Source organism: Pinus tabuliformis, chromosome 6 (genome assembly GCF_031772625.1).
Source record: "Pinus tabuliformis cultivar Carrire ecotype Pingquan chromosome 6, CPIR1, whole genome shotgun sequence".
In the NCBI taxonomy this organism is placed as follows: Eukaryota; Viridiplantae; Streptophyta; class Pinopsida; order Pinales; family Pinaceae; genus Pinus; species Pinus tabuliformis.
This window is the reverse complement of record NC_142292.1, coordinates 2,097,452,844-2,097,524,932: the sequence shown is the minus strand read 5'-3', so window position 1 is coordinate 2,097,524,932 and position 72,089 is coordinate 2,097,452,844. Positions and strand designations below refer to the sequence as shown.

The following is a 72,089-nucleotide window of genomic DNA, read 5'->3' as shown; positions in this document are numbered from 1 at the left end:
CACGGATCAAGTGTCAGTAATACCGAGGAGAGAATGGATCGTTGGATCACTTCATGTCTAGAACATATTGTCACCGTCAGATTGTAAGTTACAAAATTACATAGTAAAGAAACACACTTTACCTAACTCTACACTAGACCAAGTTATACTTAACTATTTCCTATGTGTCAGAATATCCTAACATCCCCCCTTAAGAACAACTTGGGATAGAATGGAAAGATGTACAAATATGACACAATAGGAGAAGGAAGGAGGCACTAGAGCCTATCCCCCCTTAGTGATAACTTCCTGAACTCCAACCATAAATCGAAGTTTAGTAAACTTTGCCTCTATGAGAGCCCTTGTAAAGATGTTTGCAACTTGATCATCTGTTGAACAATATTGCACTTCAAGAACATGGTCATGAATGAGCTTTCTAATGAAGTGCATGTGTAGTTCAATGTGTTTGCTACGCTGATGTTGGACTAGATCTTTGCATAGTTGAATGGCACTTTGATTATCACACCAAAGTGTAGTCGGATGTTGTTGCTAAAAGCCAAACTTTGATAGGATCTGACGAAGCCACATGGCCTCCTTACTAGCTTCTACGGCACCACGATACTCTACTTTGCTAAAGAAAGAGAAATGGCACTTTGTTTCTTGCAAGCCCATGTAATAGGTCATGAAACAAGAGTGAACACATAACTTGTAGTAGACCTCCGATCATCAGGGTCACCAGCCTAATTGAAATCAGTGAAACCAACCACCAGAAGAGATGCTTCTGCATTGTAATGAATCCCAAACTGAATTGTACCTCGAATATAATGAAGTATTCTTTTAGCTGCTTTCCAATGACTTTCATGTGGTTTTTTCATAAACCGAGCAATAAGGCCAACAACAAAGGAAAGGTCAGGATGAGTATGGGTTAGATACAAAAGTTTTCCTACAAGTTGACGGTATAAGGTAGCATCAACTTCAAGGAAAGTACAAGTGACTGAAAGTTTGGCTCCAGATTGGAAGGGAGAAGGGGTTGGCTTACAGTCTCCATGTGAAAATGGCGTAGAAGATCACAGGCATACTTGGACTGGGAAAGGGAAATACCTTCCTTGGATTGCAAGACTTGAAGACCAAGAAAATAATGTAAGTGTCCTAAGTATGTCATTTCAAACTTCTTTTTAAGGCTGGACTTCACATGGTTTATAAGGTTGGGATCACTACCAGTAAGGATAAGATCATCAACATAAAGAACAAGAATGATAAGAGACTTGCCTACTTTCTTGGTGTAGATAGTATTATCGGAATGACACCAAGAAAAGCCAGTTTCTAAAAGAGAGCTATCCATTTTGGCATACCAAGCTCGAGGGGCTTGCTTGAGACCATAAAGGGATTTCTTAAGCCAACATATAAGGTTGGATTCTATTTGTATAAAGCTAGTAGGTTGTTCCATATAGATTTCTTCATGCAAGTCTCCATGCAAGAAGGCATATTTAACATCCATCTGATGGACTTCCCATTTGAAAGAGTCAGCAAGGGAAAGAACAAGGCAGATAGAGTTCATTTTGGCAACAGGAGAGAAGGTTTCAGTATAGCCAATGCCTTTAACTTGTGAAAAACCCTTAGCAACAAGATGAGCTTTATGTTTATCAACTTTTCCATCTAGGCCATACTTGGTTCTGTAAACGCATTTGCATCTAACAAGTTTTTGTCCCTTTAAAAGAGGAACAAGATCGCATGTATCATTTGCCAATAATGAACGATATTCTTCATTCATAGCTGTGTCCCAATCTGGATGGCATGAAGCTTCTGCAAAGGTGTCAGGATCATAATTCGTTGAAGCTTGAGCTAGTAAAGAAGAGGCTCTATCGAATTGAGAACGTGTATGACATTAATTTGTAGGATCACCGGAAAGAGCACCTGTTGCATCCTGAGTAGCATGGACCCATTTTGGAAGTTGAGGAGCTGAAGGAGGATCCTTAGAAGGTGGGGGAGGATTTTCATCCTCGCTATCATCATCTGAAGAAGAAATATTTTCAGAATTAGAAGGGATAGAGAGAGGTGGCACATCCGCCGCACTAGGCTCGTAGGCCGATATATTTTCAGCAAAATTTACATCTCTTCTAATGATAAAATTTTTGGACTTAAGTGGAATAAGTCTATATCCTTTGACATCTTCAGAATTGATCTGAAAATGGGGCCTAAAGGTTTCTTGTCAAGCTTACAAGAACCTCTCCCACTTCCAAAGCTTAAATATTCCCAAGATGTTATGATTAACCAATTGCGGAATTAATAATTCTTGAAATAGGTGTATGCTTGTGTTTATTTTTAAAACTGTTTATGTGTTGTAAGATGATTTGCTTAAACTGATATAAAACATATAACAGTTGAACAAAGCAACAAATAACAAACACATAAGACAACAATATAATATGGAGTTCACCCAAAACTCTTGGGCTACGCCTCCTTGAGCTCTAGTCAACTCGACTAGGCTCTCTGGGATTATGGAAAAGTCCTTTTACAAGCTCCACGCTCAACTCCACTGGCTTACACAGAACCCAATGGGCTTAGAACACCATCTTATCCCTAGCTCTGAAGCTCTCCAGCTTTCTGGCTCTGGCTCGTCTCTCGGCTCTAGCCTCTCTCAACTCTCTCTCTCTCGGCCTCTGCGTGCCTCTGTAATTTGCTTGACCTCCAAGCGACTGTCTCAACAACTTTCAGCTCTCTGGTTTTTTGCTCGACCTCCAAGCGACTACAAAAACTCCCTCAGCTACCTACTTTGCCCCTCAATCGTGCTATCTGGCTTCTTTGAGGAATTCTTCCAGCTCTACGGCTTCCTGTCCGTTTCTCTGCGTATAATCATTCCTCTGTCTCTTCATCTGGCCCTCTAGCTTTTGGCTCTGTGGCTCAATGATCAGGGGCTGTTACAAAGGAATTAGGCCCTTTCTTCAGGCGAAAACCCGAAAATGGAACAAAATTCCAATACACAAAGTTTCACTGAAAATACACTATCAGGCGCACAATCCCAGACCTCAAATAATATAGGATCGCGCTTAAAATCCCTATTGGGTCTGCTTCACCTCTGCATGGAAGAGTGTGCGGAGTCTTCCCTGGTCTTGGTGTTCACTTGATAGTTCATGCACACACATGTGCCTCCTTCACTTGCTACTTGGTATGTTTCGTGTGTTTGTCCAATCATGAGAAAGTATTCTAGCATGCACTCCTTGTTCATCTCGTTCAGCATCACACCATGTCTCATCCATGTACTTGTTTCTGCAATAACTCATGATGAGACGACATCAAATCTAGAAATCCCCTAGTCTACCATGATGCATTGTCTTTTTTTTTTGGGTGTAGGTGAATGGCAGAGAGGACCAAGCTCTGAAACAGCACAAAGCACATGTCAGGTCGGGATGCGAGGCTCTGGGCACTGTCAAGAAAAATTTCACAGAGGTCACTGGGAGGCTAGAATGAGCAGTCCAGAACAGCAGTGAAATTTTGCAAGATCTGGCTCAACTGAGAGGCAGAACTGCACATTTTTTCTTGGGAAAGTAGTGTGGGTAAAAAAGGACAATCACAATGAAAATTGTGCATATTTTCGGGGCAGGATGGGAGTGGGCTGCGAAAGCTTGCTCGCCAAAACTGCGCAAAAATGGGTGGAAGTCATGTTGAACATGTCTACGCAATTTCTAGGTTGAGAAGGGTGTCAAAGATGTTGACACCTAATCCGAAACGGATGAGGTGAAGCTGGACAGTCATCTAGAAGATGAACTGATCCGTTTTGTATATGTATAAATAATAATTGTCTAATGAATAAAATCACCAGTTCTGTCTTGCGCTCATTAATTGCTGGAGTTACCCTGACCTGACATGGTATCAGAGCTCAGATCCCAGTCCCTAAAATTAGTTGTAACTCCTGCCTCTGCGCTCTCTGGCCTGAATACGCTGCCTCTGTCATGCGTTTCATTCAGGTAACTCCTGCATCTGCTCTCTGGCGCACCAGCGCTGCCTCTGATCTGTCATGGTTCTGACTTGACCTGACATGGTTCTGTCCATATTCCAACGCATCAACCCATTTGCATTTGAAAATGCCACAGCGCACACAACGCCTCTGCTCTTGTTCCACTTCTGGTTCTTCTTGCGAGGCTGAGACAGTGACCGATACTGTGACTGCCATTGCCTCGGCCTTGAGCAGCATCTATTGCTATTGTGAGAGCATGTGAAGAAGGAGCATTGAGCTCACATTCTGAAAGCTCGAATATTTTGTCCTTGTATTGAAAACCAGGGTTTTTCGTTTGCCCCATCGTAATATCATTTCTTATTTCTAAATACAGCTGATTTCCAATAACGCTATGCCGAATTGCCTCTATAGCATTTTTTTGATGACTGCATTTTTTGGTAAAAAAAAAAAAAAAATGTGTGACTACGTTTTTTTGGAGCACGGTCTTTAGAGGCATTCGCCGCAGGTGAAAACCCTCTGTAATAGTGCCCAAGTCGGTCGCATGCAGATGATCTGTTTTTCTAATGAGATTGATATCCTCCGGGGCAGTGAAGTTTCTGACGCAAGAATGGGTGACGCAAGTGGGCTTCTGAGTCAAACCCACACAATTCCACGAGTCTAACTGCAACATTGACAACGCTTCCACTCTGAATACCTGTCTATTGAATGAGTCGGCATATTGTACGCACTCCCTCGTGCTCGATCCTTCACTACTTTGTCTTCTATCGTCTGTGCATTATAAATGGTTGAATTTTGCTTTTTAATGTAGAACGGTGGTATTGAAGCGCATGCTTGTGTATCTATTGCATCCATAAAGCTATATTGGTATCGTAATACTCAAAGCTGTGGTATAGCTACGTTTTGCATGGAATTGCTGTAACATGGTTGGTATATGAGCAGAGTATTGTCATCCGTATAAGTAAGCGTTGTGTTTTTTATGAGTTGTTGATTTGGCAGCACCAGCCTTTAAATATTCCACAACCTTTTTTGATTGAGCAGGTTTATGTGATGATAGCAGTTTGTGGTTGAGCAGTTTTGGGTCTAAAGCATCTGTAGTATTACATGATATGCATTGATATATATTGAAGTGATATATGTTGAAGAGATCCCTTAGCGCCTTTTTTTTCTCTCAAAACACAGTAGTGTGGCAGTGATATAAGAAATGGTGATGCTGATGCAAATGTTAGAAGAAGAATAAAATGCATAAGGCTATCATATAAGGATTTATTTTTTACAGAAGTTTTTGGCAGAGATATTTTTTTTACAGAATGCATTCAATCATTTCTATGGTAGGAATAGTTCTCACTGGCAAGGAGAACTATTCAGAATGGTCTCGAATGGTAAAACACACCCTTATCTACAATGAGCTGTGGAAAGGAGTGTGTGTCGGAGAAGAAGACAAAGACCCTGTGCAGCCCACATTAGACAAAGAACTCGCCATTTGGGAAAACAAGAACAGCAAAGCCTTTGCATTGATCGCAGCATCTGTAAATGAGGAAGTAAGTCGTCATATTTCATCCTATTCCACTGCCTTTGAAGCTTTACAAAAGCTGAAAGAACTCTATGATACACATTCTGCACTTGAAGTTGTTCAGCTCATGATTAAACTCTTCACTCTTGAACTGAAAAATAATGATCCTCTTACTCTTGCATCTGAAATAAAGTCTATAGTGCATGATATTAAATCCACTAAGGTTGAGCTGGATATCTCTCTTATTGCCTTTCTCAAAGCACTCTATCCTACCTACTCTAACTATCTTGAGTCTTTACAAGCAAATGGAAATCTTAAAGATATAACCTTTGACACTCTTGTGAAAAAGTTTGCTGAAAGAGAGAAAGCCTTTGGAAAGAAAACAGTCCCTGAATCTTCTGAAGAGACTGTTTGCCTTGCTCATAAAGAAAAGCATCATGCTTAAGATTCTACAAGAGGAAGAGGTGGACGAAGAGGAAGAGGAAGATACTTCAGAGGCAGGGGGGGCAGACATCCTCAAGCAGAAAAGGCAGATCTGCATTGCATTCGCTGCAAACGAAATGGATCACATGATGCTTCTACATGCAAGCTACCATGGGACAAAGTTGAGCAGAGAAGAAATCAGCAGAAAGGTAAAACTAATGACACAGACAAAGGTAAAGCACCTGAATCCGCTCACTATATTGAGGCACAATGTAACATTGGAGTAAATGAAGATTTGTTTAATACTTCACTTGCTTCTTCGAAAAATGACTGGTTGCTTGATTCAGGAGCAACCTGTCATATGACTCATAGGAAAGATTTCTTTGAAGATTTCACTGACAATGTTGATGGAGCAGTATACTTTGCAGATCAGTCAAAAATCAAGCCATCAGGGCTTGGCACAATCAGGCTTAAACTGCCTGGTCTTCCAGACTTTCTTCTGGATCATGTTCTATATCTCCCACAGCTGAAGAGAAACTTGTTGTCCCTGGTCCACATCCGCCAGCAAGGTCACTCCATTCACATGTTTGATGGCAAGCTTGAGGTAAGAAAGGCATCTGACCACTCACTTGTCATGAGGGGTATAGAAGAAGAAAGACTTCTTAAACTGCAAGGAACCTCTGCTCATGCACAACATTTCTCATATATTTCTCATCATGAAGAAGGTGCACTTCCATCAAGTTTATTATGGCATGCTAGATTTGGACATTTAAACTATGATAGTCTCCGCTTGTTGAAGAAAAATGGTGTTGCTGGTTTGCCTACAATTCCTAGAAAACATAAACAATGTGATGTTTGCATTCTAGGAAAGCATAGCAAACAGTCTTTTCATGATTCACATTCAAGAGCACATAGGAAGCTTGAACTTATTCATTCAGATTTATGTGGTCCAATGCCTGTTCCTTCTGCAAATGGAAATAAATATATCATGACATTTATTGATGATTACACCAGAATGTGTTGGGTTTATTTTTTGAAGAACAAATCTAATGCTTTTCAAACATTCAAGAATTTTCATAAATGGATTGAAAATGATGCACAATCTCATATTGGGTCTATTCGCACTAATAATGGAAAAGAATATACATCAAATGAATTTGAACACTATCTTCGCCAACATGGGATTAAACATCAAACAACTGTGCCTTATAATCCTCAACAGAATGGTGTAGCTGAAAGAATGAACAGAACAATTTTGAATATGGTACGATCCATGCTTTTCTTCAAAAATGCAAAGACAATGTTTTGGGCTGATGCTGTTCTATGTGCTGCATATATAAAGAATAGATGTCCATCTAGTGCTATAAGAAACAAGACTCCTTATGAATTGTGGTATGGACATGTTCCTTCGGTAAAACATCTCAGGATATTTGGTTCCACCTGTTATGCTTTAATACCAAAGGTACATAGAAACAAACTTGGTGCTAGAAGTCGTAAGTGTATCTTCCTGGGGTATTCAAACACATCTAAAGCATACCGCCTTTATGATGAAGTAAATAAAAAGTTTGTTTTATCTAGAGATGTCATTTTTCTTGAATCATCCAAATCTGACAGTGTTGTTGAGCGGCAACTTGATCGCTTGGATAGATTCACAAAACCGAAATCATTCCAAGAGTTTGATAATCAGATTCCACATCTTGAAGGGGGGATTCCTATACTAGATCAACATGTGGAATCTCCTTCTGAAGAACAATCTCCCCTGCATGACACTCCAACAACGGATGATGCTTTAAGTGATGTAATTGATAGAATTGGGAGACTTAATCTTGATTCAGTCCCAACTCAATCAACAGAACAGCCCGGACCATCTCAGAAAGGTCCCCCAAAGTGGCTCACAAAGACACTTGAAAGTGTTCATCCTGATGAAATTGGAAAAACAGGAACCAGAAATACAAACCGACAAGATGGAGGTGATGTAGATAACTCTAATTCACCTGTTGATATGGATATTACTTATGATTGTGAATTGAACTTGTCTACAGATTTTGAACCAACTTCCTTCAAAGAAGCTGCTTCTCATGATGAATGGAAAGAAGCGATGCAGAAGGAGTATGATGCCCTCATAAAGAATGGCACTTGGAAGCTGGTTGATCCTCCATTTGGAACCAAACCAATTGGCTGCAAGTGGGTCTACAAGAACAAGTACAAAGCTGATGGCTCACTTGACAAGCACAAAGCTAGGCTTGTGGCAAAAGGTTTTGCACAGAAGGAAGGGGTCGATTATGAGGAAACTTTTGCTCCCACAGCAAAATGGGCCACCATCTGGACACTCTTTGCACTAGCTGCTCAGAACGGTTGGAAAGTCCATCAAATGGATGTAAAAACTGCATTCTTGAATGGAGATCTAAAAGAGAATGTTTTTATGTCCCAGCCTGAAGGATTTGCTGTGAAAGGACATGAAAATAAAGTATGCAAACTTGTGAAGTCCTTGTATGGCCTCAAACAAGCACCACGAGCCTGGTATGAAAAACTAACTGAGCATCTTCTGAAACTCAACTTCAAACATTTTGATCTTGATGATGCAACTTTATTTGTCAAGAAAGTTGGCAAAACAGTTGTATATCTTGTGGTATATGTAGATGATATTTTAATGACAGGGAACAATGAAAGCTATATTGCATCCATAAAGAAATAATTAGGAAAAATTTTTGAAATCACTGATTTGGGCTATGTTCATTACTATCTTGGCATTGAAGTAACCCAACATCCAAAGTCCATATTTCTTTCTCAAAAGAAATACATTGGAGATTTGTTGAACAGATTTGGCATGACAGAATGCAATCCCCTTTCTACTCCAATGGAACAAAACTTGAAGCTCACATCTATTGAAGGAAAGGAATTTGAGGATGCAACAAAGTATAGACAGCTTGTAGGAAGTCTCATCTACCTCACTACTACCAGACCAAACATTTCATTTGCTGTTGGAATCCTCTCCAGGTTTATGCAAAAGCCTTTTGAGGGACATTGGTCTGCTGCAAAAAGAGTTCTAAGATACTTGAAGGGAACTCAAGACCTTGGAATCAAGTATAGACAGGTGGACGACTTCAACTTGATTGGATACTCTGATTCAGACTTCGATGGAGACAAAGAAACTGGGGTATCTACTTCAGGGTATGCTATGAGTCTTGGATCAGGAGCTGTCTCCTGGAGATCACGCAAACAATCAGTACCAGCAGATTCCACAACAGAAGCAGAATACGTGGCAGCAGCTGAAGCAACAAAAGAAATTGTGTGGCTCAGGAAAATTCTTGAAGATTTGCACGTAAAACAAATACAATCTACTCCACTCATGATTGATAACACATCTGCAATAAAGTTGGCCAAGAATCCAAAGTTCCATGATCGTACTAAGCACATCAATACTAAATATCATCTGATCCGACATCATGTTGAGGCCAAAACAATCCATCTCCGTCATTGTTCCACAAATGAGCAAATTGCAGACATCTTCACCAAAGCGCTTGGAAGAGAAAAGCTTGAAAGATTCAGAAGATGCTTGGACTCACCAACATCCCTTCAGATTAAGGGGGGGAATGTTGACACCTAATCCGAAACGGATGAGGTGAAGCTGGACAGTCATCTAGAAGATGAACTGATCCGTTTTGTATATGTATAAATAATAATTGTCTAATGAATAAAATCACCAATTCTGTCTTGCGCTCATTAATTGATGGAGTTACCCTGGCCTGACAGAAGAGCTAGTGGATAGTCCAATAAAACTACACAATTTTCAGGAGGAGCAGTAGGCCATTGGCAGGGGGACTAATTCACTGAACTACGCAATTTTCAGAGACAGAGCAGTGACAGGCAGCGGGTGCCTGTACCTCTTGTCTTCCCAATTTATTCAGTCAACGGAGGCAGGCATGCTGACATCTTCTGTGTAATTTTTGGGAGTAGAGCTCAAGGTAACTTCCCTGTCAAACTCTCTGGTTGAACAGCGAGAGGCTTGATGGATTGGCTTGCGGGCAATGAAAATTGAGATGGCTTCTTGGGCAACCTTTGCCCTGTTCTGGGTGACAGGCAGCCAGTTCAATTACAGGATTTTGCAGTGCAGACTACCTGGGAGGCATCCTCAAGCTCTGTGCAATTTTAGACAACAGCACTTTGTCATTGAGGGCTAAGACTGTGCAGTACATCTCAACAGAAGTCTGGCTGATGGAGGGTGGTCCAGTCGACAGAGATGTGGAAAAATGGTTAAGTGTGTGAGCAAGTGAACTTGTGTATACATGACCTTGCGAACACACACTCAAAATGACTTGACAACAAGACATCTCGAACCAACAAGACAACATATTCTCAGTGTGACTGTCCAATGGTGAAAGAAACAAATACGACACTTTGGATAGACCTTCGGAAAACTGTGACAACACTTGCACGATAGTGCTTACAACATCGTGTGTGTGTGCGATAGATGTTTACATAGTGAACACAACTCATACACAAACCTTCAACATCACCAGAACAAGGTCGCAAGCATGACATATCAATCAACATGTCGAAGACGACAGTTGGTCATACATCGGAAAGGAGGCAAGAGATGTAGAGGAAACACTTGAAATGACCTTTTGTGTTTGCACACATGCATGTTACTGAGGACAAGATGATATGACAATGACAAGCAATACTGAAAACTCAACTAAGAGGTATACTTTGAAAGGTGTTATTTGCTTACCATACTTACCCTCGAGATGATCATACATCCAACAGAGTTTGCATGCAGTCCTGATCTTTTTCCATTACTTGGTCTCTTGGTCCTTCTCCTCAACTCCTTGGTAGTGATATCAGCATGTCACTTTTTTCTTGTAGTCATTGAGTGATGGATCAACGCAGTTTCAACGGGAAGTGACTACTCCCGGAATGAAGCCCAGGGAGGCCCATCTATGCAATATCTGCATGCAAGACTGACAGGACATCTTGGACAACACTGTGCACTTTTGAGGCATGTGACACTGTTGTGGGGTGGGGGTCCTACGTGGACTATTTTGCGCATTTCTGGAGAGCAGTGTTGGCTGGGGTCTCTGTGCACTGCGAGGTTTCAGCAGGAAAGGGATGAAGCTTGATGGTTGCAGAAGAAAAGAGCACAGTTCTGGGAGGCTGGATGAGGCTAAGTTGCTTAGGAAATTGGCTAAGTGTGAGATCAATGAAACATATGTAAATATTGATAAGACTTGATTGTGATCGCACACCAACATTTAGTGATACAACGCAGACCATCTAAATGTATAAACATACTCTTCTTGATGCAACAACCTTCGTGACAAGAGTGCATGTAGTGAGTGTGAAACATGTCTATGTGATTATAACAACTCATGAGCACATGCTTTCCCTTGAAGAAAAACAACATCCCCTTTGCATGACAAACAACAATCCCTATGCCCAAGATGATACATGCTGCATAGAGATGAGAACATGAACAATTCTTAAGATTAAGGAGGATAAGCTTGAGATCATCATCTTACCAACAAGTGACCAAGGAATGAATGATCGCAGGATCCAAGGTAGGCTCTGAAATTTCCATGCGAGCCAAAATTTTGGAGGGTTGTTGTAGCTGCTACAACATTGGAAACACATCGGTAGAACTCCAGCTCTATGTATGGACCTTGTTTCGTGAAAAGTGAATCTAACCCTTCCATAAGTATTGTTCGATTCTTTGATCGTGATGGCTTCTGCACTAACTTGTGTGAAAGGTGTAGTTCCTACCATTCTCTTGATCAGTCAGAACACATTCCAATACAAGTCAACTTAGCTATTTCAATTGAGGATGAGGGGTATATTGATGCACAAGTAATATAATTATTAGAATTTAAGTTTCATCTCTAGTGTTGCTTTGCTGCCAGCAGGCCTAGACAATACCTGGCGAAGTCACGCAGGAACACAAGCATCGCTCTGCTGCCAGCAAGCCTGGTCAGTACCTCGGCGGAGTTACTTATATCACCTCTCTACGCAGGAAGCCTTTCCCTTCTTTCGCCTTATTCATTTTTTTTCACATTTTCAAAGAATTGTGCATATGCACTTATTTATTTCAGAGGCGGAAGAGGGATCCTAACTTATTGAGAGAAGTAGAGGTTGTTACTTCAAATAATTATGTTATATATACCTCTGACATACTTGTTAAGGTTTTCCCCCTCACCTTACTCTACTTGACTAAGCTAACAAGGGTTAACCCAAAAGAACTGATTAGAGTAGGTAGTACTAGTTAACAGTGCAATCATTGTGTTTTCATCAAGACTCACTCTGAACAGAACGTATTTTCCATCAAGGCATCATCGATTGAAGGCAACAAGCTCTTCATTAAGAGATGGGACAATAGATAACCATATGTTGATAGATGTACAATTCCTCTTAGATTTGTCCAGCTTGTCTCCAGAGCCAAACACAGTTTCATGTAAGGCTAACCTACAGACACAAGCAAGGAAAGAAAGAAAAAAGTGAAAGCAGAAGTAAAGCGAAAGAAAAACAAGTAAGCAAAGCAAGCAAGAAAGCAAACCAAACCAAGCTAGCAAACAAACAAACGTGCAAACCAGAAAGAAAAGCAAAGCAAGACAGCAAAGACTACTCCTAATCCTACGCTAAACAGTGCATGGGCCTACTCACATGAAGTGATATTTCCAATGCAGCCACCGACGCATTGGCTGGCCCATGTTGGCGAAGGCATGGTAAACAAGAAAGATATGCATGTAAACTAGTGAACAAGAAATATAGAACAATGAAGACCAACACACTCTGAGTTTAAACGCGTCCACAGAAAAGAAAAGAGTGAAAGCGCAAGACAAGCATTCTGTGAACTTAACATGGTGTTGTGACACACTGCGTGCAGATGATAAACATGCATACTCTTTTGACTGTGATAGACAAGAAAACATGAGAAAGAGAGACAACTTATGCTTTGCAAGTGTGCTTGTTGTGTATGATTCCTCCAGTGCATAAGTGATGGGATCATGTGATTCCGGTGGAGGAAGTGAAATATGTGTGTTGGATTGATCTTCAACGCATACATATGAGTGATGAGGAGCCTTGGGTGTTTCACAAATTTCGTAATCGGAAGTGGAACTAACCTCAGGACAAGAAGGTCCCGACATAAACATTAGCTTAGGCTGAAATGCCTCGACAACCTGCAGGGTTTCCACTTCATCAATAGATAGATCATCGGACATCAGTGGCCTAGGAAGATTAATAGTGAGTGAATCAATATCATGATCCAATGAAGAAGTACATAGATCACGACAACCACGATTAGAAAATTTAGGATGTTCACCAGCATCCTCATGATTTGATGAATCATGCAGAGGGGTAGATGAGAAACAAGGATGTTCACCCTCTGTGTTTTCGTAAATGACAGATGAAAAATAGGACTGATTTTCAGAGGAATAAATGTCCTCTTTGCAATGTAATGACAAGTCGGCATCTAGTGTTCCCTATGAATGATCAGAAGTAGAAACATCCGGAGATGTGTTTTCACAGGGAGAATCAAAAGTGGCAGAATCACAAGGGATGTTAGGATAGAGCAAATGAGGCGTGGATGGAAGGGAGTCATCCTTCACCGTGGGTTCTTCTTCAAATTCCTGCACACAATCATTATGAATGATAGCGCAGGTTGGTTTCACAACACCAACTCTGTCGACAACTTGATCCTTGTTCACAACAAGTGTGGATTCCAGAATGGAAGAACACAAGACAATTAATCCAGAGGATCAATGGAACACGAGGACGAAGGTTAAGGGAATGAATCCAAGTGACAACCAACATGGTTGTAAACCAAATCTGCACAGACATTGACAGCAAGTGGCATAGGAGGATGTGACCATTCAACAAATATGTGCGCACCTTCTCCCACCTCACACTACGGAGCTAGAGTTGTTTGATGAGAAGAGAACGGACAGTCACTTGTGACAGCAACCTTGTCCGTATTAGATTTAGCAGCTCTAACACCGAGGTCTGCTGGGATGTATTTGAATTATTCTAAGAATTGCATATTTTTGGATATGTAATGAAGATACTTAAATCTTCCATCGAGAAATTCCCAATCAATTTCATCTTTAGGAAATCGGTTTGCAAGATTACAAAAGCGTGTGTGAAATTGTTCAATGGATTCATCAGGTGGTTTCTGTAATTTCAAAATTTCTTTATTAAGTGCTTTACAATCAAAATGATCAAAAGCACAGTCTATCTTTGCAATCAGATGATGGAAAGAGTGAATAGATTTTTTGGGCAGCGTGGCACAACAATGCAATGGGTGCCCTCGAAGCGTGTATGTGAACAGGGCGCAGGTCATGTAATCTTCATATATTTCATGTCTTTCATAGGAGCCTACAACGCCAACTACGTGTCTAACCAAGGATACTTGGCCTCCACCATCGTATATATTGTGACAAGTCATTCCAGAGCTCTTCCGAGATTTCAAAGTCATTTCCATGAGACATACACTCTGGAAGAGAAATTTTGTGGTTAGTCATAATAAGTATGCGAAGATTCAAAACAGATTGTGAGGACTCAGCTTGTCATCTGGCCCTCCTAGCACTAGAAATGTTGACGGCGATGGACCCGCCAACATTCAGGGGATCTCCCCAGTATGAAGTCCCAACTAGACCTCACATTTTTTGGTGTAGGAGTCCCATCTGGTATGATGGCCCAGTTTCCATTATCTTAAATATTTTCCTTAGCTCTTGCTTGTCAGCACATGAGAATGGTTTACTTTGTCTTCAAACAGTGAGGTTCATTTACCTGGTGAGTGCTTAGTTTCACTTGTGTCAAGGTTCTTTCACTGCAGAGGGAGAGGGTGAGTGTGAGTGTCAAGTCGAAAAGGAATAGTCCCAACTCTGTTAGAGACACACAACACAGCAGGACATGCACAACTTCCAGTGGAGTAGTCCACATGGATGCGGCGATCACAAACACGAAGTGAATAGATAGTACGTACAACACCGAGCGGAATAGTCCACACGAGTGTGACGGTCATTATAACAAGTTTACGAGAATGAATCTATCGAGTGTCTGGCAAAATAGTCCACACGGGCGAGACATCATTAACAACTGATACAACATATGTACTAGAACAACTGAAATAATTCAACTGTCTTAATACAGGTTAAAGCAACATGCATTATGAGCATCCAAAGAATAGTCTTAAAAACAAATATAATACATGTGTGAAAACGTGTTGGCCTGTTAATAGGCTTCTAAATTAAGCGAAATTTCCAAGACACATTCGTACACCATTACATCATTAACCCCGATAGCGAGGGGTTGGAGCCATTGGTCACTCCTTAAAGAAAAGACTACAGACTCTCAAGGCTATGTAGGGGGATCCAAGGTGAAAATTCCTTTGCATGTACAAATGAGGGGTATATATAGCCAAGGGTGAAACTAACCCTTGTGATTGTTCGACTTCCCTCATGATTGTTCGACTTACATGACTCTTTGAAATCATCCATTGGTCTCTTAGACTTCCATGTTACATCACATTAATTACACAGTTATAACCCAAAGTAGTGATGTGGCCGAGGCGACTCATGACACAACTCAACATGACGATGTAGGTATGTACATGTTGGTTGTGTTGTTCATGTCAAGTTGCTGTGATGCTGAATGATGAGTGTGCCCGTGGTGTACCATAACTTCACCTCTACATGGAAGAGTGCGCGGAGTCTTCAATGATAGTTCATGCGCGGGTATGTGCCTCCTTCGCTTGCTACTTGGTATGCTTTGTGTGTTCATCCAACTACGAGCAAGTCTTCTAGCATGTGCTCCTTGTTCATCTCGTTCGGCGTCGTGCCATGTCTCATCATTGTACCTGTTTCTACAATCACTCATGATGAGACGACATCAAACCCAGAAATCCCCTAGTCTACCATGATGCATTGTCTTTCGTTTTCGAGTGCAGGTGACCATAGAGAGGATAAAGCTCTGAAACAGCGCAGAGCACATGTCAAGCCAGGATGCGAGGCTTCGGGGCACTGTCAAGAAAAATTTTGCAGAGGTCACTAGGAGGTTGGAATGAGTAGTCTAGAACAACAGTGACATTCTGTGGGATCTAGCTCAACTGGGAGGCAGAACTATGCAATTTTTCCCGGGAAGGCAGTGCGGGCAGTGGAGGAAACTTGCAATGAAAAATGCGCAGATCTTCAGGGGAGGTTGGGAGTGGGCTGCAAGAGCTTGTTGGAAAAAACTACATAGAACTAGGAGGCAGTCATGCTGAACATGTCTGCGCAGTTTCCGAGCTGAAAAAGGTGTCGAACATCTGGTGGATAGTCTAAGAAAACTGCACAATTTTTAGGAGGAGCAACAGGTTGGCTAGCAGGGGGACTGACTGACAAAACTGTGCAATTTTCAGAGACAGTGCAGTGACACGAAGTGGGTGCTTGTCCCTCTTGTTTGCGCAATTTCTTCAGTCAACGGAAGCAGGCATGCTGACATCTTCTGCGCAATTTTTGGGAGCAGTGAAGCCCGGGGTCACTGCCCGGTCAAACTCTCTGGTTGACTAGCGGGAACCTTGATGGATTGGCTTGTGGGAAACGCATATTAGGATGGCTTCTTGGGAAACTTCTACGTTGTTCTAGGTGGTAGTTAGCTAGGTGGATTCTAGGATTGCGCGGTGCAGACTACCTGGGAGGAAGCCTCAAGCTCTGCACAATTCTGGGCAGCAAACTTGATCAATGAGGGTTGAGATTGTACAGTGCAGCTCAGCGGAGGTCCCACTGATGGAAGGTGGTTCGATCAACAAATCTTTGGAAAAATAGTTTCCCACTAATGGAGGGTGGTCCGGTCGACAAATCTTCGGAAAAATGGTTAAGTGTGTAAGCGAGCAAACTCGTGTATACATGACCTTGCGAACACACACTCAACATGACTTAACGACAAGACATCGCGAATCAACAAGACAACATATGCTTAGTGTGACTGACTGCAATATTGTCTAGTGGTGAAAGCGACAAATGTGACACTTCGGATAGACCTTCGGACAACCATGATGATACTTGCACGATAGTGCTTACGACATCGTGTGTGAGTGCGATAGATGTTTACATAGCGAACAAAACTCATACACAAACCTTCAACATCACCAGAACAAGGTCGTAAGCATGACATAGTAGTCAACATATCGAAGATGACATTTGGTCAAACAGTGAAAAAGAAGCAAGACATTTAATGGAAACATTGTTGATCTAAAGATGATCTGAGGTTGTCATTGATGTCAACCCAAGAAGAACCAGGGACTACCCTGATCTTGCAAGGGAATTTTTACTTGACAACTTACTCTATTTTGAGTCAAGTATCTTCTTTATGGATCCTACTCCTTGAGATGTTTCCGTGTATATATGGCAAGCCAAGTAATTCTTCACAGTTTGATAGATATTCATGTTTGAAGTTAGTAACCCCAGTTAGTGGGCTAAAACCCTATGGGGTTGTGGCATGGCACTCATAATTGGTTTTGGTCATTGAATAGTCAATAATTAATAATTTTTTAATCTCCTAAAATCCCTCCAACATTCTCTATAGAAGCCCCTCTCAACTCTATAAAAATAAATCTCATATATCCTCCAAAATGTGTGATTGTGGAATTTTCACTATAACTTCATCTCGGTGAAGTCTTAGATTCTAAAATTAAAACCCATTTGATTCGCAATCCTGATGAACGTCGTGACCGAAATTCAGATCTTGGTTCGCTATATTTTCAGAGATATGATTTGTGGAAGTTCGGGTTTTTGCAGGCTCCCAAATTTCATCTCAGAGAAGTCACTGTGAGAAAATCGTCATAACTCTCTCTCTCTGAGAAAAGGATTGGAATTCTATAAAATGTGGTGGATAGTGCACAAACTATAGTTTTCTGTGTATCAATTTCAGAGCCGAAGGAGGAAACAGTCACACATGGCACTTCATACAAGTTCGTTCTACTGAACTAGTCCATAATTAGGTCATTGTGAGAGATTGGGCATAACTTTGTCTTGAAGAGTCCAAATCAGGTCAGACCTGTGGCATTGGAAAGAAGACTCATAAGGCTTTTTCTTGACCAAATCCAAATGTTGGGGATCTAAAATCGCAGAGATACATCATATTAAATAACGTGCTCCTAGAAGGCAAGAAAAACTAGAACAAGTGTTGTCAAGGGGTGCAAAGGATAGACTTTCTAGGGAAGCAAAGAGCAAGGTGCAGCAAAATGATGCAGCAGAGGTAAGCTACAGGTAAGTATCTTCTGTATATGCATGTTCATCTCTTAATTAAATTAGGTTATTTGTATTCTAATTTGTTGTTTTGTTTAGCACTGACATATGCTCTGCAGGATGAGGTAAGTTTTTCTATTATCATGTCATGGGTATTTCCTTGAATACTTTTTGCAGGTATTATATATTATCAAGAGAAGAATCAATGCATAATATAATGTTCTGAAGAATGAGAAATGGTAGCATGACAAGAGCAGCAATCAAGGTGCAGAACAGCAGCAAGAAGTTCACCACATGAAGTCTTCAAGTCGGCAGCACTGCATACAGACATTGTAAAAGTATAATTGTACAGAGTCATTGTAAAAGCATATTTGTAAAAGTTGTACAAGTGTCTATCTGCCAAGAGTTGAAGAGGCAGTGTCAGGAGGTCTAGGATCATCATTAGGTGGTTGTGTCATAGTTGGGGTTATGGTCTAGCGTGTCTTCTTCTTCTACATCATTCTATATCATTGTAAAGTGGACCATTTTCCCTGGTACAGGAGTCCATTCTTATTTTATTCTTCTATAGGATGGTAGGGTGGTGCTAGGCTGGTGCATGAAGTCACCAACAAGTTCAAGCCTGTGAAAACTTCATGGTGGTAGGGTGGTGCTAGGGTGAGTTGTAGCTCATTGGGTGTTCAGGCATCCGTTCAGTTGACTACTGAAGAATCTCAGGCGTTGGAGTTGCCATCAAGTGGGAGCTCGAGAAGAATGCTTTTCTAGATTCTAGGAAGTTGGAGCTTTCTTTTCAATTGGAGTTGAAGATTAAAGAAATATTAAAAAAGCATTTGGTGGTTTTTGACCCGGAGGAGGTTTTCCACCTAAACTTTTTGTGCCTCATGTGTTCTTTTATTCATTGTCGTTACTGCGTAAACATTAATGATAATTGAAGATTAACTAATGATCTGAAAAGATTTAAAAGTGCTAATTGCTAAGGAACACCGATTCACTCCCCCTCTCAGTGTTTTCCAACAAACACATGAAATGACCTTTTGTGTTTGTGCACATGCATGTTACTAAGGACAGGATGATATGACAATGACAAAAATTACTGCAAACTCAACTAAGAGGTGTACTTCAAAAGGTTTTTTTTACTTACCATACTTACCCTTGAGATGATCATACATTCGACGAAGTTTGCATGCAGTCCTAATCTTTTTCCATTACTTGGTCTTGGTCCTTCTCCTCGACTCCTTGGGAACGATCTCAACATGTCACCTTTTCCTATAATCACTGAGCGATGGATTAGCGTGTTTTCAGCGAGAAGTGACTGCTCCCAAAATGATGCCTTTTGAGGCCCATCTGCGCAGTATCTGCATGAAAGACCGATGGGTCAACTTGGACAACACTACACACTTTCGAGGCACAAGACACTGTTGCGGGGTGGGGGCCCTAGGAGGACTGTTCTGCGCATTTCTGGAGAGCAGTGATGGTTGCCTGACTGCTCTGTGCATTTCTGGAGAGCAGTGTTGGATGGGATCTCTGCACACTGTGAGGTTTTAGCAGGCAAGGGAGGAAGCTTGATGGTTGCAGAAGCAAAGAGAACAGTTCCGGGAGGCTGGATGAGGCTAATATGCTTGGGAAATTGGCTAAGTGTGAGATCAATGAAACATATGTAAATATTGATAATACTTGATTGTGATCGCACACCAACATTTAGTGATACAATGCAGACCATCCAAATGTATAAACATACTCTTCTTGATGCAACAATATTCATGACAAGAGTGTGTGTAATGAGTGTGAAACATGTCTATGTGATGATAAAAACTCATGTGCACATGATTTCCCTTGAAACAAAACAACATCCTCTTTGCATGACAAACAACAATCCTTATGCCCAAGATGACACATGTTGCATTGAGATGAGAACATGAACAACTCTTAAGATCAAGGAGAAGCTTGAGATCATCATCTTACCAACAAGTGATCAAGGAACGAACAATCGTAGGATCCAAGGTAGGCTCTGAAATTTGCGTGTGAGCCAAAATTTTGGAGGGTTGTCGTAGCCTCTACAACAGGACTACATTGTGGAAGAAGATGGACACAAAATGTAAGAGATCTAAAACATTCCATCCATAGACAGATGCCAGGGTAGAAAAAAGTAGTCAACAGGACTTTGGTGCAACTTCTAAGGGGATACGACTAAAAGAATCCAAAGACCTGGGATTAAAATATGGTTTATATGTAACATTCTCACAATAGAGCAATCCACACTTCTACAAGAAAGTCCCCATTTGAGACTTTTTTGGATATTTTCCATCTTCACCTTTGGATATTTCATATGGGAAGCAAGGAGGACTGAGGGAAGATCTTATAGGAGATGCTTTGAGGGATAATTTTATAGAGAAGATCAGGTAGATCCATCTACATGTACAAGAAACATTGTAGAAGTTGCAGGAGAAGTAGAAGTACATGCATGATCAACACAAAACAGAGAAGTCATTCAAAGTAGGAGATAGATTATGGTTAGAGTTGAACAAGGAAAGGTTGCAGGGGCCTGGTAAGAAAATCAAGTCTCTAAAGTATGGTCCCTTTGAGATACTAGAAAAGGTAGGTGATAATCCCTATCGACTCAGTTTACCACCATATGTGCATTTACTTTGTTGTGAATGTAGAGAATTTGAAACTCTATGAGCCTTCCATGCTAGCTCAGGAAGAGGAACAGGTCCTACCTTCTGTGGAGGATTTGGCACCAAATGGTCAGGCAGAGTTGAAAGAAGATATTTTTTTGCAGAATAGGTTTATAACTACAAGAGAAGAGTAGCATGACCTTTAGCAGATTCGATTGAAGGGACAACTTCCAGGCAAAGCTAAATGGTACACAAAAGAATAGGTTAAAGAAAAATTTGTTCACCTCATTCAGTAAAATCCTTTGGGGACCAAAAGCCTCCCAAAATGGAGAGGTGTGATCCGGATTGAATCATTATATTATTTTTCATCCATCTTGATGTATTCGGAGTGGAAAAAGTGGAAGAATTGGCTCATGGAACCTTTTTTACCAGGAGGACCCAGTTTTGGCAAAAGGGGGTCGGAAACCTTATAGGAGCATTTTGAGGCATAAAACGACGTTTTTTTGGGTAAAAGTGTCACTTTAGTATCACACATTTTCATGTTATTCTATACATAAATATATTTCTAACAACGCAAGAAGCACGTCAATCAGAGTTTGTATGCAAAATTTATGCCACTCAGAAGTTAACCTTCCTGTTTTCACACCTATAGTTCAGGAGGATTTCGCGTCAACCCCCATTATTCATGGAAAATGGATCAGCCACATTTTTTTATGTAAAAGAATCTAGAAGATTATATTTTGTAGCTCTAGTTAAGAGTTGACGTAGTCAAACTAAAGCACTAGTAAGATATCGAGTTGTGTTATAACCGGGCCACTAGGAGGAAGAGGCATTCAATTATTTCGAGAGAATTTTTTTCCATAGCTAAGAAAAGATATCCAAGAGTGATAGGAGGTAGAGCACACAGGGAGGATATGTGCATTGTAGCATCCCATGGGCCATAGGAATTACTTCTTTGTACCTACAGCCATATTTCCAAACAGATAAAAAGAGTGAAGTGGCCTCACCTTCCAGCTTGGTTTTTCTTCGGAAAGGGTTTCCCAAAGAGCATATCTTGTGTCATATGTGTGTGAGAGCTTGTTTTTTCATTCTCTACTTTTTTGCATAATTTCATTCATCTTCACCTTCATGATTTGGTTCTTCTTCCCTAGTAACTTTTTCTTCAAATACAGGTAGTTCTTCAGTACCAAAGTCCATAGGGAGATCCTTTGATTTCTTGAATGCAATACTTTCATCAAATATCACATATCAACTGGCTTCTATTCAGTTTCCTTCCTTTATGTAGATCTTATAGGCCTTAGGAGAGTTATTGTAGCCCACAAACGGTCCCTTCATTCCATATGGATCCAACTTCTTCCTTTTGTCCTTAGGTATATGAATATAGACAGGAAAACCAAAAATTTGGAGATGAGTTGGCTTCTTTCCAGTAAAAACTTCTTCGAGTTGGATGTATATTCTCCTCCATTATCATACCTTAATATCTTGATTCTCCTTTCTATAAGGTTATCTACTTCAGTTTTGAATTCTTGAAATTTGATAAATACTTTCATCCTTGGATTTCATTAAGTAAACCCAAGTTTTCCTTGAATGGTCATCCATGAATGTGAAATAATATAAATGACCTCCGAGTGACTTTGGAGTCATAGGACCATAAACATTAGAATGAATAAGATCCAAGGTTTATTTTGACCTTGAAGCACTACTTCCAAACTGTCTCTTGGTGTTATTACCCAATGCACATCCCTTGCATACTCCCTCATGATCTTCTTTTAGTTTGGGGATTCCATTCACTATTGAATTTAGGGTTGGTAAGATTTTGTAGTGAAGATGACCAAATATTATATGCCAAAATTCACATGGGCTAACTTCAATATGAACCAAAGCTTCAGCGAGGGGAGTTAACAATCTGTAAAGTCTTCCTTCACAGATCTCAATCATTCTTGCATCTTCTATGCTTGAGTTTTTACCCTATACTACAATCTTTCCATCAATGAGAGAAACTCTATCACCCTTGTCTTCTAGACAAGTAAATTCTTGTGAAAACATGGAACAAATAATATATTGTTGAGATGAATGTTTACTCCATTCTCCATCTCAAGCAAAGTTAATCCAATTCCTCTCACAGGGTACTTTTATTGTCACCAAGTTCTACGGAGTAATGTGACTTTCCATTTGATAATGTATTTAACTGCTTGTGTTGACCATTCATATGTCTTGATGCTCCATTGTTGATCACCCAAATATTCCCATCTTGAAATGTGCCAGTGAGTGCTGAGAATAGTCCTTCATCCTTTGTTTGGTCACTTCCTTCTTAGAAGGAAATAGGAGATCCCATATTTTTTTATGCCCTTCTTGAATTGACTTGCCACCTTTGTACACTTCTTTAGGAACTTCTTCAATGTAATAGATATCTTCATTATGCCCTTAGCCAACCTTAGCTCTGATACCATGTTGAGAAATCTATAAGGTAGTAGTTAGGATGATTTCTCTTTCTATGATAACTGCTTGTGATATATTTTTATTTTTTCTTACTTATTAACTTCTCATCTTATTATTATGTTTGTTTATCATCAAATACCTACAAACAACAAGAAGAAGAATATTACACGAGTACACGGGATATAGGTTGCAAGCCAGGGCCAAAACCTCTCCACTTGAGAGGAAAACCTAAAAATTTCTTCTCTTCTTATAGATTCTTCAATTGACAAATTTCAAGACCTCTAGACCAAGACCAGTGCCCTTCCAAGACCAAATCTAGCCTCGCCAGATGATGTGCTTCCTTTGTCTATGTCAAACCTAGTCAAATCTCTTCCAACAACACAACTTCGACCCCCAACTTCATAATTTTAGCCTCTACTACAGTTTTGAAATTTTCGGCCCCTAGCAACTGCTACTACATCCACACATGTGAACACAATTTATCCTTCCAAGGCCTCCTAGTAACTTCGCTTGCTTTGCTTCCTTTCCTAGGGCTAGAAGGTGACCTAGTAGGCCCTTCTTCCAACAACTTTGATCCTCTTTGAGCAAATAGAGAAATTCGACCTTGAAGCAGCAAACCCTAGCCTTCCTTCTTCACACGTGTGAGATAGAATTATCCCAGAAACCTCTTCCTTCATCCTCTTCCTTATTCACTAGCCTCTTTCTGCTCCTCCTTTACTTGAATGTGATGTGAAGTGAATGTGTCTCAAGGAGGTCGAGTTCCCTCCTTTATATAAGCTTCTTAAGGTGGATGTGGCTCCTCAAAATAGGTCGGCTTCTCAACTACTAAACTGACTTGGTCTTGAAGAGTATTTTGACACTTTTAATTACAAAAGTATTTTTCTTTACAAGTTACAATGTGCCCGATGGTGTCTTCAACTTATGACAATGACTCTTTTGACTTCTTGACCTAGGAAAAACCCTAGAAGAACTCACTAGGTGCTTGACCTCTAAAATAAAAGACCTTAAGCATGAAACCTATGCTCCAAAAATAACAATAATAATTTTTCTTTCATTTTACAAAATACAAGAATCAAAAGTACATTTCATATTTATGAAGACCGAACCTAGTTACACATTTTTCAACAAAAGTTAACCACTAGTCTGAGGTATGAGGATAGGTTGGATGGCTTATCCAACTGTAGTCCTTGGAAGGAAAGGATCAAGTTGGTTTTGTTGGTGAACCTAATAATTATTAGTGGTGGAAGTACCTCCCTCGCTAAGAGAGAGTGTTGAAATATGTAGCTTGGGAGGTACTCCCACAACCCATGGGGTACTAGGTTTGTGAGGAGTTGACCCGCGAAAATGAAGCTTTGTGGACAATGTACCCAAGTGGTGGGATTTGTACCCAAAATTGTGGTAAAAGACCCAAGTGGAAAATTAATTGTTTATTCATTGAATGCATGAGGGGCACCCTTGAAGGGATAAGGGGCACTTAGGGCTTCAATGGTGTGGGAAAAAATCAAATGAAATAATTTTATCTCTATGATTAAGTGGGGTATTTGTATGTAGGCTCAAGTCGGGTTGGGCTACAAGTCATGACCCTTGGTGGAGAGTGACACCACCTAAAACACTATAATGAGAGATCAAAAGAAGTTCATTTGGAATCATCACAAGTGCAATCATTTCAAGTGAAGACAAGCTAATGAGACCGCAAACCTCTAGGAGCCAAACTAGAGAGAAGACAGAGGATGAGTTTCTCCTTGTTTTCTATGTTATGGTACAGATTGAGCTCAGGAGTTTAAGTCAAGTTTCGTAAGGGTAGTTATGTTTACAAGTTTGTGGTTAAATCTCTATGAATAGGTCGAGTTATTTCCTAAGAAGTGAAGGAGGGTCGTGGCCCTTAATTATAGTGTACAAGACGGACATGAGGCCTATGATCATGCTAGAATAAGGGACAGACCTGGTCAGATATCAGTGCAAGATTTTAAGGGCCAACAAGTGAGGTGACCTAGTGTTTGAGGATTGTTTTGGGCCGTAACTAGGGCACATCCTGAGGCAACTGCAAGAGCCCTACACTGAGCCAAAAATATTTTGTAATATAAGTGCACAAGGATGAGCTTCATCACGTTTGAGCAAAGAATTTGATGAAGGTATGTAGCTTTATTTTTATGGTTATTGATTGTTACGACACATGTGTTTAGGGTTGTCCTTGAATGTGTGAAAGGATAGAAGGGTTGTGTGGACTGATATACAGTGGTCTAAGGAGTGTTGTGGACCTATTTTAAGAGCCCTAACTATAGTGTTTGTGGTGGCACATCATTTTTGAGAGGGATGTATGTTGAATCCCTAAGGACAGTCATCTTGGAGGAGCAATAAGGTTGTTGTGAGAGTTGTTTGTTTAAGCCTACGTTCACTCATCTTGGAGTAACAGGAGGTCTGATAGAAGGCAGTTGTTGAAGACCCTAAGAGTAGCATCCTTTAAAGCAGTTGGGGTGTTGTTAGAGGGCAGATTTTTGTGGCCTAAGTTCAGTGTCGTAGGAGCAGCAATTCCATTGATAGAAGGCAATTTGATGAGCTGATGTACAAGAAAATATGAAGTTGCAAACCTTCTCGTGAGCAGTAATGGCAGAGGCATTGGAGCAACAATACCTTTTGCAAGTATACGTGGTAAAGGACCTGCCAAGTGGAAAAGGTACATGCACTGAAAGGTTTGGTGTAAGATCTCCTTTAACAAGTAAGTCACGTGTGTCTTGTTCAAGTGTAGATTGATTGTCATAAATTGTTGACATCAAGCCTTAGTCTTTTCCTTTTATCAAGGCTAATTGTAAGGGCCATGATCCTTGGTATGGTGTTGTGGCTACTTAGAGAGCATTAACTTTGTGCTAAGATGAGTAAATGTTCATTTTATCAAAATTAGATTCATTATTCGGGTCATATCATCTTAGAGGAAGGGGTGGTAGCGTACCCAAAGAAAATCAAATTAATTAGGGAGAGGCTACCATCCAAAAATGTGATAGAGGTTAGATGCTTCATGGGACTAGTAGGCTACTACATGATATTTATAGAGGGGTTCTCAAATATAGCATCTCCCGTTACTTCTTTACAGAATAAGGGTATGAAACTTGGTTGGTCCCATAAACACAAATATTCCTTTCAACATTTGAAAAGGCTATTAACAAGTGCGCCAATATTAAGGATAGTTGATCCAAATGAATACTTTATTGTATGCATTGATGCATTAAAGGAAGGGATTGGAGGAGTCCTCAAACAAAATGAGCTTGTAATATATTATGAATCAAGGAATTTAAAGGAGCATGAGAGGAATTATGCCACTTATGATTTAGAATTGGTAGCTATCGTTTATGATTGAAAATGTTAGGAATTATCTTCTAGGAAAATGATTTGAATTGAGAATATACCACAGTGGTTTGAAGCATTTATTTGGATAGCCAACTTTGAATGGCACACAAATTATATGTTTGGAATTTCTGGCTGATTATGATTTTGAAATTAATAACATAAAAGAATAGGAAAATATGGTGGCCAATGCACACAATAGAAGGGTGCATACAATCCATACTACAATCATAGGCATATGTAAATCTGAAATCGTATCTTCATATCTTGCACCGCTGAAGTATTTTACAGCATTATTAAACTAGATGTCTTGCATTTTAGGATTGTTATTTGCCTTTAAATTTTCAGAATTAGTTAGTTGTTTAAGCCGTAGGTTGCATTGATTATTTATTTGTTTAACTGCTGATTTGTTTGCAGAAACATACCATTTTTTGTTCAAAATTTGCAACAGTCGTATCTTTTTCTTCTTTAGTAGTGTTCGAAGTTCCCTCTATGGCCTATTTTGACTTGATAAACCACACTTGTTGGCTCGAAACGCGTCTGCCAAAAATTTATCTTATGTGATTTCTACCGAAAAACTTTTCTTAAATCTTAATTTGTCTTAAAAGCTTCATACTCTCAAATCTAAAAATTGTTTTAAATAAACCACCTTATTCACATCTTGATTGTTATATCTTAGTGGTAGTGATGTGGGAGTTAATATAGGGTTAGACATAATTTCCACTTTATAAATCTTTGAAGCTACTAGAGAAATATCTTTCGCTTAGTAAGTGATTGTTTAGATTATAATGATAACACTTACATACTACACTTGCATTGTGAAAGACTTTACCCTAAAGTGTTCCATTTTGTATTAACAAAACTTACAAATTTATTAAAGTTAAAAAAAAAAAAAAAAAATTTGAATTCATGCCTCTGTGATCCTGTGATCCATATTATGAATGTTTAGAGACTCGCTAATTGGTTCGAAACACATTGACTTATAATTTTTTTATGTGAATTTTATCAAAAAAATCTCTCAACAAACTTAAAACTAATAATAATTTGATATAACGATTTTATTTTATACAAAATTCATCAAATATTTTGGAATTTTAGTGTTCGAACAATGTGACTATAAAATACAAAGGTCTTTCACACGGTCGCAATTCAACGCCAACCAAAGGTGTACATATCGTTTAACACTAGCCAAATGTTCAAATTGAACGTTGACCACGTAATAGAAAAGCCAACATTTGATGAGCTCTGGTTTCTTTGCATATTGTGCATCTTCTCATGTCTTTTAACCTACTCGTAGTTTCTTTTTGTCATTTTTTCCCTCATTTTAAAAGAAATATATTGTTGATTACTTTTTGGAGAGATTGAAAATTGATAAAAATTGATGCAAACACTGCAATATTGTTAAAATTGGCAACTAGGGCCAAACTCCATGTGGGTCATCTTATGTATGGTCGTTGATATTTTTCTTGGATTCCTCTCATCGAGAGGTGTAGGATTGATCTAACGATCATCCGATTCCGACATGTATTTATGGAGATATGAATTTATTTGTATATAATTGACAATTTGTCAAGGTCGGCGAGCAAGATAAAGTGTGTGGCAGACCCTTAGCGTAACCTCAACGATTCATATAAAAAGAAGATACTTTGTGGCATTATTTCACATCATCTCAACACTCACCTTCTCTCTCTCCATCTCATTGGGCCAACGTAGGAGCAGTTTCTCTCACACGTGCAAGAGGAAGGACGATTTTTCGTTTTAGGGCAGCATTCACTGTTTCTAGGGCAGTGTTGACTTTTTGGGTAGTGTTGACTTATCTGGGCTGCGTTGACCAAGGAGCATGGTTGTTTTTTGATGCTTTGACCTGCACATGTTGTTTGGGTGCGTTGTTGACTAGCGTTGACTGATTAGGGCTGACCGCAAGCTGTTGATTATTGACTGATGTTTTGACCATTGACTGAGGGTTGTTTTGCGCTGCCAAAGTTTTTTGTTGAAGACTGAGTTCTTCAAGGTTGACTAGAGGTCAATCCGGGGTTGTTTGACTAGATTTGACTTTGCTGGTTGTTGATTTATTATCGCTGATATAAAATATCAAACTTGTGATATTGTACTCTCTCTCTCTCCGCTGAATATTGAAGATTATAGAAGAATTGATCAAAGGGTTTCCCCACATTGGGGTTTGTCCCTAGCTAGCCACCACATCTGGTGTCTCTTGTCTTGGCTTGTCTTCTGTCAATTTATTTATGTTCTATCAGCATTTTACTTTATCTTAATGTGATTGCTTAACAGTGAAATTGACATTTGGCTAATAAGAAGAAATTGAAGTAAATTGCATTAAACATAAAACATACCATAACTTAACATGGTATCAAAGTTGAGGTGAAGACAAAGCCCAAGCAAGAGCAAGAGCAAGAGCAATCACAGAAGACTATTGGAAAAAGTCTTAAGACTTCATGGGTTCCTCATCACACTTCCCCGCCGAAGACAAGCTTTGTGAGAAGTCAGACTATCACGGATGAGAGATGTCTCTCGATCTGACATTGGAAGAGCATGAAGTATTGGACTAAGTTACCGGAAACGGCTACCCTAACCCCCGAAATGGCGTTTTCTCGTTTCAGATACGGATCTGGGAACGAAACGCTGGAAAAACGCCAAAAAAACGTTTTGGTGCCGTTTTTTGTTTTTGGATACGGGACGTTTTTTTCAAATGGCATTTTTGTAGAAAAAACGTGTTGTTTTAAAAATTTGAAAACGTTTTCTGAAATTCTAAAACGTATTTGGAAAAATTTTAAACGTTTTACAGCAAAAAAAAATGTTTTGAGGTCCGCAAATACCGCATCCATTTTTTCTGGCAGCCATATTCCATTATTGTATATCAAAATTTTTATCAAGGATCGCTTCTTAAACCGAATGAATGGTAATCTGGAAAATTTAATGGGCCGCCTTCACATTACAGCTAAGCACCTTGCCAATCCGCATCGTTTATGCAGCAGTCGAGTATGATAAATTGGACGGAACCATGTTAAAACAAGTTATGAGCTCGATATTTCATGGGTGGTCAGCTAAAGGGATTTTTTGATATAATTAATGCATCGAGCTTAGAAGGGGCCAAAAAGTATTTCAACGCTACATCTCTTTTCGTTGAACTCTGGTCTTTGAGGACGCGAATACAGGTTCAGTTTTCGGGTCCACGAAGATATGGTTTACAGGAGATGATTTAACCATGTGGTTGACCTGAGCGTTGTAGAGAGAGCCGTCCATATTATGGCGTTTTGGTCAACCTCATGATGGGGCCATCCCCATTATCTAGTATCAAGGGCATTGATGTGGCCACCAAGTCAATCTAATTTCTTCATGTTGTGTTTTGTGTAGGCTCTATTGATCTATTTCGCCCATTTTGGATACTTTTATAATTCTCTCAACATATGTTAGAATAAATAAAAATATATTTTATTTTGTGAGGTAGGTTGAACTATTTATAGTTCTTTCCAATGTCTTGTAGAATAAATAAAAATAATAATTCATTTTGGACCTTAATGGCAATAAGCAAATCTTTTTCTGTCTGGAGAATCAGTGATTTGTTCTGGTGCAGATGTTTTTATAATACTATGCCATCATGTAGTTTTGATTAACGTGTGTTTGTTCCCGATGAAGTTCTTTCCAAGTTAGTAAATTCACTCTCTTGGTTTCCGATTGAGAAACCTCAAACCTGTTCTTGAAGTTATATAAAAAAAGTTAACTACTTGCCATTTTCTTGAAGTTTCATCAACCCTGTTTTACTGTTTTTGGATGTATTAATATATTATGCTTTTCTTTGAGGCACAATTCAAATTTTATCGATAATCGTTAATGATGTTGACAATGTTGAATGGTTATGGCATATGTTGAATTGATGATGATGAATCATGATAGATCATAGATGATAATCTAGATTCTGGAATATGAATGGTAGTATGAAATCCTTATTTTTAAAATATATGTGTGTGTGTGTGTGTGTGTGTGCGTGTCATTTCCTGCTGTATCGTATCCAGATTGCTTGAAAATTTGCCATATCCGTTTCAAACCCCATACCCGTATCCGTTTTCTGGTAACTTAGGTATTGGACTATGTGAGAGGTAGAATTACAGAGCCTCCATCAAATGCATCGACTGCTACAAGGAACAAGTGGACTAAAGGTGAAGTCAAAGCAAAGAAGATCATTCAGGACTCTATTGACAAGCGTCTGGCGACCAACGTTTCCGAACTGAACACCTCCAAGGAGATCTACAATAGATTGGTAAGCTTGTTTAAAGTTAGTGATGCAAATCAAGTTTTGTTCCTCAAAAATAACTGAAGGAAATTAACAAGGGAAAATATGAGGATATGCAATCCTACTTCTTAAGGATCACCGAGATCAAGAATGATCCCCTATCGATTGGGGAAGTCATTCTTGACGGGGAATCACAACTCTTGGAGGGCTCCCATCCGAATGGTATGTATTTAGAACCACTCTTCTCAACAATAATGTAATTCTAGGATTTGAGGAATTGATGGCGAGATGCATTCAAGAAGAGACTAGGATGGAAGAGTAGGAAATGCCTTCATTTAAAGGCAACCCCACTGCTTTCTCCTCTCATGCTAAAAGGAGAAATAATTCCGGGTCTAAATCCAAAGGAAAGGCCGGATCGAAAGGTGGAAGGAAGGGAGGATGTTTCGTTTGCAATAAATTCAACCACAATCAAAGAATGGCAGGTTCAATGGCAAAGGAAAGAGGAATGTCAGAAATCAAGGAAGTGGTCAACCCTCCAAGAAGGCAAGGAACTCCAGGTATGAATCTAATGTTGTTAACAATAAGCAAGATGAATATTATCTAATATCGGCCCTCTCTACTACTTCTCCTCCGAACTCGTTGGGCAATTGGCTTATTGATAGTGGTGCCTCAAGGCAATTCACTGGTTACAAGGAAGCTCTCTCTAATCTGATAGAGAAGGAGACCAACCTGGAGATTATTCTTGGAGATAACTACACCTATCCCGTAAAGAGTGTAGGGAATGTTCCTTTTCAATTAAATCAGGGTAACACAATTCATTTGCAATAAGTCTTATATGTACCTGATCTCAAGAAGAACTTGGTGTCCATTTCGGCAATGGAAGACAAAGGCTACAAGGTGGCCTTCATCGATGGCAAGGTACGTGTATGGAAAAAGAATTTTAAAGATGCTTTCACTCTTGGGTTTTGAGCTGACTCTTTATATCAAGTTGGAGAAAGTACGTTGGGAGTCATGTCTTACGACACATCTCTTCAGTCCAAACTATGGCACCAGAGGTTTGCCCACCTTCATTACAAGGCCCTACCCAATGTGAGACAGATGGTGACCGGGATGCCCGAGTTTAAAGTAGAGCTAGAAGGTGTATGTTTGGGATGTGCCGAAGGAAAGCTCAAAAGGGGACCATTCCCCTCAAGCCATAGCAAGACCTCCGACATTTTGCAGTTGGTTCACTCTAACATATCTGATATGATGCATGTGAACTCTTTAGGAGGATATTTATATTATCTCACTTTTACAGATGACTATTCTCGCAAGACGTGGATATACTCCTTTAAAAAGAAGGATGAAGTGTTCTCATGATTCCGTCACTTCAAAGCTTTGATTGAGAATCAAACCGAGAAGAAGATCAAGATCTTAAGCACTGATAATGGAACTGAGTATGAATCCAATGAGTTCCATGACTTTTGCAAAGAGGTTGGCATTAAGAGGGAGACCACAACACCATACACTCTTGAGCAGAATGGTGTGGCGGAAAGGAAGAATCGTATGATTGTGGAAGTTGTTCATGCTATGCTCCATGAACAAAGGCTTCCGAAGTTTCTAAGTGCCGAAGCTACAAATACCACTATATATGTTCAAAACCGGTGCTCTCATCAAGCATTGGGTTCCAAGACTCCCGAAGAGATGTTCACTGATAAGAAACCTGATGTCTCTCATTTTAGAATTTTTGGAAGTCTTGTTTATATTCATGTGTCGAAAGATAAAAGGAATAAATTGGGTGCATCTGGAAAGAAGGGAATCTTCGTGGGCTATAGCGAAAATTCCAATGGCTATAGATTATGTGGTTGGTCAAAGGGAAGTCGAGATTAGTCATGATGTCACCTTTGACGAAAACATGGCTCTTAGCAAAGTTGACAATTTGCCTATTCTGAGGAAAACTAAAGAAGTTGACACCAAGAAGCTGGATGAAAAGGAAGATGAGACGATGCTCGAAGTGGAAAAACCTATGGATCCTATTGATCCCCCTTCGCAAGAGCCTTCCTCTTCTAGGAAGAGGCCTTCATGGCTTAGGGGGACACTTGATGATACTGAAGGACACATTGCACCCAAAGGGACTTTCCGCAAAAGTAAGAAGTCGACCAGGTATCAGGGATACTTGACTATTATGAGCACGATCATTCAAAATAAGCCTTCATCATTCGAAGAAGCCATGAAGCATCAAGTATGGAAGGATACTATGAATGAGGAATACAAGTCCATCATAAAGAACGATGTCTTGGATGTGGTCCCTAGACCCTGGGACAAAACAATTGTCACCTCGAAGTGGCTTTACAAAATAAAGCATGGAGTTGATGGAAATGTTGAAAAGTATAAGGCTCATTTTGTCGCCCGTGGCTTCTCTCAAAAGGAAGGTATAGATCATGACAAGATATTTGCACCTATTGCCCAATACACCACCATCCACTCGATCATAGCCCTTGCTGCTTCGCAAGGATGGAATCTACATCAGATGGATGTCAAGACTATGTTCTTGCATGGTTCGATTAAAGAGGAAGTCTATGTGGAACAACCCAAAGGGTTTGAGATTCATAATCGGGAATCTCACATATGCAGGTTGAAGAAAACCCTCTATGGGCTGAAGCAGGCACCTCAAGCTTGGTATGAAAGGATCGATAGCTACTTGATGAAGCTAGTATTCACTAGAAGTGAAGCCAATCCAAACCTTTACTTTAAGGTTGAGGATGATAAGCCTCTCATACTGGTGTTGTATGTTGACGACCTCTTTCTGACAAGTGCAAACCCTCTCATTCACAAATGTAAGAGGGAGTTGGCTTCTGAATTTGAGATGAAGGACCTAGGACTAATGCACTATTTCTTAAGGCTAGAAGTCTGACAAAAGCCAGGGGAGATTTTCCTATCTCAAGGAAAATATGTGGTGAAGATATTGGAGAGATTCGGTATTGTGGACTGTAAGCCCGTGACTACCCCGATGGAGCTTGACTTCAAGAAGTTATGTGGTAGTGCTGCTGGACCTGCTTTGGGAAATGCTATCGAGTATCGTCAACTCACAGGAGCATTGATGTTCTTGGTGAACTGTCGTCCGGATATATGTTTTGCAGTCAACAAGTTGAGCCAACATATGGTTGAGCCTCACCACTCACATTGGATTGGTGCCAAGAATATTTTGAGATGTCTTTGAGGCACAATCACTCACAGGTTGAGATACACTGTCGAAGATGTGAGGCTACATGGATATACCGACGCTGATTGGGCAGGCAATTTGGTGGAACGAAAGAGCACCTCCGAGTGTTGTTTCTCTCTGGGTTCTGCCTCAATTTCTTGGATGAGCAGGAAGCAGAAGTCAGTGGCTTTGAGCATCTCTGAGGCAGAGTACATTGCTGCGAGTATGGCCTCTTGTGAGGTTGTCTGGTTGCAAAAGCTTTTTAGTGAGTTGTTTGGATATACATTGGATACTACCATGATCCTTTGTGACAACCAGAGTGGGATTCGATTATTCGAGAATCCTGTATTTCATGATCACTCCAAACATATCGATATCATGTACCATTTTATCCAGGATATGGTACAGCGAGGAGCAATAAGGCTCCATCATATCGGTACAGATGAGCAGGTCGCTGACATTCTAACGAAGCCCCTGGGAAAGGTCAAATTCTTGACTTTCTGAGAACGACTTGGAGTCGTTGAGAGACCCTCGTATTAGGGTCCTGTATGATGCATGCATTGAACTCTAGGAGCTTTAGGGGGCTTGGGGTACTTCTTGAAGCGACAAGCGACCATAGGGCGAGTCACCCTCCCCTAGTGGTGCGTTATGTACAAGGTGAATGGTTCAGCCTTCCCCTCTGATACCCCATGGCAACCTATGGGCAAGATGAGTGATTCTCCTGTCGAGGCATCCTACCCATGTAGTCTCAGACTCATGGGAAGTACCTCTCATTTGGCCAATGAGTAGGGTTATGAGGATAGGGACCATAGTAGTATCGATGGACGCATTGTGTATCTACCATACTCCCTATGCTAGGATGACCGACATTGATCTGGGATCAATTGGAACTGACTTCGGGTCAGTAAGAGTGATATGACACACTCTCTAGGTTTGACTTCAGGTCAATAATAGTGCTATTGAGCACTTTCTTTATCTGAGACTGACTTCGAATCAGTAGAGGATGGTATGATACATCCTCAGTCATTTCTTCTTCTTCATAGTTCAACAAAGTAGAGTCGAGCAATGTAGGGCAGTGCATTTGATGGCAAAGATAGTACCGACGGACAGATGGATTAGCAGATGGAGTTCTCCCTAGTTGAGAGGAAGTGTTAAAATTGGTAACTAGGGCCAAACTCCATGTGGGTCATCTTATTTATCGCAAGTGATATTTTTCTTGGATTCCTCTCGTCGAGAGGTGTAGGATTGATCTAACGATCATCCGATTCTGACATGTATTTATGGAGATATGAATTTATTTGTATATACTTGACAATTTGTCAAGGTCAGCCAGCGAGATAAAGTGTGTGGCACACCCCCAGCTTAACCTCAACGATTCATATAAAAGGAAGATACCTTGTGGCATTATTTCACATCATCTCAACACTCATCTTCTCTCTCTTCATCTAATTGGGCCAGCATAGGAGAAGTTTCTCTCACATGTGCAAGAGGAAGGACGATTCTCTATTTCAAGGCAGTGTTGACTTTTCTAGGCTGCGTTGACCAAGAAGCAGGGCTGTTATTTGATGCGTTGACCTGCGCACGTTGTTTGGGTGTTGAGTTGACCAATGTTGACTGGTTAAGGCTGACCGCAAGCTGCTGATTATTGACTGCTGTTTTGACCATTCACTGAGGGTTGTTTTGGGCTGCCGAAGTTTGTTGTTGAAGACCGAGTTCTTCAAGGTTGACTAGAGGTCAATCCGGGGCTGTTTGACTAGATTTGACTTTGCTGGTTGCTGATATATTATCGCTGATATAAAATATCAGACTTATGATATTGTACTATCTCTCTCTCTACGGAATTAGATTATAGAACAATTGATCAAAGGGTTTCCCCACATTAGGGTTTGTCCCTGGCTAGCCGCCACCTCTGGTGTCTCTTGTCTTGGCTTATCCTCTATCGTCTTATTTATGTTCTATCAGCGTTTTACTTTATGTTAATGTGATCGCTGAACAGTGAAATTGACATTGGGCTAATAAGAAGAAATTGAAGTAAATTGCACTAAGCATAGAACATACCATAACTTAACATGTTCAAAAACAAACCCAAAAAATGATAATACTCAGCCCTGCCAAAAAAATGATAATAGCCCTGCCAAAAAAATGATAATAGCCCTACCAAACTACATTCCAACTATGTTCTGGCTAATTGACACCACGACCTTTAACCAAGCTTCCATTCTTTCAGTGTGTAAATGACGACACAAAACAATGATCTTCTGAAAAAAGGCCATGGTTAGTTGAACCACTGAAAAGAAACAATCAAGCCTGGTTGAAACACTGAAAAGAAACAATTAAGCTTTTCACTGCACATCAGATTTTCATATATGAATATGTTAGCGAAAAATATTGCTATTGCCCACGAGCTGTGAACTTCAAACAAAACAAGTATACAACAGAGTAGCAATAGAAAGTTGAACCCAAATTTTAAATCATCTGTCATAGCCTTATTGAAGAAAAATCGTTTACCTACACCAAGTAATATCTAATGGCCTTGGCATATTATAGCCCCCATTGCAGAAAACCTATGTTGCTAACACCCAAAGCTTTGTAGTAACCTTGGCTCCAGAAATGACTACGTCGCCCAATCATCACCCATTTCAAGAAAAAAAGTTATTACAAGCATTTGCAGCCAACTATATTTTCTGGTGCTGAAGTAAGAAGCAATAAACCAAAAACAAACTGTGTATTATCAGTAGTTGATCAAGAAAACTCTCATTGATGTTCACAAACCTTGGAATGAAATACCCCCCAAGTCCTTTGCTGTCAGGAACAGTTAGATGTCAATACTTCATATTCACACTCAACAATATTCTTCACGCTTGACAATAGGCACGAACAACCTCCACAATCGGAGCTCGACACATGGGGCACTTTCCTCTATTGTGAACCAATTCATTCGCACACTTCAAACAGGTACACATGTGACCACACCTGTAAAATAGTCACACATTCAACCAAATATTTCCTAAAACAAAGCACGTGCAATTGGGTATACCTTCACTATTTTGATCCACAAAATTAAAAACAGTAAAGGTAATTGCAACAGGTGGATGAAAACTCCTTACCTGTATAATAGGGAATCTATATGCTTTTCACAGCAAATACAACATATTCCCTTCCTGACAGTAACCCATCTTGAACCATCTATAGCTTCATCCAGTACACCTGCATTTTCTGAAAATAAAGCAGTCCGAATTTTAATCAGATCCACAAAACATGGTTCACGGCTTCAGGAATACTGTGTCAATTCTGAATACATGAAAACTTGAATTGATGTGAGAAACAACAATTTATTGACTACTTTTATTAAGACATTCTCCTGCGCTGAGCTCTAAAATGATAACAAATTGCAACGGTTTACTTCAAATTTGAAAAGAAAGAAAAAAATGGGCTTTGTGACAGCTTCTGAATCTACTTTAACGTGACTTAAGAATAAGAAAAAGATATACAAAATTAGTCCCTTTTGTTCATTAATATGGAATTGTTCTTCTCATTCCTAATCAGTAAATACAAGAGGAAGGTTGGCCGGAATTCGTATTTCTGGAACTTGCACTAAATAAGACCTGTAAGTTTCAATATCATTCATCAAAAATGGTAAAAATTCTCTTCCAAATAAAACCCTCGTCTACAGACATCATATTGTTGGCTTGTAGTACAAGTTTCCAAATAAAAGATAAAACATTCTCATTTTGTACAGTTAGTCAAAGGGGAGTATGGTCTTGTTACCAACCAAAAGTGTGTAACCCACTGGAGAAAATTTTTCTCCTCCCTGGACAGCCATCCAGCCATCAGCCCTGTATGTTCTCACTCTACACAGTTAGTCAAAGGGGAGTATAGTCCTGTTACCCACCAAAAATGCATAACCCCTTGGAGAAAAAAGCTCTCTTCCTTGGACAGCCATCCAGCCAGCAGCCCTGTATGATCAGGGCATAACATGATGCCAGGATCTTCCACTTCTTGCTCCAGTCAGACTTCTTTTTCCCCATCTAGCAATCCTTCTTGAAAGAAGGCAGGTACTTTAACCATTTTGCAATCATGTGTTTTCACTTAATGTTACAGGCATACTAATATGGATCAAGGCGTAGATGATTGACTGATCTTGGCTGTATTCATGTTACCTCATTTCACCTGGGAGGTTAGCATTTGACTCTACTCCAGTGGGACCTCCTCTGAGGCCTTAGGGATTTAGGAAGGGCACTACTGGAGGCACTGATTGAAGTAGTATGTCTATGGTTATTCCATACTTACCGCTTTCCCTCTTTCCCCTTATTCATCTCCATTCTTTGGGTTGGTGGTCATCGGTCAGTGGTCATTGGTCATTGGTCATTGGGATTGGCACCCTTACATCCTCAACCTTGAGTATGGGCCTGAAAAACTTCAACCTAAAGGTTGACGCATGGGCACTATTGGAGGTTACTAATTGAAGCAGCATGTCCATGGTTATTCCATACTCACCACTTTTCATCTTTCACCTTGTTCATTTCCATTTTTTGGGTTGGTGGTCATTGGTCATTGGGATTGGCACCCTAAAAATCCTCAACCTTGAGTATGGGCCCGAAAAACTTTGACCTGGAGGTTGATGCAGCTAAAAGAAAGATAAAAGCATAAGAAAACCACAACGAAAAAAAGGAAAAATGCAAAAGACAGCTACAACATTTGATTAGTGCATGGGCAAAGCCTAGCATGAGCTCTACCCCCCTCATTAGCCATCATATGACACTTCATCTACAAAAAAGAACTCTTGTAATGTCCCAACCCTGACGAGTGATAAACTGACTCATCTTTAAGGGGTAAAGGAATATCTCAAAAGCAAACTTGGGCTCCTAGGCTATGCACCCAAATCAAAGCAAATCATAAAGGAGTAAAAGGCACACTAGAGGGGTGGACAATGCAAGCCAAGGAAAGAGGTAACTCATGCCTACACAATCACTCCCTCCTTACGTCTATATATTAAGGATGTTGGACCTCCATTAGCCAGTCACATGGCTATGGCACCTTTCCCTTAAGTCATTCTCATTTGGCAAGCAACCACCATTTTCACACACAATTATGGATTGATGGGCTAACTTGGGAAATGTCACTTCCTCTTGGGGGCTGGAAACACCTGATAGGTTATCCACCTAACCATCCCTAACATAAGGAGGTAAACCTATTTACGAGACTTAGTCTAGTTAGACATTTGAAGGCAAGCTTTGTGTGAAGTGCTTTTGTGCCCTTGACATTAGCTACAGTCCACTATGGTGCATTTATGGTTATTATCCCTAATTATTGGTGATTTCACTTGATTTTGAAAAAGGTTTTGTCAGGTGGTGTCATCACAGCAACAAAGGCCTCTGGAGACATGATTATCACTCTATTCAACAACATTCTAGAGGTCGTTTTACACATTCCAAAGAACATATATGACCTTGTTGATGTAGTGTTGCCTACCCCGAGCAAACCAATGGGTTATATGCTAGTTCCACATGGTACTTGCACTATGAAGTACCTCGGGATGCTGAAACATTGAGCCTATGAAGCTTGGTGTTAGATTTATAGACAATGTGCCCACATAAACCAGGATGTCCCCAAGCTAGCCTTGACACTGTTTGATGGGTGTTGTTTGTTCCAAAGCCCGGATGATGATGGTTATCCTCAGGATGACAAAGGAGGGCTTGCACATCAAAATTTGATGATGATGATTATCCTCGAGATCACCCCTATTTCCCCTTGAGAGGGTGACGTAGGGAACTTTGGTGGTGATGTCTTGGTTTGGAGGCACTTTGAAGGCATGTACATGGACTTAGAGATACTTTTTATAGTATGGAGCACTCATTAGCCTATTCATCACTTTCTTGTGGTATTTTGAGCTCCTTTGGAGGGTGACATCATAGAGGTTGCCTTTTTAATTTTTGGCATTATTTGTTATGTTTTTAAGCTATGAGGTTGCCTTGTAACCTCACCCTTGTTGAACACTCAAAGAAAACTTGTAATTAGGGCTTTTACTTGCTTTACTGTAAGATTGAGGGTGCTAAATCTCATATAAATAAAGGCTCCCCCTCATTTCATTTCATCATCACATATTTGTCCCTTTTCTCTACAAAAGAGTGTGAGATAGTCTCTTTTTCGCTACTTGGGAAAGATGTGACTTTTCTATGGTGTAATTTTTTGTGGAGATCGTATCTTGCATGGAGATGTTTTTCTGGGATTGAAAGACGTGCTTCCTTGGAAAATTTTGTAAGTTTCATGCTTCATCTTTGATATTTTGCATGTTGGGTGTGTGAAGTAGGGTTTATATTTATGCCATGATAAATTTCTAAATTTATGTTGAAATCTTGCTCCATTAGTGCTTGCAAAATTGTTCTCTTTGAAGCCTATAAGGAAACTTTGAATCTGAATTCCTTATATTTAATTTCTCCCCACACATGGAAAATAGTTAGGGTTTTAAAAGTGGATACTCTAGTCATCTCACCTTACTCCATCAAAACCCCGTCATAAAATTTTAGCCCTAGAAGATTCCATTAAGCCCATTTAGGATTAGGAACTAATCATTATTGTGTTGATCATCTATTAATTTCATTAAATTTCTTCTTCTAAACATCTAGGATTAGCCACTAGGAATTTTGGGGTAAAATTTTGTATAAAAGTGCATGCGTTGGATGTTTGTGGCTAATAATTTAGGAATCACATCAATAAATCACATAAAAGAAAAACCTAGCATTGTGCATGGTTAATTCCTCCTTATTAGGGCTAACATCATCCTTGTTTGTTGTTTATGCATGTTTTTCAGCCCTAATTTCCCATTAAGTGATCCTAACCCTAGGTGTTTATTGGAAGGTCTTGTTCCCTTTTTGTTGAATACCGTTGGCATGCCTTTTCTTGGCTATCAGATGACATTGTAGACCCTATCAATGCAAATCAACAAAAACCTAACTTATAACAACCACCCTTTTGGTATAGAATATTGGCATAGAATATCTAGGCCTTTCTAGTTTATGTCAATATATATTCAATTTATTTGACCTAATACCATTAAAGAGCAAGAGAAAGGTTGTTGAGGTGATAGTGGAAACCCTTTCTCTTGTTGCCATAAGGTCTGGTTCCACTTAGTGGTACTTTGCACAAGGCTTGCTAGATTTTGCGGAAACAAGTCCCAAGAGATAGCTCAATTGGTTAAACGATCCACCCAAGGCATGTTTCCAATAGGAAGGCCTTAGGTCATATGTTTAGATCCAATTGTCCCATGGAGTTACTGGCCACTATTGTCTCTAGCAATTAAGTTGCCCTCCATTTTGATATTCTAGGAAAAAGGTTTTGTTTTGTAATTTGTATTTAATTCTACAAGGATAGTCTACAATCTCATTGGTCAAATTTACTATTTTCAAGAACAGTAGGTTGATCGAGCCAAGCCTAGGGACTTGTTTGTGGCCCAAAAGGGAATACATATATTTCTTGTGATGGGGATTTACATATAGCCTTGAGCATTCATGTTAACCCCATATCTATTAGTGCTAAGATTTTATTACAAATTTCATCTATAATGCACTATAGAGTACACTTGGCTTTGACTAGGTGTAATTAAGACATGAGTGTTTCTTAATTCAGCGTTATTCGCCAAAGATATGGGCATCCAGTGGCTTCAATATCTTGGAGATTTGGTCATTATCATCAGTGGTATGAACAATAATGTCACCGCCAATTCAATCATGTTCCATTGGAGATTTTCAATTGTTTCTCACGCCAAGGAAGATTTTGAGCATGTGAATTATTCACGGTACTTGAAATCATAGAAAAAAATAATAAAACACAGATTACCTTGCAAAGAACACAGTCGATCATAATGTGAGTCGTTTGTGCCATCCATGACTTGAATAACGGGACTTTTTTGCTATTACATGTCTCACTTATACTTCCTATTCTAGCTTAGCTTTCCTTTCTAATCCAGGAGAATATTGGTGGCCACTCGCCTATTCCACTTGGATCCCCAACACTGTTTCCTTTCAGTTTCCTATTTTCTAGCACAGTTTCCTATTTTGGTAGTTTTCTATTTGTGGTAGTTTTTCATGTCCTAAACTTCTGGAGCCATTTTGAGGCCCTAAACAGTGTTTTTTTTGGAAAGAGGCACATTTGCAGTGGAAAGTTGTTGCCATTGGATAGACCTTTCTAACAGGCTATCGTGTGTGCCAAACAGAGATCGTATGCCAAAGTTACAACCCCCGGAAGTTGACATTCCAACTAACCCCATTGGGGCCGATACCTTTTGGCGCTTCATCTCCTAGGGTTAAGGTTTTTGAATGTTTGGGGTTTCTCATTGTTTCTTCATGAGAAAAAGACCTCCAAACATCATTGTAACACAGTTTAGAAGGCATGTAGCCGTCACATCTCTTCTCAAAGATAAGATACCATTTCCCAAGCTGGTTTGTTTCCATTCTATAAACAGTTTTCAACATTTGCTATTTATCTATGAAATCAGATTCGTTGATTTTTTGCCAAATGTCTGAATCCTATCGAATCTGATTTTTGTGACACGATGTGTCCTAATGGGACACGATCGAAACCGGATCGTGTCTCGTTAGGACACATCATGTCACGAAAACCAGATTTGAATCCAGCAAAAAGGAACCCACACGCCAATAAAAGGGCGCATTTCTAATTTTCTTTACCATTTTGTTTCATTCCTTTTGCAAATAGTGAGTTGTGGATTTGCTATTAGAAGTTTGGAGCAAGGAGCCAAGGGTTTGGAGCGCTTTCAAGGAGATTCAAGCACCAAGGAAGTGCAATTTCCTCTCTATTTTTTTGCATTTGTATTACAGGAGTTTGTATATGCATTTCTTTTACAAATTTGTGAATGTTTTGTTTTTTTTTTTTTTACAATATTCATGGCTCAATCAAGGGCAGCAGGTAGGGGGCAAAGGAAGGGGAAGAATGTCCCCATTGGAGATGCCTCTCCTCCCCCAATATCATCAGAGTCTGCTGCAAGTAATGTTGAGGGAAGACTTCCTCCTAAAGGTAACATTTAGAAATATCCCTTGTGGAAATATGTCACAAGAGATGATGGGCCAAGCAACAAAAGGAAGGGAGGAGGCAATGTGCATTGGAGATGCAACTTTGCCACAGTACTTTCACAAGCACATATTTTCGTGTGAAAGGCCACTTGTTGGCTTTGCCATGTTGTGGAGTTGGAGCTTGTGCACAAGTTCCTTTACAAAAGAGGAAAGAAATGGAAAAAGAGTTCAGTGTTGGTATGGAAAATGTGGCTACAAAATCAAGAAAAACCAAGAATGATGACCCCCTTCCATTTTTCAGGAAAGGCACCACCAAATTTCCATTTGAGAGTTCTATTAGGGGACAAGCAGCAAAAATAAAGGCAATTTCACTTGGTCCAATGGACAAGATTTTTCAAAAAGAGAAACGGGAAGAGCTTGATCTCACCATTGCCTTTTTTTCTATCAAAACTTCATATCCTTCAATGTTGCACGCTCACCTCTATTTATTGAGATGTGCCAAGCTCTAACTCACGGGTCTCCATCATGGCATGTGCCCCCTAGTTCAGAGAAGCTTAGAACCACATTGTTGACAAAGGCAAAAAAAGAGGTGCAAAAAATGCTTGAGCCTATTAAAGCATCATGGCCAACATCTGGGGTTGACATTGTTTCTAATGGATGGACAAATCCAGCACAACACCCACTCATCAACTTCATGGTGTCTTCCTTGAATGGTCCAATTTCCTTGAAAGCAATGGATACACTTGGAGAATACAAGGATGCACAATTTAAAGGTGAGTTCTTTATTAAAGTTATTGAAGATGTAGGTGTTGATTGTTGTGTGCAAACCATTATAGATAATGCACTTGTTTGCAAGGTTGTTGGCATGATTGTGGAAGCTAAATATCCACAAGTGTTTTGGACACCTTGCATTGTCCATTCATTGAACTTAGCATTGAAATCCATTGCTTTTGATGTGCTTTGGATTGGTAACATTATTGAGGATGCACGACATATCCGTTACTTTGTGAAAAATCATACAAATTCCCTCACTATCTACAAGGAGTACAGCAATCTATCATTGTTGAAGATTGTTGATACACAGTTTGCCTCTTCATTCATCATGTTGAAGAGGTTAAGGGAGGTCAAGACCGCTCTTGGGGCCATGGTTATTTCTGAGTTTTGGTCTTTTTGAAGAAAGACAGATCAACTAGCCTCTAAAAGAGTGAAGGACACAGTGCTAAATGATTCTTGGTGGGAGAGGGTAGATCTAATTATTCAGATCATGGACCCTATCATTTCTTTGCTTCGATTTGCAGATACAGACAAACCCATCCTAGGAGAGGTTTATGAGGGATGGGATTCCATGATTGAGTTTGTGAGGAGCATTATTCTACAAAGTGAGTGCCCCGAGTATGAGACATCACCAGAGGCCTTCTGTGGTACTACATAGGATATTCTTGTCAGCAGATGGGACAAGAATTGCACACCTTTACATTGTTTGGCTCACGCATTCAACCCAAAATACTACAGCCATGAGTGGCTGAATGGTGGACCTTCCCGCAAATTCCCTCCTCACATGGACGGTGAAATCTCACAGGGGAGGAAAGATGCATTCAGGGAGGTTTTTCGGGATAGAGCATTGCTTGATGAGGTGGAGGATGCCTTTACAGAGTTTTCCATTAGCATTGGTCGATTTGTAGGATATGATGTGATTAGAGACAGGGGGTCTAAGAAGCCCTATTCTTGGTGGGCAAATCATGGGGCAATGAGCCCTCCTCTTTAGCAGTTAGCCATGAGGCTCCTCTCTCAAGTGACTTCATCCTCTTGTTGCGAGAGGAATTGGAGCACATATGGGAATTTGTATAGTGTTAAGAAGAGCAAGCTTCGCAGTCCAGGGCAGAGACAATGGTGTAAGTGCACACCAACCTTCGTCTTATTTATAGGAAGAGGGAATGTAGGTTTTAACCCCGTACAGAAATTACCTATATACGAATTCTAAAACACAAAAAAAAACAATGCGAGAGCATAACACATAAAACACATATACATAGAGATTTTCCCCTGGATCCCAAAACCGGAACTACCAGCTTGATTTTTCATTATGTTCCTTTCAATGTTACAATACATATTTATATATGCCAAAGCATCCAATACCATGGACCAAAAAACCATCGTGTCCAAAACCATGGACCGAAAACCATCGCGTCCAAAACCATGTGCGAAAAAACATGCACAAAACCATAGGTAGGTCCGCCCTTTTGTAGTCCCTTTTGTAGTGCCCTTCCTTTCCGCATTTCCAGCAAACCACCTTTACAGGTTTTCCTGCAAATTTAGATCTCCCTCTAAATTTATATCTCCCACTAGATGACTTATTTTTGTTTTTGTTTTGGGACCGTCCTCGTACAAACAAGGCATCACCATTCTGGCTCTCCATATTTTTCCGTCTCATCTCCTCCGTCAGCAAGGATGAGACTATTTCATCAAACTGCAAGGCAGTTGCATTGCTACCTATTGCAATAACCAGACTATCCCACGAATTTGGTAGAGAACACAACAAACTAATGCACTTATCTTCATTTGAAATTTTGATATCAACAAACGATAACTGACTTACCACAGTATTAAACGCATTCAGATGCTCTGTCACTCAGTCTCCATCTTTCATCCTTAGGTTCTACAGTTTTTTCTGTAGGAACAGTTTATTCACCAGAGACTTAGATTGGTACAAAGTCCCTAACTTGTCCCACAAAGCCTTCGTCATAGCTTCCCCTGATACATTCAACAATACTAAATCTGAGACACACAATCGTATTGTGCTCTTTGCCTTCTGATCCAACTTCTTCCATTCTTCATCAGACACTCCCGTTGATTTAGTACCTGGATCTACTGCGATCCACTGATTTTTATCCACCAACAAATCCTCCATCTTGAGTTTCCACAACTCAAAACTCTGACCATTAAATTTCTCGATCTCTATCTTTCCACTGCTCGCCATCTTTTTTCACAACCAAAATCGATCCCGCAAATCTCCCACTAAACAGGGTCTACCACAGGCCCAAGCGAAACCCCTCAGCAACAAAGGCGTCCACTTGAAGCCAAAACAGCTCTGATACCAAATGTAGGTTTTAACCCCGTACAAAAATTACCTACATATGAATTCTAAAACACAGAAAATAAACAATGCAAGAGCATAACACATAAAACACATATACACAGAGATTTTCCCCTGGATCCCAAAACCGGGACTACCAGCTTGATTTTTCATTATGTTCCTTGCAATGTTACAATACATATTTATACATGCCAAAACATCCAATACCATGGACCAAAAAACCATCGCGTCCAAAACCATGTGCGAAAAGTCATGCACAAAACCATAGGTAGGTCCGCCCAACCTAATATAGGGTCAAAAAACAAAATTTCCCGGGGCGCTGCCCCCGACCCCATAGAGTGGGGTTACCTGCACCCTTCAAACCCCTTGTAACTCCCCCTGCTACGCAATCGATGCAACGAAGGGGGGCTTCGCCCCCTTTCTAACCCCCCAATTAACTATGTGGGCTAGTTGTGGAAAGAATATAACACAACCCAACATGGAAGAGTGGTTTAAGGGAAAGACAAAGATGTGGGATGTCTTTCCTGATGATATGGGTCTGGACAACAGTGTTGAGTTGGCATTGGCCAACATGGATCTCAATGATCCAATGCTAGAGCTTGTTAGATTTGATGACGTTGATATTGTAGAGGAGTCATCCTCCACACCAGCAGATGTAGAGGCGACTATGTGTAAAAATTTCTGTTTTCCCTCCCCGGTTTTCAGTTTCTCCTTATTTCTCCCATGTAGTTAAATGCCCATTCCCATAACCATACATTTAACAGACTGAAAAAAATAAATATTGCTGAAAACACAAATTCTGGAAATTTTTCAGAATGCTGGAAATTGCAGAATTAAAAACAGCCATTAAAACACATTAAAACACTGATATTTTTGGTCAACTTGACCCTGGAAAAACCCCCTACAACTCTTGGGGAAAACCAGTTTGAGAGCTCTTCTTTATTTCTGAAAATTGTCTTTTTACAATGAGAATTATTCAGCAAAAAATCAGCAAGCAAATTTACAACTTATCTCCTTTCCCGTGCCTCACAGCAATCTGGAAATTACAGCAAACATGACAGCAATAAATGCTGTACGACCTCCGTTTTGTGTGCAGAAAAATCAGCAAACTGCTCCTCGATTTTTGTGCAAAAATCTGCCTTTCACTATGTGCTGAATCAGCTGTACAAATCTGCTCAACTGTTGCCTTGGAATGTGTGCCAAGCTGCTGTCTCCTTCTCCTTCCTGCTCAGAAATCTCTCTTGCTCTCTTGCTCTCCTTCTCCCAATCTGCTCATGAAAGAATGAATGAGCTTTTCCTCCTTTTCCTCCTTTAATATAACTCCAAGTGACTTTTGGGTGATCTCTAAATCCAATGGCTGAAATAGATTTAGATCAATGGTTGAGATTAAATGCTCATTTAAATCTCACTTTCTATTTTTTAATTCACCCCACTTTAATAAAGACCCACTTAGTCATAGGGGAGGAGGAGGATGCGGAAGAGAGCAGTGGTGACCATGATGATGAGGACAGTAATGCTAATTCTGATGATGACTATGAGGATTGATGACTCATGAGTCATGGGCTACCTACTGCCTTGAGGCTTGTATACCTGTAGTTGTTTTGTATTTTCTATTTCTATTTGCCATTGGCATTGCACTACCTATGTAACACATTTAGATTTAATCACTTAATGAGAAAACTACAGTTGTCAGTGTCTTTATCTTACTATCTTGTCTTTCTCTTATTGGATCATTGATGAATTGGATATGTATTATGATTTATCATTTATGAATTTACAATTTATGATTCATTGATTTATCATTTATGTGACATGTATTTGAATGTTGTATATACTATGCATGCTATAATGTTACTAACTTTCTAAACAGTAAAACTTACATCTAGATGAAGATCTATGTTTGAAATCAATGAATTTGTATCATTAATGAGAATTTGTGTAAGAAATATCTGAATCCGACACTCGAATCCCCGTATCCTACGAATCCCGAAACCCCGTGTTAGGTTACTTAGCTATTTATTAGTTGAAGTTATGTTTCGTTGTATCTCTGTGATTTTATTTAATTTTGTATTTCATTTTGTTCCTTCATAACTTTGGATCAGTGGTATCAAAGTGGTTTGCTCTTTCTTTGTTTTTCTATGCATGTCCCCAACGAGGTCGAGGTCTAAAGAGTTGGGACTTGAACTGGTTGAGCCCTTGCAAGACCGACCTCGCCGACTGTTACGACCTCCCATGGCGGAAGAAAAGAAAGACGAGGGAGCGAGAGATCATTTCAAATTGTTACTCGAAGAAGCCCTCGAGCGACAAAGGAACGAGATAATAGATATTTTTTCCTAAATCCTTTGGCAAATACCAATCAGCGAAGCATCTTCATCCAACAGTCACTTCAGAGGCGTCAACCCCTTTAAAATACAAGTTAACTTTGACATTCCTATATTTGAAGGCCAAATAGACGTCGATGCTCTAGATAGATGGTTAAATCTGCTAGAAGGATATTTTCGGTCCATAATTTTTCCGATAGGGAAAATATTACTTTTTCACTCCTCAAGGCCGCCCTACATGTCAAAGATTGGTGGGAGACTTACTATGAGCAAAGGGATGAGGAGGAATCCTCCCTATTTTCAGTTGCACCCTCTTGGGATTCTTTTTGATATGTCGTCAAGGAACAATATTACCCTATTAGAAGCAATGAAGATAAGTACATAAAATGGACCACACTACGGCAGGAAAGGGACCAAGAAGTGTCAAAGTTCACAAATATTTTTCATACCCTACGCATGAAGCTAGGTATCAAGGACTCTGAGCGACATCTGTAACTCAAGTACCGTGGTTGTCTGCACAAATACATCCAAGCAAAAATGGAATTCCTGGACATCTCCTCGCTTGGCATAGCATACCGATATGTTGTCGAGATCGAGCAGAAATTTAAATAGAAGAAGTGAGACTTTGGATCTACGAATCCAAGGCAAGGCAAAGGCACCTCCAAACCGCAAAACAAAAGACAGAGCCAAGGTGGAACAACCCAGGACAACCCATCAAAGCCACAAGCAAAAAATAGAAATAGAAAGACAAAGAAAGACACAAGAAAGTGGTGTGAGTTCCACAAGAGCCCCACTCACAACACAAATTAGTGTCGCGCAAAGCAGTCATTGGTGGTCAAGCTAAAAGATTTAGAGTCAAATGCATGTTTCGACTCTGAGTCAGAAGTTGACAAGGGAATACAGATCATTGATGCAAAACCTAGTGCCACCGTTCCCACCACCAAGGTTAAGAAGATCGGGCCCAAATATCCAAAGGAGAGTGAGCGTCTCTTCCACTCACAGATGTGGGTGAAGGGTTCTTCGTTGCAGTTCATTGTTGATAGTGAGAGTCAAAAGAACCTCACCTCAGCAGAGATTGTTAAGCGGTTGGGTCAGTTGACGCACACCTACAACCATACACCATCAGGTGGCTCCACCAAGGGCGAGATCTCTGCGTTAGCGAGCAATGTCGCCTTCCCTACAGCATCAAGCTTTTCACGGAAGAGGTACTATGTAATGTTGCTCCCCTTGAAGTTTGCGATGTTTTATTAGGCCAATCATACTTGTGGAAACGTCATGTTGTGTATGAATCCAGACCTCATACTGTTATTATTACTTTGGGCGAAAAAACTATACAAGATACTAGAGGTAGCCCCGCCTACCACCATTTCTTTGATCTCTGCTAAGCAATGAATAAGATCATCTCCCAAATCGGGAAATAAGACCACCTTCAAGTCTTTGAGTGGTTGGTCATGCCATTCGGGTTGACAAATCCCCCTGCAACTTTTATGACCTTTCACCAACTCGTTTGTGGTTGTATATCTAGATGACATCCTCATCTTCAACAAGAGTTGAGCAAAACACTTGCAACATATTCGGCAAGTCCTTCAAACCCTACGGAAGCACAAACTATGTGCCAACTTGGAGAAATTCTCCTTTGGCATGGCCCATGCCCAATATCTGAGCTACATAATTGATGAGCAAGATGTGCATGTGGATCCAACTAAGATCCAAGTCATTCGGGATTGGCCAGCCCCGACGACTCTAACAGAGTTTCGCAGCTTCTTGGGCCTTGCTAATTTCTATCAAAGATTTGTGTTGGGGTTCTCTCAAGTTACAAAGGGCAGAGTGAAAGCAATGTTCTTTTGGTCTAAGTCACAACAAAAGGCATTCGTTGAGCTGAAACACCACCTTTGCTCTGAACTAGTCCTCACATTGCCAAACCTGCAACAACCATTTATGATTGAGACAGATGCCTTCGACTATGCTATTGGTACAGTTCTCACCCGGCAAGGGCATCCAATGGCCTATCACAGTGAGACACTCTCTGATACTGTTCGGAAATACCCCACCTATGATAAGGCTTGCCAACAGTGGAAACATTACATTCTAGGGAAGGAGAAGATCATCCACACATATCACCCACCTCTTTAGTTTATGCAGACATAGGGAAAGTTGCAAAATGATTTCCATTAGGAATGGTCCACATATTTGCAACAATTCCATTTTAACATTAAATGCAAGAAGGGCAGAAAAAATAACATTGCAGATTGCCTTAGTCGAGCCCCAGTTGTGGCACTAATCACTGTTCTCAACTCTTGTGGGCACGAGACTTCTGGATGATTGCATCTATACAATAATGATCCAAAATTTTCCACGACATACCAGATGTTGATAGATGGCAAACAAGTTCTAGACTTCCACCTCGAGGACGCACTATTATGCTACCTGGGACCGTTTGTGTTCCTTCAAGCGAGCGTGCCAAGCTAATTTGGGAGGCACACTACAGTTGGATCGCAAGACACTTTGATGTGGAGAAGACGATGGCAGTATTGCGTAAGTATCTTTATTAGCCAAAACTCCAACAAGATATTGGAAAATATATTAGATCCTACACTGCTTGTGCCGTCGCCAAACCAACCATAAAGAAGCAAGCCCTACTCCTAACCAACCTTAGTAATAAATCTCCATGAACTATATGTTTGGCCTTCCTTCTACCAAGCATGGTAATGACTGTGTATTTGTGGTCGTTGATAGATTTTCTAAGATGGCCATATTGGTTGCATGCAAGAAGAGTATCATAGTCGAAGCCACTACCAAACTCTTCTTCGAACAAGTGTGGGAACATTTTGGGATACCGCAGACCATTATCAAATCGGGATAGCAAGTTCCTAAGCACATTTTGGTTAAGCCTCTGGTTGCTGTTAGACACCAAGCTCACCTAGTCAACTGCATTCCACCCCCAGACTGATGGTCAGACAGAGGTCATCAACAGGATGATAATGCACATACTACACATGTACAACTCTAAGCATTCACAAACATGGGATGAGAGTCTTCCCCACGTGCAACACATCTATAACAGAGGTCTCCATAGCTCGACTGGCCACAGCCCCTTTCAAGTGGGTCTGGGATTTCAACCATTGTATCCCATTGATGTTGCAATACCTCTTGCAACTACATTAGCAAAATCTGCACATATTCAATCCAAAGCTAATAAAGCCACCAAGTTTATTGAACGCATTCAGCACATCCACCAGTAGGTTCATTATATCCTGGATAAAGTCAATGACAAGCACAAACAACGTCATGGTTAGCATCGAGTGCCACATACCTTTCAAGTGGGCGACAAAGTTCGATTGCATTTGCAGAAGGAACGCCTTAGCGAGGCCCATCGATAGCTTCGACCACTCCAGTACGAGCCTTACACCATCACCAAGGTTGTGGGTGACAACGCTTTCGAGCTAATTATCCCCCTATTCGTTGACCTACACCCAATATTCAATGTGGATCACTTTCAACCATACTTTCCACCATTGTTGGACACATCAGACATTGTTGAGCAGCTAACACCAACAGAGCTCAACCCAGAGTGCATTGAACAAGCCACGACTGATCGGATCATGGAAACACAGATTAAGAACACTCACTAATAAAGGATCCAGTTGTATCAGGTTGTCAAAGTCGGCCAACTCTTACACCAAGAAAATTGGCTCACTAGGGACCAAGTTTAGCAATAGTTTCCCCACCTCATGGAGGCACTCAATGCAATGGGGACCATTGCTTCCTAAGGGGGGAGGATTGATCTAGGTGGATACTGGTGGCCACCTGCCTATTCCACTTGGACCCACAACATTATTTCCTTTCAGTTTCATAATTTCCAACACAATTTCCTATTTGTGCAGTTTTTTGGGTTTTGAACTTCCAGAGACGTTTTGAGGCCCTAAATGACATCTTTTGGGGAAACAGGCAATTTTTGAAAGTCGTTGTCCTCGAATAGACCTTTCTAGCAGGATATCATGCGCGCCAAACCGAGATCGTATGCCAAAGTTATGACCCCGGGAAGTTGACGTTCCAACTAACCCCATACCTTTTGGCACTTCATCTCCTAGGGTTAGGTTTTTGGATGTTTAAGGTTTTTTAATGTTTCTTCATGATAAAAAGGCCTCCAAGCCGCATTGTAACACAGTTCAGAAGGCATGTAGTCATTACATCTCATCTCAGAGATACGTTATCATCGCCCAAGCTAGTTTGTTTCCATTCTGCATGTAAACAGTTTTCAGCATTTGATATTTATTAATTGAAGTCATGTTTCATTGTATCTCTATGTTTTTTCGTTCCTTTATAATTCAAGATCACTTTCTACCTTACCACAACAAAACAAGGTCCTTAGTATCATTCAAACGAGGTCTTGATTCCAATCTAAATTATTTGCACCAAGGAGATCTAGGAAGAGGCACACAAGTAACATAGGTAACCTCTAACAAGAACAGGTGGAACTTAAATTTACATGTCAGCAACTTTGTAATAAGCAGGAGGCAGACGAGAAAGAAAGGGTCTCCCTCAAAGATGAAATCGTCTCACTCACCCGGAAGGTCTAGAAAAACAAGGAGCAAATTCCACTTGGACCCACAACATTATTTCCTTTCAGTTTCATAATTTCCAGCACAGTTTCCTACTTCGGCAGTTTTTCAAGTCTTGAACTTCCGGAGCCGTTTGCCCTAAATGGCATCTTTTAGGGAAACTGGCTATCTTTGAAAGTTGTTGTCCTCAGATAGAACTTTCTAACAAGATATTGTGCGCGCCAAACGGAGATCGTATGCCAAAGTTACGACCTCGGGAAGTTGACATTCCAACTAACCCCATCGAGGCCCATACCTTTTGGTGCTTCATCTCCTAGGGTTAGGTTTTTGGATGTTTAGGGTTTCTCAATGTTTCTTCATGATAATAAGGCCTCCAAGCCTCATTGTAACACAGTTTAGAAGGCATGTAGCCAACACATCTCAACTTAGAGAGAAGCTACCATCACCCAAGCTAGTTTGTTTCCATTCTGCATGTAAACAGTTTTCAACATTTGCTATTTATTAATTGAAGTCTTGTTTCATTGTACCTCTGTGTTTTTTCGTTCCTTCATAAGCCAAAATCACTTTCTACCTTACCACAACAAAACAAGGTCCTTAGTATCATTCAAAGAGGTCTTGATTCTGATCTAAATTATTTGCATAATGCTCCAAGGAGTTCTAGGAAAAGGCACACAAGTAACATAGGTAACCTCTGACAAGAACAAGTGGGACTTAAACTTACATGTTAACAACTTTGTAATAAGCAGGAGGGAAACGAGAAAGAAAGGGCCTCCCTCATAGATGAAATCATCTCACTCACCTGGAAGGCCCAAAAAAGCAAGGAGCAAATTGAGGAGCAAGAACAAAGAAAACATATGCCACATTGGAGGACTACCAAGATTATGAAATCTGACTCCAGTAATAGCTAAAATATAATCACTGAGAAGAAAGATAGAAGCCACAAAGAAGAAGTTACAAAGGAGCCCCAACAGTTGTAATGTTCCAAAATAGGAGAAACAGTGATATGCAAGCAAATAACAATTTTTCACCACAGAAATTTCAAAACAATTAGAATAGACCCATAATAATCGGAAATGTGGAAGCAATTGAGCCATTTTATCATAAACCAGTGCAAGAGTACAAAATATGGAAGGAATATGCAAAAGTACAAAATATGGAGCAAAGCCCAGGTGAAGCAATGACAATCCGGAGCTACACACAACTAACCAACTGTTGCACTGTGATGTCCCTAGTAATTATGCATTGTCTGTTGCAAAGATATGGCTAGAAACCCCTCCTCCATTGCTCAGAAAATTCTGCAAAATTATTTCTAGGCACCTTGGACAAAATCCACAAAAACCCAAAAATGGTTTGGCCTGATTTTGACCTTCCAAAATCGACCCCCAAAAGGCCCTACGTCCTCCAAAACTGCTGAAGCACACAGTGTGTCAAAACACCTGCAAAATCCTCCCCAAACACTTCAGAAAAGTAGCAATCACCTCCACAAATGCTTCCCTTATTTCTCCCGACAAGGAACAACTCCAAACGTTGTGTCTCCACTACCCAATCTCTCCCTTATGCACTGGCCCAGGAAGTGCGAAATTTCCACTGAATGAAAGCTCTCTCCTTCAACCCACAAACTCACCCAAATGGCAGCAAAACACCAGAGCTTCTCTCCCATAATTTCTCCTGAAAAAAGCTCCCCGGAAGAATGCAAAGGTCTCAACTTAGTTTCTCCTACTGTGTCCTCGAGCAATACGCACCACTTGGAGACACTGAATACAAATGCTGGAAACCACACTGAAAATCACCTCCGGAAAATTATGGATGAACCTCTCTAGGGTGGCACTCAAAGTCCCCCAAAGAAAGGGTGAGTTCTCTGCTTGGAAAACTCTTGCTAAACAACAAGTGACCCGGCTAAGCAGCTCAAGCAACTGAGAAGAAATTTGATATGCCAAAGATGATGAAATGAGGAGTGTTGCCTTCCTTTTATAGATTTTGTGGAGCCTTTTTCCCTCATTTGTGGGTCCCTCACTAAGCCTTCGATTTCCCTCTCATGCAATTCAACCCATTGGCTGAGGGAGTGTGTATTTCCTGGTGTGGTGGCCCCCACATGCTACTAACAAACTAAAATAACTTACTTCTAACCCCTAAGTCTTCTAAATAAAATCGAATGGGCCCCATCTCCTCCAAAATTGGGCCCAAAATGTTCCAAAATAATTTAGGAAATGACATTACAGCAGCAGTCAAACCTGAGTCAGTCCCATAATAGCAGTAATCATTCCCCTGACAAGTGTTGGTACTGAATCCTCCACGGATTCAATGTTTAATACAGATCTTCATATCAATTTTTTGGACCATTTTTAGTCTATGCTCTTTAGGCCCTAGGCCCTAGAGAAATATCGGACAGGTTTAAAGAACACCCGTTTTTGAGAAACAAAACATATCTGTCATGATTGGTTGCAAGAAGAACTTTAAACTTGAAGTTTGACACAAAGGAGAAAGATAGAAGCCACCAAGAAGATAACAAAGGAGTGCAGCAGCAGTCAAGACCCAAAAATAAGTCAGCCCCATAATTGCACTAACCCTTCCCAGTGAGAATGGCATTGCATCCTCCATGGATCCGTTTTTTTAGTACTGAACAGAAAAAAGAATGGACCCGGAGAGGCCCAAGGATGATCTATTTTTTCTTCTTCTTTTGGTCTCTATATTCTGGTAGCCTAGGCGCCAGTAAGCCACTAGGAAGAAGATACAAAGAAGCCAGCAGCAATCAAAACTAAGTCAACGCCATAGTTGGTTAATCCTCCCCGCTGACAACAATTGGCATTGGACGCTCCACAGATCCGTTTATCAGTGCAGATCCTCATAGAAAAAGTGGATCTATATAGACCCAGGATGGTTGTTCCTCTTTTTGGTCTATTCTTTAGTAGGCTATACGTTAGGCCCTAAAGAAATATTGGGCAGGTTTTAAGAATTATTTTTTGAGAAACGAAACTGTCAGGATAGTTTTCAAGGACTTTGAACATGGAAGTTTGACATCTTGTTAGTTGAATTATATTTGCTTTATGTATGAAAATGAACATAAAACTTAAATACACTGGGCCTTGGCACCTGTTTAGATTCCTATGCCTAGATTTCTACATATCAGAACTTTGATACCTGTTTCTTGTCATATTTTGTATTTCAGTGGTATCTAGACTCTTGAGACTTTGAGATTAGTTTAAAGTTTTATAACTTAATCATATCGTCTATTAATGTGAAATGAATCTATTCTAGTAATATAACAAAGAGAATAAACAGAGATAATGTTTGTCTAAATGGCAATAATACCGAGCAGCATAAACATTTAACTCTTGTATAAAAAGATAAACTGCACATTTTACAGTCCTATTCAAATCTCTGAATCCGGTTGTATGTTAAAACAAATTAGTTGAATGTTAACAATCATCAGGAAGGCAGCAACATGTATGGCAACAACATGTACTTATATGGTAAATATAACAAACAAAAAGGCATTTGTCAATTGGGTTGATTATTATCTTCCCCACCAAAGTTCAATTCTTACGGATGACGTGTTAAGGTCATATTGAGTATATTGTTGTAATGGCTTCAAGCTTTCTTGTTGTACAACCTTGAGCCCTGAAGAATATCTTACCCTTGCTTATGGGCTAACAAGTGGGGTGCTTTGTTAGATAGATAAATTATTTAAATAAAAATTTAAAAAAGAACAAAAGCAAATTAAAATAATGAAAAAATAAAAACTTGTATATAAAGTTTAAACTACATATATTTCATAGGAACTAATCATAACCATCCTAGATCCATCTTAACTCCGAATCTATCCAGCACCAAGAGACATCAAATCTCTCGAGGAGCAGACCTCTTTTTTGAGTGTAAAACATGAGAGAGGTTTGCACCTTGAGGCATTTGATCCCTCTTGATGCTTGATAAATCCTTAGTTAAATAGATCTAGACTGATTACTTAATTTAAAATTATGAATAAGTAGAGTGTGAAACCTATCCTATATCATTCTAAGAGGAATAATCGAATTGAAAATTTTTGTACATCTTAATGCATCAATTAGTTAGGAATTTTGTAAACTATCATATAACCTTATTTTCTACATTTGGAGTGATAAACAAATTTGAATGTAAACCTGGTCTTTTTGCACTTACCTATGTGTTATTTTAGAATTCTTTAAACATATTTAGTAAGATGAATTTAAATCATTTTGCGCTTACCTCTGTGTTATTTTAGAATTCTTTAAACATGTTTAGTAAGATGAATTTAAATCAACTTCATGTACATAACACCATGAGTATCCATCAAAATGCAACTTGAGTTTGGAAAGTAACGTAAAACTGATATATGACCTACGATATGAGATTTGGTGATTCAGGTGGATGCAATGCAGACGTAACTCTTGATTGTTCAAGTGCAATTAATGAACAGTCATTTAGCCACTGCAAGTGCCATGCAGCAGCAGCAACAACAACAAAGTGGGAATGCTTCAGCAGGCCAGCGTGTCTGTCTTTACAAATAATCCATCAGGCAGCATGAGCGTGAGCCTTCCCAGTAGTTCGTTGAGCATCGGTCCTTACGGGAATGCACTACGAAGTTGAATTGCCTCCAACGATATGTCAACTACCCAAACTATGAATTAAATAAATACAAAATATAGGAAATAACTCAACACAAATTCCTTGTTACTGATAATTTTCCTGAAATCGTTAAGATGTTTAGAAGTCCTTTTAGATCATCATCCACGAAGAGAAAATTTGACTTTATATTACATTCATTGCATTTTGAGATAATGAGAAGTAAATTGAAATATTAATATGCAATATTTGTGATTGTGATTCTTTGAAGAGGTGTGAGCTGATATTTAATATTTCAAATTTTGATAATTTCATTTTTATTCATTAATAATTATGATTATTATTTTTGAGCCAATGTAATATAACATAACATTACATGACTTTACAACATCTCCCCCATATTGAGCTGTAGAGCACCTCTTGGCACAATAAAATCCAAACACTAAAATCTTACTGCCATAAAAGACTTACCCTCTCCTCCATTTGAGCGATTTAGAGCAGCAGAAACCTCTTGCCTCACAGATCGTTGCAACTCTAGCTGCATTTCCATGCAAGTTTCCAGCATGCGCTGCATGTCACTCATTCCTTGTTGGAGCCCTGCCATATCATTTCTCAACTCATTTATAGCTTCCCACTCCTGCACCAGAAATTTTAGAGACTAACATTAATAATAAAGTATGCATCGATGCTCACAAATGATAAGATTAAGAAGAAAGATGCCTAAAGCCCTGTGTGCTTCAATCTAAAAGCCACAGGACAAAATATTTGTAATCTTTTTCATGTTCATTATTTTTATGTTGAGAACAAATTTTCTATGTAAAACATATTTTAACCAACTGTATCTTATAATTTAGGCTAAGAGATATATATCAGAACTAACTTACAAGTTCAGGGTGCTGTAATGCACGTGACCGTAATGGTCTTTGCATCTCCCGCTGCCAAAGTTGAAGTGGTGGGGGCGGTGGTGGTGTAGGGGGTGGTATTATAAATTGAGGCCTGTCTGTAATGTTAATTGGACCTTCAGTCTGTCCCACATCATCTCGTTCATCTGGGTGCTGCTCCTGCATATCCCAAGCTACAGGGGGGTGTCCTCGGTTTTGTATATATGACAAAATTAGCTGATCCATCCTTTCCCTAAACTCACTCGCTAAAATAGTTGATACACTTCGCCTGCACACAAACCAACAATATATAATTATCTTCGTATTCAATAGTGTCCACTTCTGTGTTTTTTTATCTTCCCATTCAACAAATCAATGGGCCTAAAAACATAAAATGCACCATTACAAACCTGCTAAGAAGTTCCCTGATTTCCATGTTGTATTCAGTTGCATCCTCTAGACTTTGAAAATCACTGATTCTGGGCACAGTAGGAAGATTTTGCCATGTATTTGATACTCCAGCTGAGTGATCTTGCCAGTCTCTGACTAATTCCTGTGAAGAACTTTCTTGCCAATCAATGTCCTGTGAAGGACCTCCTTGCCACTCCCCACTTGCATGTTGTGAAGCATCATCCCTTTCCCACTCCCTTTCTATGTCAGAGCCACTTCCTTGCCAGTGAATATCCACCCCTTGCAAAATATCATTCCAGTCTATCTGTACTCCTTCAGTGTGACCGCTTTGCCAGTCTTGGTTGCCAACCTCTGTGATATTTTCCTGCCAGTCTTGGTGCCCAACCTCTATGATATTTTCTTGCCAGTCCAGTTCCCTGTCCGCTAATGTATTTTCTTGCAACTCCCTTTCTTCTCCCAGTGATACATTTGCTTGCAAACCCCCTTCATCCTGCATAACAACTTGCCCGTCCGTGCTTGCTACTAACGAGACATTTTCATTCAGAATTTCATCATTGCCCCTGATATCTCGTACCTGATCTCCTCTGCTTGCAACCATGTCACTTTCTTCTGTACCACTTTCAGACTCATTCTGCATGGTTTCTGTTTCTCTAGAAACAATGGACTCCTGAATTTCAGTCCCAGACAAGTTTCCAGAGTCATTGGAATGGTTTACAAGTTGAGCCCCAGTAGAACTGTCTAAATTGAGTCGGAAACCTTCCCTGATGCTCAAGCAATTATATTTATGAGATCATGCCAGAATGTGTATATAGCATTCCAATATAGACAACAAACAAAATGCAAGTACTAAAACACACTGCCTATGCCAACGTTCACAATCTCAGTTTCATGAACAACTCAGCATGTCCATAGTGTTAGAGTTTGGCTTGAAGCTAATAAAGATACGGTTAAAACTTAAAACTTGGCAACAGAAATCATTCAGACAGGATTTTTCTTTTCCTTTTGGCATGTATATTTTGACATGGGCAACTTTTTCTATTTACACACAAGTTGGACTCACCAGGCAGTGGATAACCTCTGAGTAGTTTCAGGTCTGACTTGGAGCTGTCAAGTTTGACTTGCTGGAAAACTCAGCACTGACTTCACTGAGCTCAGCAGCCAATACTCGGGCTTAGGACTGGATTAACTCAGCTTAGAAACCAACCTAAGCAGATTTTGACTTAGGAGTACTCAGATTACTCTGACATTCATATCAAAATATTGATCTCAAATACATCATTTGTTTGAACTCGCATAATAGAGAAACCTGAACTTAGCTCAGGTAAATCCAACAACAATAAATTGTCTTAACTTTCAAGGGGGCAAATTTAGCTTGGCTTAACAACAACAGCAAATTGCAGAGGTACTAAAACACATTGCCTATTTCCGAATGTCATTGTATTAGAACAAAGTAACTCAGCTCAGACTAAGAAGACCAAATTCCCAATAGCAAAATTATAACCAGACATGTAGCATAATATTCCAAAAAGGAAATGGTAACATTATTCCTTACCGTAAACCAGATACAGTTCTGCGTTGTCTTAGCTGGCCCAACTCCCCTGCTGCTGTTGTGGAGGACCTCTGTTCTTCAATTATATCTCTACTTCGCAAGAATCTACCCCTAAGTAATGACTGCAAAGAAGAACAAATAGTGTCCTTAGTGATGCTGAAACATATCACTTGTCAGCGTTAACAAGTGTAGAAATTAAAAATGTCGGTTACTAAACAGAAATATTAAGACCCTTCTGAAAATAACAAAAAATATTCCTTCTTTCTGTTTCTCGCAGTCCATGTTTATGACAAAATCACTTAATCTGATATACTATTGAAACTTGAAAGCTTCAATAACTTGAGATTGATAGTTGATGCACTATCCTCTCGAGTATTCCGGTGTTAACAAAAGAGCTGCAACTGGTCCAGTTTCAAATGCATAAAATTGTAATGGGTGTGTTAACCCTACCAGAAGAAGAAAGATATTCAATAATACCAAAATATGAGAGCATGTTAGAATAAAAAGAAATACTTAAATTTCATCAAGAACAAGCAGATTCCAGAGAGCAAATTACACCGAAAAGAAATGGAATAGATAAAATGCCCGGATAAAAAGGCAAAAAAAGCGATAGGTAAAACAAAATCCCCAGTAATCTAGGTCTTAAAAGAACATTATAACACAAAGGTTAACTAAGATTACGAGATCTTCCTACAAAAAGCAACGTAATAATGCGTGGAATACGCAAAAGTATCATTACAATAATACTCAATGAAGCAGACAAACAGACGAAGAGAAAATGACTCCAGTACGGCAAACAAGCTCATTTTGAGCAGAAACGCAAGCTCATTAAAGATGTGCATATCCTAAAACTGCGGGGAGAAGTTCTTCAAAAATGGCAGTCACTCACTTACCATGTGCATCATTGTAACAGAGAAGAAAATATTAAAAAAAATATGATCCCATGTACATAACCCTAACTCAAATTACTAACCTTTATACGATTGCCATGTGAAAAGTCTGAAACTGCCCGATGCTCCAACAGTCTCTCCAGCTCTATTTGCCCCCTCTTTCAACCCTCATCAATAAATCTAGAATTGCTTGCCTTCCTCGCAATATTTTTGCATTACTATTTACATAGGCTTGCGTGTTTACCTCTGGCTCAACATGAATTTCACCCTTAACTGCTTCCCGTTTCTTAGCTTGCCTGTGTACCAGACCAGGTTGTATCTCATGCCTTTGAAAATTCTGCGGTGTATTGCATGAGGCATCCCGCTCTTGCCCTGTCATGCGTGTCCATTCCTGAGATAGCTCTCTCACTCGCTCGTGTTCGATTTCACCATGACAAACTGCTCTGTGGTCATTATTATTGGGTGTATGACCCATCATCCTGCTTTCGGTCATCCATCTTTGTACAATTTGCCTTACTCTTTCGCTCTCCCCTTCTTCAAGGTCAACAGATTGCTCTCTCCTATGCCGCTCACTATGGCCATTCTGTCTGTTTATTTGACCATATTCACAGCCTCTGTACACTTCATTGTTAGTTTGATTATTTACATCTCCCTGTCCAGACTCAGAATGATAACTGACACCTTCAGAATTTTCTCTGTGCTCATTTGACTGAGTCGTAGGAGCATTTTCGTTTACACTGTTGGTGACTGACCTGTCCTCTCTTTCCTCTAAATCACTAACTTGGTAGAATGCTTGGCTTTCTGCCCCTTCTCTCCTGCGTTCGTAAGTCTCAGACTGAACCATTCTTGTCCTTGTCCTGTCTCTTGAGGAATTAACTCGTGATTCACCTTCCAACTGCCTCCACATCTGCACAAGTGAGGATGCCCTAGTACTCGGCCGTTCAACACTTCGCACCGCTCTAGAAGGTGAGGACTCCCTGAGGAATGAAGGATTCCTAGTTGAGACAGTATGCAAACCAGCAAGAGATAGAAGCTCTGATTCTCGGGCCTGCTTTTCCATGGTGGTTATCATCTCCTGAGCTTGGCGTGCAGCCCAGCGATTCAAAATTCTAGATTGCCGTCTTCTTGCAGCCGAAGACTCTGCTGATTCTTCACTACTGGATCTATGTTGCCTGCGTGTCAGTTGATCACTTTCCTCTTCCTCATCTTGCTGCAACAAATCCCGGAGTTGGCATATATTGCACCGCTCACTCACATGTTTTAAACGCCGGCGATGAATGCCATTGCTGCCATAGTTACTAGTATCAGTAATTGACTCATTAGTATTGCTGCAAGAAGTAAAGGCCATGCAGGTATTAAGATGATCCCTAACAAGTTCCTTCAAACCCCGATGAAATTCAGCCTCCGCATTTGAAACTGAATAACTGTCTATTAACTCACTCAATGCCTGTTTCTCTTGCAGCTGTTGATTATAGATAATGTTAGCCAATCTTTCATCCATGTTAGTTGACACAAATGCCATCTCTACTGATTTCTCACAATATATCCTTGATCCCTCTGCTAGGTTATATGAATCCCAGGTTTAATCCCGTTGGCTGCAAGAAAAATAGTAAACAGTCAAACGGATTCAGAAAAGGCCAATATTCACAGTAATGTACATGTCAACACCGGACTCCATAACAATCAAAGGATAAAACATCTTCCCTGTTTGAGAATCACTTTGAATTTAAGAACAGAACAAAAGATAAAACAGTATAGAATATGTCATTGAAATGAATTAAACTTCAACGTCCAGAGAAACCTCTAGTCATCAAATAAAAGTATGAAATTGTATGCAAATGGAAAGCACTGTTACACAGATCTTGCAAAGCACCACATTTCAATTTCAAAGACAAATGGGAAATGGGTTTCCCCAAAATGTTGCTCAAAACAGATGTTTAAATTCACAAATAATAGTAATGGTAGTAACAAGCTATTGAAGTCCAACTGTATTCAGGTGGCAAGTTGAACCACCAGCCACGATAATGACCCAGGTTCAAAATCCACCATGCTCTATCCTCAGATGAAGCTAAGAGCAAATCCCGAATGACTTTAATAGCCCTCAGTCACATCTCTTAGACAAAGGTAGCCTGACTGAAGAGCAGTTTCATACCCTCTCCAATTAAAACATAGGGTTTAACTAACAAAAAAATGTAAGGAAACAAAAGTAAAAGCTCCGGTGGAAGGATTCAAATCTATATAAAAGCTGAAATAGGTTAGGGTGTAATAGAGAGAAAATCACTACAAGTGTAGACATATATACAGGATTTCTATTTGCAGATCTTCCTTGTTGCTTCATAGAGGTCCCTGCTTTACTGTAATTTGCGGATTAAATAACTATTCTTAACATTTCGCTGGTTTTCTAAATAATGGTATCCAAAACATCTCCTGTGCTTCCAAAACTGTCACCCCCTGCACTTTTGCCGGCTTCAAACAGAAAAGCTAAAAAGAAAGAGCCATAATTTTTGGCCGACTGCTAACTTGACAACATTGATGACCATTGATGACGATGTTTAAGAAAAACTTGTAGACTGAATCGCAAGTTGGGGGAGCAGAGGCGTGGTCTTCAAGCGTGTGGACACCTCTCACCTACTATCAACAACCAGTGGTGGCAAGTTACAGTAAATAAATCTTCAGAAGGAAAAAAAATAAGTAAAGTAATTTAGATGAAAAGAAAAATCACCATTATGCACACAAAACCTAAAGCTAAATTCAGGGTCTGTAATTTTTCCCACAAATACAGTTTTTCAAGGCCTAGTTTATACGAATGGTTATGCATTCTCTGAGCATTAATCATTCTCATATTTTCAGTGACAGCTTTGCTTCTAGGCAATCACAAACAGATTATTTATATACCAAAAAAAACAAAAAACAAAACATCAAGATTCAAACCTGTAATGCCCAGTCATAAATTGAACCTTCTGAATAGCACTGACAGACATGTTAATGTTAATATGGATATGAATGCAACACCTCCCAAAGAAAAAACAGACTTCAGTAAGCAATATGAACTAATTTGTGCTCAAAATGATGATCAGAACTAATCCAGGGACAACAAACAGATGATATAACCGGGGTAAACGCAACAATTCTGAGGTAAATAGTTATGAATTTGTAGCGGTCTGAATGCTTTGAGTGCAAGGTTTTACAGGAAAGTATTGAAGAAGAAGATTTAATTAATTAAAGCGTCGGATAATTAGTACTCCATAATCATTTCTAGAGCTTTAAATTTATCCAACGGCGGTGCCGGATGTCCCACGTATTTTAAATTTAAGCTTGAAATAGCCTATGGAAGCATGCCACGATTCCACGGCACGTTATGGCTATTTAAATAGTATTTGAAAGAACGGCGTTTTATCTACAACGTCTTTCTTAACATTTGACCAGTTAAAGGCTGTTGGTTGGGTTGTGAATGCTAGATTTATGATAATAAACAAATATTTAGCAGTTAGAGAGACGTTACCTTTCACTGCCCCGGAGCTCGATAATGGCTTCTGTTAATGATTAATTTATTGAAAATTTGGAGTACAGTTTAATAAATTCACATAATTCCATTCTTATTGTTACATGCCTTAGTGCTGTGAGCTTTGATTGGTAGGTCTCCGGCGGTTTTGAGTGATTTATGAAGCAAGGCAAGTCACTGGTTTGAGTTATGATGAAGCTGGTTTGGTCGCTGGTCAAGTGGTTTTAGGTGGATTTTTTGGCCCCGGGTACGAGGATGCCGCTTACGAATCTGGTAATGGCTGTCATTCAGGGAGGAGAAAAAGTGAGGGAGAAGAACTGGGGTTCAGGTGAGACAAGGCCCTGAGCGCCCCCACTGATGGGACAATGCTGAGATTAGGGGCATTGTGTGTTTTGTAATCAATAGGAATGATGAGGACATTTGCAGGGGGAGTCAACATCTGGAGGGTTGGGGACCCAGAGAATGGAAAATATGGAATACTGTTGTTGTGTGCATGTAGCATGTGTTACAAGTTTTATACAAAACAGTGTATATGACCGTTTGAACAAAAAGGCAAACAAAATCAAATGAGCAAGCGTAGCGAAGAGAGTATAAAGGAACAGGGAACACTGAAAAGGTAGAGCAGGGCAGGGACATTGAAAAGTTAAAGGTCCCGTGATGAGAAGGTAGAGCAGAGCAGGGCAGGGACACTGAAAAGTTAAAAGTCCCGCGACGAGACATGAGAGAGGCATTGCAAATATAATAAGCCCACTTACATCAACTGCACTGAGTACAGAAAATTCTCTAACGTTGAATAAGCTAACTATGAATATTTGTAAATAGTATATAACAATGAAAATAAAGATATAAATCTATATTCATAGACACTAACTGGCTTTTGGTGCTTACTATGCTTGTGCTTAATAAAAACAATTAGAGCTGAGGATAATGTGATTGACTTAAAAACAATTAGAGCTCAGCACATGATGTGAGACTTGCACATTATTAGTACATGTGTTTTATTTCACTCTGCTCATAACTGGTATTTTGAATTTCAATACACTATTGGTCGTAGGTTAATAGTGAATTCAATATGTTATTTTAACTGGAAGATTGTTATTATTTTAACTGGAAGATTGTTCTACCTAATTGGTTTGGTAAATAAAGCTCAATTCAGGTGAAGATTGGTTTGGTAAATAAAGCTTAATTTAGGTTAAGCTATCAAATTATTGTTGATTCATGTTTATGATTGAGTTGTTTTTTATTTTACTTATTTATATATTTAGGATCGTGATATCTTAATTTTCAACTACCACTAACTTTGCATCAATATTGGATCTACTTTGGATGTACTTAACATTAACTTGTTAAGTATTAATAGTGAACTCAACATGCTAATTCAATAACAATTAAATAGTTGGAAAGATCAGCTTGTCCAATTAGATGGGTTATTAAATTTGACCAAATTATTATCAGTTTATGTGTTTGATTAATTTGTTTTTAATTCCACTCATTTATGATCCAAGGCCGTGACATTTTGAACTTCAACATATCATTGATTTGCATCAATGGATCCACTTAACACTAACTTATCAATAGATCAATAGTGAACTCAACATGTTAATTCAACAATAATGTAATAGTTTGGAAGATTGGCTTGCCCAATTGGTTGGGTGATTAAAGTTGTCCGGATTATCATCAATCCATTCTTTGTCATTTAGTTGCTTTTTCATTCCACTCATTTATGCTTCTAAGGCCTATGTACCTTGAGTATCAAACATTGATTTTGCATCGATGTTCAATTCACTTAACCTGAACTTATCATTAGATCAATAGTGAACTCAATATCTTACTTCAACAATTGTTCAAGAGCTTGTGAATTGTGTTTATCTTGGATGGTTGGGAGGAATATTGGTATCCTCCCCAAATAGGTTCAACTCTCAAAAGTGATATGTTGAAACTCTTATTGAATATTGTTGTAATGGCTTGGAGCCTAGTCAGATTAGTCCCAAGTGGACAAAACAATATATCTTTCCTTGATGGGATATAAAGATATCTTTGTAAGGAAAAGGAAATAATTTAATAGCTTATAATATTAGATAATTGAAGTGACTAGATTATCATGAATTCATGATTGTGATTGAGTTGCATTCACTCCATTCATTTGCGCATCTAGAGCCATGATTGCATCCATATTCAATCTAGTTGTGCCAAGAGGTGCTCTCCAGCACATTATGGAAGCAATGTTGTAATGTGTCGCCCTGTCTTGTTAAACATTTTGACTCTGTCAACTTACATAAAATAAAAATAAATAATAATTATAATTAACGATAAAACATTTTGACTCATTCAAATATATATATGCACTGAGAGACACTCTCCAGCCCATAATGGCAAAGATGTTGTAATGTAATGTTTAACATTTTGATTAAATCAAATTATATAAATAAATAAAATAAAAATAGTAATGTAATGTAAGCATTTTAACTCAGTTAAAATAAAATAAAAATAAAAATAACCCAATGTATTGAGAACCCATGGTATTCTTGTGGAACATAACCTCTTTAAAGGGAGAAATTAAACTAGCCTACATCGTGGAACATAGCCTATTTAAAAGGAGAAATTAAACCAGCCTAGATCCATCTTAACTCTGAATTACCATGCATGGAGAGGGATCAAATCTCTTGAGATGCAAACATCTTTTAGAGAGAAAAGAGATTTTATCTCTCTTGGCACTTGGTAGATCCGAATTTAAGATGGATCTAGGCTAATTAATAATTAAACCAACCTAGATCCATCTTAATTATGGATCTACCAAGCATTGAGAGGGATTAATCTCTTTGAGGTGCAAACCTCTTTTAGGGTGAAAAGATATTTGATCCCTCTTGATGCTTGGTAGATCCATAGTTAAGATGGATCTAGGTTCTTTTAGAGAGAAAAGAGATTTTATCTCTCTTGGCACTTGGTAGATCTGAAGTTAAGATGGAGCTAGGCTAATTAATAATTAAACCAACCTAGATCCATCTTAATTATGGATCTATCAAACACTGAGAGAGATTAATCTCTTTGAGGTGCAAACCTCTTTTAGAGTGAAAAGAGATTTGATCCCTCTTGATGCTTGGTAGATCCATAGTTAAGATGGATGAGGTTGGTTGCGCTGAGAGGCTCTCTCCAACCCATTATGGTAGAGATGTCCCAGTATGATAGAAATGTTGTAATGTTTAACATTTTGACTAAGTTAATATAAAATTAAATGGCTTTCCCCATGGTATTTGTAACCCATGGTTTTTTCCATGGCATTCTTCTCTAATGTAGTCTATTTTCCCCATGGTATTCTCAACCCATGGTTTTTCTCATGGTATTCTTCTCTAATGTAGCCTATTTAAAGGCTAATAATTAAACCAACCTAAATTCATCTTAACCCTGGATTTACAAAGCGCCTAGAGGGAACAAATCTATTTTCACCCTAAAAGGGGTTTGCACCTCAAGAGATTTGGTCATTCTTTACACTTAGTAGATACGGAGTTAACATGGATCTAGGTCGGTTAACCTTAACTTGTTGCATTGAGGCGCTCTCTAGCCCAATATGGTGGAAATGTTGTAATGTCATGTTTAACATTTTAATTCAATCAAATTACATCAAAATTACAAAATATATATATATAAAACATTTTAAGTAAATCAAATTACTTAAAACTAAAAATAAAATGAAATAACAAAATAAATATTATTATATTATAATTAATTACAATTAATAATTAAATCAGTATAGATCTATCTTAAATGATCTATCAGAGGCATCTGGCAGGAGTGATGAGCCTGCCCCCTTACGGACCACCAGTGATGCAGGAGCATCTGGTCGACAGGGCACAGACCGAGAAGTGGCAGAACAGGTTTCCGAAGAAGATTGGGGAAAGTGATTAATTCTACAGAAGGACAGCAAGACTGTCCTAGTTTTTTCATTATTATCATTTTTGCTCTTTAAGGATTAGACTACAGCATTTAGTGATTAGCTTAAATGACTTGTTAACTTGTTCCTGTTACAATTGTAATAACCGGTCCTAACTATAAATGTTAAGGGCTTGTAGTATAGATTTTGAATTAAGATTATTAGACTAATTAGGCAAAAGACCATAAATTACTGTAGGCATCAAACTATTGCGAGACAGCAAGCACAGGTAAACAAAAAATAGCCAAACCATGTAACTGGAGTAACTGCCAGGTAACTGTAATCTGGAACTAACTAACAGTTACCTAACCACTGAGTTACGGTATAAGAAGAGAGGGAAAATACATGTAAAAGGCTCTGGAGTACAATATTGAAATAGGAGAAAAACAACAGAATATTATTTTTCCTTCATATATATTATTCAGTGCATCCTAACCAATTTACAGATTGTGATTCTATGTCCTCAAAACATATTTTGCATCTACAGAAATTCTTGTCAACGCATCTATTCTGAATGTGAACCGTGACAGCATTCCACACAGCATCCACGCACAAAACATTCTATTTCCAATTACTGTTTATATCCATCCATTGCAAAGTAACTTTGTAACCAAATTTCATTAAGTCGAGAGGCCAATGCATGCATACATACAGTTCTGTTCATTATAATAATTTGCAGGTCAAACAGTGACAGGGTAACTCCAAATACAAACGTCCCATAACCAGCCGAAGCGAAGTCAAGCGAAGAACAAAAGGAGTCGAGCAGTCGAGCCAGAAAGAGCCATGGCCTCAAACCACAGGTAAGCAACCACGCCGAAACCCAAAAAAGGAATTATTACATTTGCTGTGTAAACAAAAGTTTTATCCAGACATAACATTGCCAACGGCCGAGGGAGCGAGAGCTCACAAGGCTAACCAAGCACGACTATGGAAAGAACTATAGACGAAGAGCAAAGGACTGAAACAGTTATCTACAAATACCACAGAAACCCTCTGAAGATTACAGAGTGGGTCGAGCCCCTTAAATACTTGACTCATTAACAGAATACAGACACCCATGGCAAACAAATCTCGTGCAGACCAAAAGACACAGAGAAAGGTGAAATAGAAACAGAGCTACCCGAAAAGATAAGCGGTCGAATCCCCTGCAAGGCCACGGAGCCGGTTACCTGCAACCACCGTGACAAACAGTGTTAGGTCGCGGACATAAACAAGCTTATGCAAAGGTGAATAAGCCACGAGAGCCGAATAGACAGAACAGAAGAAAGAAATAGGACCTTACCAGTTGTAACCAGGTCCATAAACCGCTGAGTGCTCAGTGACAACCTAACCACAGAGGAGCTGTGAAGGGTTAGGCGAGCGTTCAAGTTGGAAACATAAATATATAGCATGCAACAATTTCTTACCTGAATCGACGGAGTTGGGCGATGGTTTGGAGCCAGAGACGAAGCTGCAACTGTGAGTTCCCCACCGAGACGGAGCCGAAGTGTTGAACAGAACCCATAAGCAGAACCGAACACCATAACAGAGCCACAGAGGGCGGAGTGTTGCAGAGAGTGACAGAATTCATAGGCAGAACCAAACACCAGAACAGAGCCACAGAGGGCGGAGTGTTGCAGAGAAAACCAAGCTCATGCACAGAGCCGAACAACAGCATAACCACAGAGCCCAACAAACAGTGAAAATGACCGAATGACCGCGAACAATCCGGAGTAAAGGCAAGTGAGATTAGGGTTTTGTCAAATCCCAAGGCAGACAGGTGGAGCGTGGAGAGGCGGAGAGGTACATGCGGGTTGATTAAATATCAACTAACCATTAATTACACAATCACAAAATATCCCATTGCAATACAATCACACAAGGTCCACGTAAGGAGCGGAGGAGAAGGCCACGTGGGCTAGGTCCCCATCAATTGGTATCAGAGCAGTTTTCTTTAGTAAGAGAAGATGGCAGAAGGACAAGTGCCAAGACGAGGACGTGGAAGAGGTGCACGAAGAGGAGCAGATGAAGGATTACGAGAACAAATTAGAGTTCTTACAGCTCGCTTGGAAGCAGTAGAAGCGGGTAGACGAAGAGACCCAGAACTGGGAGACACCAGTGAAGAAGAGGTGATGACAGCTGCAGAGGGGTCTGATGAGGAAGCTCCAGAATTGAGGTTGCTGCGACAGGTTTTGATGGCCAGCAGCAAACCAAAGACAGAAATCTCAAATTATGATGGCAGTCTGTCTGCAGAAGTCCTGTTGGACTGGATAAGCGAACTGGACAAATATTTTGAAAATGAAGAAGTCAGTGAGGATAAGAGGGTTAAGTTCGCTGCCACTAAGTTGAAGGGACACGCACTATTATGGTGGGACAGTGTCCAAGCAGACAGAAAGAAGATGAACAAGACGCCGATACGACTATGGTCTCGGATGATAGCGAAGTTGAAGGGCAGATTTCTGCCGAAAGATTACCAGGTGGAATTATATCGGCGAGTTCAGAGTCTAAGACAGAAAGGAATGACAGTTAGAGAATATACAGAAGAATTTTACAGAGTAAATTTACGTGCTGGCTACACTGATGATAACCCAGAAAAAACAGCAAGGTACGTAAATGGATTAAGGATGGAGATACTCGATGAAATTAGTATTCTTTCTCCCCGGAATATTGAAGAAGCCTTTCAGAGCGCTGTTAAGGCGGAGGAAAAGATTAACAGAAAACAGAACAGCAGAAGAGGGAGAGGAAGTAGCAGAGGACGAGGACAGTCCTACGGAAGAGGTAAGGGTGCTGCAAACAGCGAAGAAAGCAGCAGTTCAAAAGCTTCAGGGACGACTGAGAAAGGAGATAGCACCAGAGGAGGTCGGTCATACCAGAGAGGAAGAGGAAATGGCCGCGGAAGAGGGGCGAATGTCCAGTGCTACAGGTGCCACAAGTGGGGGCACAGAGCCTTTGAATGTCCAGAAGCTGAACAAGCTGGTCAGAGGGGAACGCTGATGGCACAGCCTGAGGAAGCTGAAGCACAACCCCGGGAAGTGGAAGACATGGCAGAAACGGGGGAAGCTTTAATTTTGAATAAAGTGTTGATAAAGCCAACCAAGGAAGTGGCTGAGACAACCCAGAGGAAGGCACTATTCCGGACAGTTTGTAAGTCGCATGGAAAGTGCTGTAAGGTAATTATAGACAGCGGAAGCACTGACAACTTGGTAGCCACGGAAATGGTAGAAAAGCTGGGGTTGAAGCGGATGAAGCACCCCACACCTTATAAGGTGTCGTGGCTGCAGAAAGGACACCAGTTGTTGGTCGATGAACAATGTGAAGTGGAGTTCCGCATTGGCAAGTATCACGACACAGTGGTCTGTGATGTCATGCCAATGGATGTGTGTCACATACTGCTCGGAAGGCCATGGCAGTATGACAAGAAGGTGACACACGATGGCAAAACAAATTGTTATAAATTTACGAA

General features: G+C 39.8%; 2 protein-coding genes across 2 annotated transcripts; both read right to left on the bottom strand.

Moving 5' to 3' along the window:
* Window positions 1-36,358: 36,358 nt before the first annotated feature.
* Window positions 36,359-61,232, bottom strand: LOC149267631 (uncharacterized). The gene is made up of 7 exons (XM_089412908.1): window positions 61,221-61,232; window positions 60,331-60,449; window positions 58,778-59,539; window positions 58,371-58,656; window positions 57,958-58,123; window positions 37,013-37,121; window positions 36,359-36,878 (listed from the first exon to the last, which is right to left on the bottom strand). The coding sequence occupies exons 1-7, from the start codon at window positions 61,230-61,232 to the stop codon at window positions 36,761-36,763; spliced, it is 1,572 nt and encodes a 523-aa protein (XP_089269034.1). The 3' UTR covers window positions 36,359-36,760.
* A 130-nt stretch (window positions 61,233-61,362) lies between these two features.
* On the bottom strand, window positions 61,363-64,442 carry LOC149267630 (uncharacterized). Its single transcript, XM_089412901.1, has 2 exons — window positions 64,149-64,442; window positions 61,363-62,812 (listed from the first exon to the last, which is right to left on the bottom strand). Exon 2 carries the CDS (start codon window positions 62,737-62,739, stop codon window positions 61,363-61,365), a length of 1,377 nt encoding a protein of 458 aa, XP_089269027.1. The 5' UTR covers window positions 62,740-62,812; window positions 64,149-64,442.
* Between the last annotated feature and the right edge of the window lie 7,647 nt (window positions 64,443-72,089).

Coding starts and splice junctions, on each gene's coding strand:
- LOC149267631 (XM_089412908.1), bottom strand. Junction 59,540..60,330: donor AGAACTGTATCTGGTTTACG/GTAAGGAATAAT, acceptor CTTGAGCATCAG/GGAAGGTTTCCGACTCAATT. Junction 36,879..37,012: donor ATAGATTCCCTATTATACAG/GTAAGGAGTTTT, acceptor ACTATTTTACAG/GTGTGGTCACATGTGTACCT.
- LOC149267630 (XM_089412901.1), bottom strand. CDS start 62,739: ATGGCATTTGTGTCAACTAACATGGATGAAAGATTGGCTAACATTATC.